The following is a 72,089-nucleotide window of genomic DNA, read 5'->3' on the forward strand; positions in this document are numbered from 1 at the left end:
CGACCAATTAAACAGTCTCTGTTACTTCTGGGAACAGTTTCTGTCCTAATTTGTAAAACTATTAACCAGTCTCTGTTACTTCTGGGAACAGTTTCTGTCCTAATTTCCCTACCAAACTACCTGAGCCTTCAGCTCAATATCCAGGGACTCAAACCCAACATTCTCTGTTACTTCTGGGAACAGTTTCATATTTCTTCAACTTCATTAAATACTCTTAAACAACTTTAACTGCATAACACACGGTGATTCTCATCAAAATCAAAACAGACACCCACCAGCAACGTCAGTGAGCAGGCTTTTAATTTAATGCAGCCCAATTTGGCACAATTTGGGAATCAACTCAACAGGCAGTGCCTTACCTTTTAGATGCACCCGGGAAGCTCACTCACATCAGATCCCTGGTCCGTGCCTGTCCGCTCGACAACCTCAGACCGTCCACACCTCACACGTCCACCCCAATACCACAGGACGAGCCCCCAAAATGTTATGGTTCAAAAATATTGGAGATGGACACCAGAGGAAAAACCCACAATAACAACACTGGTCCGGTCGGGTTGAGTCAAACGATGATTTAATGATCACACACGTGGGAGATGGACACTGTATGCAGACAGTCTCAGATCTCATCTCAAAAAACACATCTCCATAGTTTTATGAAATCAGGGTATTAGAACGCCCCCTCATGCGTAGTGACAGGTGTAATACAATCAATGTTGACAATTTTATTTAACACAAAGAATAACATTGTCTCCTTCCCGAGGGCAGACGCTAACTGCCCCCCTTCTCCTGGAACCGTCTGTACCCTGCTGAGACACAACATGGCAACTACAAGGACTCTTTCATTTATTAAGACCATCAGTGTGTATTGCTCTAAATCAAGTATATAATATTAAATGAATATTGCTGGATCAGCTACTTCTACTTAAAACATATTAAAACATGACTAAGCACAAAATCACCAAGAATGACATCTTATAAGTGCTGTGTAAGCGCGTGCGGCCTTCCAAGCTCAAAGCCTTTGCCCTCCATAGATCAGCCAGACTCGCGCTGGCTGTAGCTTTTAACCTTTAATTACCTTGAGCACAACTCTAGAATGAGCAACAAACTGCAATGTGTATGGAATGATCATGGTTACATCTGCAATGGAAAATCATGTTATTATTCTGGTACCTGTAAAAAAGATCAAACTAAAGTTATCACCATCACTGTAATGCAAAGAATAATGTAAGATCAAAAACTTCAATGCTTTATGCTTAATGCAAAGCTGGTTATATACTTCTAATGAACTAATAATGGCATATTAAAATATTAAATGATAATGAGAAAAACATCCCCTCCTTATTCTACAATATATATATATATATATATATATACACACACACACACACACACATATATAAATACAGAGACAAACATAAAATATACAAAGGGGATAAATAGAATAAATAGGAATAAAAAATAAAAATACAAGTGAATTGCACATGTGAGGGCACATATTTACAACCCTTAGAAAACGGTCACGGGGTTGTTTACAGCCTGAAGCAGCCAAGAGGGAGTGACGTAGCGTGAAGAAGACGGACATGCGCAGTGGGAGAGAAGACGAGCGGAACAAGAAAAAAAAGCACACGTGTCCGGATGAGAAGGGACGCTAGGAAAGGGCCGCGGTCAGGAAGAGACCCGAACAAAGTATAAACGGGAGGTTAGCGAGACAGTATACGGTACCGCAGCGAGTCTAGGCTGGGTTTCCGTCCGTGTATGCACTCTGACTCCGGCTACAGCGGCCTTACGGGTGTAACGTCGGGGCGAAGTGTCGGCGGAGATAGCGCTAGCAGAGGGGCTAATCGAGAGCTAAGGCTAGCGGCCGCTTCCCTCCAATCGGCCTCAGTTTCCCGGCGTTGCCAGTAGAGTTTGGCGACAAGAACGTTTAGAAAGCGAGACAGCACGGCTGGCTGTCTGGCGAAGGACCAGCGAGTTTCCGGGAGAGGAATTGGGCGGCCTCACTTCGCACGGCCTGGGGACTGCCGTAGCTCCGTTAGCCCGCGGGACCGCCATCTTGGGCCCCGATGTCGGCGGTGTTTGGAGTACCCTGCCACCCAGACGACGCTCCGGTTGTTCACCCTGCTTCAGCTGGCTGTGTGTAAAAGTTTCACCTACCCGTGGGTTCATTACGCTCCATTTCAGGAGGGGCAAAGGTACAGTTCCTGTGTTTTATTTCCTTGCTTTGATGTGGACCAGAGAATGAACATTCTATTCCGGCTGTGGAAGTTCTGGACAGCCTAACAGACTGCAACTCCGGTTAATGACACATACCCCTAGAACTATCTGTCCGTCCCACCCCAGAGACAATTCACTGGAGTGAACTGTAAAGACTGAAAATGTTCCTTTGGTGCGTCGGACATTGTAAATGATGTGATGAGACTGTGTCGACCATTTTAGACAGAATATTTGCTGTGTTAACTTTTACTGTTCTGCTGTGTTGTGAGTGTTTTTCCTGTGACTAGGGTGGGTTGTGTGGAGTCGAGGACTCCCAACTCTGGGCCTCACCAGTCTGTTTTGATTTATTTTACCTCATTTTATTTCTTTCATTTCTTTGGTCCTGGGGAGGCTCCTTGCTGTTTTCCCTTTGCTCTCCAGGGCCCTATGGACATTGTTAACCAAGTTTGGTTTTTTTGAGGGCTCTCCAGATAAATAAAAAGAGCCACGTGGTTTAAAAAGTCGTTGTTGAATGCTTTTGTCCGACCCAGGTTGCCTTGGAGTAGGGGCACCCGAGTTATTTGGTTAGGCACAGGACGACGGAGTTAAGTGGGACCGTGCTAGTATTCCGTGTGCAGGCGCTGCTATCATTGCAGGTCCGGGCCTGGAGTCCTCCTTTTGTGCCTACTGTTGCCAGGTAACTAACCCCATTCTTACTGAAGTAAGTGTCCGGGTCAATCGCGCTAGAGGGGGGTACGGACTTAGATCCCACCACCCGCTAGTCGTTCAAGGCAGCCTGTGCGCCCTTCTACCCCTACATAGCAGGGCTAGTAGCCCCTCACAATTGGCGTCACGAACAGGATTCACCCATTGGCTCGGGGTCGTTATAGAGGAGGAATAGAGTTAAGGCAAACATGTCTGAACTAGAAGATTTGAAAAGGAGCTTTGATGAACTACAAGGGAGGCTTGCGGAGCAGGCGGGTGCCTTACAGCAGGCACGAGAAGAACAGAGAGAAGCTCTTTCTCTCGCAAGGGCAGTGATTGATCAACAGGCCCAAGCTTTAAAAGCCCCGGCGGCAATCTATGTCCACCGAGACCGCAAACTGGCAGATTTTAGTGGTTGCCCTGGAAAGAGTGGAGATGATTGTGTGGAAGAGTGGATCGCGGCAATGCGGTCTGCGTTCCAAGTCATGAAGGTGCCAGAGGCGGACCGTGTAGAGCTGGTCAAGCAACACATAAAAGATGAAGCCAGGGCAACTGTTAAGTTCATGTTGGATGGGGCAGTAGAGTCTGTCGAGGGCATATTTGAGGTTCTCCTTCAAACCTATGGAGACAAGGTCCCCATAGGTACTAGGTTGAAGGAGTTCTATGAGAGAAGGCAGATGTCCAGCGAGACGGTCAGAACTTGTGCCTATGACCTACAGGAGAAGCTGGCTTTGATTAAGAGGCGAGAACCCAACCGCGTTCCCGACTCAGAGACGGTGTTGAAAGAACAGCTAGTGCTGGGTTTGCGAGATGACCTTTTGAGGCGAGAGATGAAAAGGAGGGTCAAAGAGGAGAAAGGCCTAACCTTCATCGGGCTGCTGCAAGCTGCAGTTGACTGGTCCGAGGAAGAAGAAGCCCAGTCCTCTCTCGCCTCCCAAAGTAGGCTCAGAACTAGAGGTGCGGTGAACGCTGCAGTACCGGCCGAAGATAAACCATCCCCCCTCACCCTGGAGATGCTCCACGAGGAGGTTAGGAAACTAGCTGCTCGTCAAGAAGAGCTGTACTTAGCACTACAGAGCAGGGAAAGAGGGAGCAGCCAGCAGAGTGCACAGCGCAGGCGAACACCCCTGAGGGACAGCGAAGGGCGATATATTTGCTACAGCTGTGGAGAGCCTGGCCACACTAGCCGGCATTGTACCAAAAAGCTAGACGCAGGGGCTCTGGCCCCTATCCCCATAGACCTGGCGCAGGTGGCATTTTCTGGCAATCCAAACGCCAAGGGTGGGGCCAAGAAACACCCCACCACACCGGCCATAGGCCACCAAGCAGCTGAGTGTCTTCTGACAGAGGTGGAGGAGAGCCTCCAAAGGAGTGCTCTTGGGAGGTGTCGCACCGTCCACCTTAAGATAGGGGGGGTAGACACCACCTGCCTCTGGGACACGGGGTCAAATGTGACAGCTATTACGGAGTCCCATTTCCGTAGGTGTTTTGGGCCACAGGAGTTGAAGTCAGCAGACTGGATTGAGCTCACAGCCGCAAACGGGCTCGATATTCCTGTCTTGGGCTGCTTGGAGGCCGAGGTTGAATGCGCCGGGAGAGTGGTTGGTAAGAAGTGCATTTTTGTACTCACCGATACTCACCCCCAGGTAGACAAAGCTAATGGGCTCCCAGGGATTGTGGGGATGAATGTTATAGAAGACCTCGAAGTGCTCTTTATCGCAGATGGGGGTCGCGTCCACATGGACCCCCACGCTCCAGACGAGACAGAGGCCACCATCCGTCGGTTGATAGCCCGAGCGAGGAAGGAGTTCCCGCGCACGGGTCCGGGTGGCAAAATCGGGTTCGTCAAGGTGGCTGGCAGGGAACCCGTCATCATCCCCCCGAGGAGCGAGAAAGTGGTGGAGGGTCGTTGCGGGGTCTCACCTAGGGTTGAGTGCCAAGTGCTGGCAGAGGCGGCAAAAGAGATAGAGCTGCCGCGGGGACTGTTAGTTGCCAACACTATTGCGACAACCAGTGGTGGAAGAATCCCTCTCAGAGTGATGAACACAAGCGAGAGGGCTGTCAAGCTGATGCCAAGAGCCAGGCTTGCCGTTGTAAGCAAACCACGAGCTGTGCTCCCCAAAGAGGTTGTATGGGTAGAGGAGAGAGAGGGGGCACTCGTGGTTAAGCCGCTGGGTCAGGGTGAGAGTATAGCGACAGGGGGCGAGGTTGGGCAGTTGCCGGTCCCTGTACAGGCTAACACCCGGGACCTCACTGAGCTACAGCGTCAAAAGCTTTGTCGGCTGTTAGCCCAACACCAAGACGTATTCTCGGCAAGCGAAGTTGATTACGGCTACACCACCACGGTGACACACAGTATCCCCACCGAGGCACCCCCAATCAAACAGAGGCACCGAAGGGTCCCACCCCATGTCTTTCAAGAGTTTAAGAGGCACGTTCAGGAGCTCGTTAGCCAGGGGATCCTTAAAGAGAGCTCCAGTCCTTGGGCCTCACCTGCGGTGGTGGTTATTAAGAAAGATGGAAGTGTTCGATTCTGCTGCGATTACAGGCGGCTGAACGAAGTGACGTGCAAAGATGCCTACCCACTTCCCCGCATCGAAGAGTCGTTGGATGCGCTCGGCAATGCGCTGTTATTCTCGACCCTGGACCTGACCGCAGGCTACTTCCAAGTGGCCATGAGCGAAACGGACAGGGGAAAAACGGCGGTTACAACACCATTTGGCCTGTTTGAATGGACTCGGATGCCATTTGGCTTGTGCAACGCCCCAGCCACTTTTCAGCGGCTGATGGGTATGGTACTGGGGGACCTCAGTTTTGATATACTCCTTGTCTACCTGGATGACATTATAGTCTTCTCCCGGGACTTTGATAGTCACTGCGAGAGGCTTGAGACGGTGTTCGAATGTTTGAAGCAGCACGGGTTGAAGTTGAAGCCGACCAAATGCTTCCTTCTGCGGCCGGAGGTTAAATTCCTTGGCCACGTGATTTCTGCTAAAGGCGTCCAGGTAGATCTAGAAAAGGTCAAGGCCCTGGAGGCATGGCCGGCTCCAAGGAGCGTGCGAGAGGTGAGGCAGGTGCTTGGATTCATGAGCTACTACAGGCGGTTTGTGCCAAGGTTTGCACAGTTGGCCAAGCCTCTGCATGCCCTGGTTGGGAAAGGGTTGAAAAACACGTCGAGGGGCACCCAGGCGTTTGTTTGGACCGGCGAGTGCCAGGAGGCCCTGGACGAGCTGAAACGATGCCTGGTGTCCCCTCCAATCCTGGCATATCCCAACTTTGGCCTACCCTTTATATTGACCACAGATGGGAGTCTGCACGGACTCGGGGCTGTGCTCAGTCAAAAACAGGAGGGCGTAGAGCGTGTGGTAGCCTACGCGAGTCGGGGGCTGAGAGGCTCCGAGAAGAATGACAAGAATTACAGCGCATTTAAACTGGAACTTCTGGCGCTTAAATGGGCTGTCACAGAGAAATTCAGGGACTACCTGATGTACGCCAGATTCACAGTAGTCACGGACCATAACCCGCTGCGCTACCTGGCAACGGCTAACCTGGGGGCTGTCGAACAGCGGTGGGTAGCACAACTCGCTGAGTATGACTTTGAGGTGTGTTACAAGCCTGGGCGACAAAACACGAATGCAGACGTCCTCTCCAGAATCCCCGACCAAGAGGAACCCGAGCAGGAGGACACAGGCAAGGACTTTATCAAAGTGGGCCCGGAAGAAGTGCGTGCATGTCTGTGGCCCGCTAGGTTGGAGAAGGATGGTAGGGCTGATCTGAAAGCCAGAGTACAAGCGACTGCTGGGAAAGCTCTCGGTGGGCACAGCTGGGAGGAGGTCGAAGGGGCTCAGAAAAGCGACCCGGTCGTCGGGCCCGTGTATCGGGTGGTTGAGAGGGGCACGGAGATGAGCCATGCCGAGCTCCACGCGTTAACACCGGACGCGAGGCGGCTTCACCAACAGCTCGACCGCCTTAGGCTTTATAAGGGTGTGCTGTATAGGCATGTCAGTGACCCTCGTGATGGGGAGGAGATCAGGCAGCTCATTGTCCCAGAGACCTTACAACGTAAGGTATACGAGAACCAGCATGAGCATGGGGGGCATTTCAGTGCAAAGAGCACCCTCGCGGTGATGAGAAGGAGCTATTACTGGCCTACCATGAGTAGAGATGTTCAAGATTGGGTTCAGCAATGCAGGAGGTGCGCATTGGCAAAGGATGTCTTCCCCAACCACAGGGCCCCCATGACCTGCAGCAATGTCACCGCACCCCTGGAGGTCCTCGCTATGGACTATACGGTGCTAGAAAAGTCTTGTGGGGGTTACGAAAATGTCCTTGTCCTTACAGACATGTTCACCAGGTTCACCGTTGCCGTCCCCACCAGAAACCAAACTGCTGAGACGACAGCAAATGCTTTGCTGAAACATTGGTTTACCTATTACGGGTGCCCGGCCCGGTTGCACTCCGATCAGGGGAGGAGCTTCGAGGCTAGTGTGATAAAAGAGCTGTGCAGGGCCTACGGGATTGCCAAGAGTCGCACCAGCCCTTACCATCCGCAGGGGAACGCGCAGTGTGAGAGGTTTAATAGGACCATGCACGACATGCTCAGGACACTGCCACCAGAGAAGAAACGGGATTGGAAAACATACTTGCCAGAGTTGGTTATGGCTTATAACTCTCGTGAGCACTCCTCCACGGGTTATGCGCCCTTCTACCTCCTGTTCGGGAGGGATGCCAGAATGCCCTTGGACCTCCTGGGAGGGAAAGACATGAGGGAACCAGAGGCGGACAATCTGGACGACTGGGTCCGGGACCACCATGAGAGGCTTAGGACCGCGGTGGAGGTAGCAAGCTCGGCTACTCAGGAGGCCTCTAGGAGGAGGAAGAGGATCTACGACCGGAAGTCCCGCGGCGCCCTGCTTCAGTCTGGTGATCGGGTGCTGTTGCGCAACCACAAGCCCAGAGGCAGGAATAAGATCCAGGACAAGTGGGAACCCAACCCTTATTTGGTGGTGAAACAAAACCACCCCGACATTCCTGTGTTCACGGTCAAGCCAGAGAAGGGTGGCTCGACGAGGGTCGTGCATAGGGATCAGCTCAAATTGTGCACCTTTCAAGCGCCGACATGGCAGCCGAAGCAGGCCAACAGGCTGCCAGCCGAAGTGGAGTCCGATACCGACTTCATGGAGGGGGTGTGTGTTCTACCACTCCCATGTGAGTCGGACCCGAGCGCTCTCGTTGCCCCAGGGGCGGACGAGATCGGCGACTATGTCGCCCAGGGGTTAGAGCCAGATTTAGCGGGGGAGGTACAACCAGTTATGGCCCTAAGTGAGCCAGAGGACAGCGATGGGGCCTCAGAGGCGAGTGATGAGGTGCACGAGGAGCGAGGGGAGGTTTTGCAGTCTGAACGCCCTTTGAGGCGAACCCGAGGGGTACCTCCTGCGAGGTATAGAGATTATGTTACGAAATGAAGCCATGGATTACTGTTATGCTCATTTGCAATGTAATGCGAGTCATATGTGAATGGTATAGAGTGTTACTGAACATGTGAATTAATATGTGTTATTCTGTGTTTGTTACAGGGATGAACTGCTTGAGTCGTCGCTGGTGTGGCAGGGTTTAGCTGGGGGGAAATGTGAGGGCACATATTTACAACCCTTAGAAAACGGTCACGGGGTTGTTTACAGCCTGAAGCAGCCAAGAGGGAGTGACGTAGCGTGAAGAAGACGGACATGCGCAGTGGGAGAGAAGACGAGCGGAACAAGAAAAAAAAGCACACGTGTCCGGATGAGAAGGGACGCTAGGAAAGGGCCGCGGTCAGGAAGAGACCCGAACAAAGTATAAACGGGAGGTTAGCGAGACAGTATACGGTACCGCAGCGAGTCTAGGCTGGGTTTCCGTCCGTGTATGCACTCTGACTCCGGCTACAGCGGCCTTACGGGTGTAACGTCGGGGCGAAGTGTCGGCGGAGATAGCGCTAGCAGAGGGGCTAATCGAGAGCTAAGGCTAGCGGCCGCTTCCCTCCAATCGGCCTCAGTTTCCCGGCGTTGCCAGTAGAGTTTGGCGACAAGAACGTTTAGAAAGCGAGACAGCACGGCTGGCTGTCTGGCGAAGGACCAGCGAGTTTCCGGGAGAGGAATTGGGCGGCCTCACTTCGCACGGCCTGGGGACTGCCGTAGCTCCGTTAGCCCGCGGGACCGCCATCTTGGGCCCCGATGTCGGCGGTGTTTGGAGTACCCTGCCACCCAGACGACGCTCCGGTTGTTCACCCTGCTTCAGCTGGCTGTGTGTAAAAGTTTCACCTACCCGTGGGTTCATTACGCTCCATTTCAGGAGGGGCAAAGGTACAGTTCCTGTGTTTTATTTCCTTGCTTTGATGTGGACCAGAGAATGAACATTCTATTCCGTCTGTGGAAGTTCTGGACAGCCTAACAGACTGCAACTCCGGTTAATGACACATACCCCTAGAACTATCTGTCCGTCCCACCCCAGAGACAATTCACTGGAGTGAACTGTAAAGACTGAAAATGTTCCTTTGGTGCGTCGGACATTGTAAATGATGTGATGAGACTGTGTCGACCATTTTAGACAGAATATTTGCTGTGTTAACTTTTACTGTTCTGCTGTGTTGTGAGTGTTTTTCCTGTGACTAGGGTGGGTTGTGTGGAGTCGAGGACTCCCAACTCTGGGCCTCACCAGTCTGTTTTGATTTATTTTACCTCATTTTATTTCTTTCATTTCTTTGGTCCTGGGGAGGCTCCTTGCTGTTTTCCCTTTGCTCTCCAGGGCCCTATGGACATTGTTAACCAAGTTTGGTTTTTTTGAGGGCTCTCCAGATAAATAAAAAGAGCCACGTGGTTTAAAAAGTCGTTGTTGAATGCTTTTGTCCGACCCAGGTTGCCTTGGAGTAGGGGCACCCGAGTTATTTGGTTAGGCACAGGACGACGGAGTTAAGTGGGACCGTGCTAGTATTCCGTGTGCAGGCGCTGCTATCATTGCAGGTCCGGGCCTGGAGTCCTCCTTTTGTGCCTACTGTTGCCAGGTAACTAACCCCATTCTTACTGAAGTAAGTGTCCGGGTCAATCGCGCTAGAGGGGGGTACGGACTTAGATCCCACCACCCGCTAGTCGTTCAAGGCAGCCTGTGCGCCCTTCTACCCCTACATAGCAGGGCTAGTAGCCCCTCACACACATTTCAAGTATTGAGTCTATTGCACTGTTGACTATTTACAAAAAGTATTGCACAAGGTATTGTACAGTGAGGTGAAGAGGCACTACAGCTTAGTTGTTCCCCCCCTCCTTTGTCCTCCTGTTTCCCCTCCCTCTCCCCTCCAGAGAGGAGTTAAACAGTCTGATGGCGTGTGGGACAAAGGAGTTTTTAAGTCTGTTAGTTCTTGTCTTGGGGAGAAGCAACCTGTCACTGAACAGACTCTTCTGATTGTTTATGGCCGTGTGCAGAGGATGCCTGGCATTGTCCATAATGTCCAGCAGTTTCTTTAGTGTCCTTTTCTCTGCCACTGTCACCAGAGTGTCCAGCTTCATGCCAACCACAGAGCTAGCCTTCCTGATCAGTTTCTCCAGCCTGGATGAGTCCTTCTTTGCTGTGCTGCTCCCCCAGCACACCACAGCATAGAAAAGTACTCCAGCAACCACCGACTGGTAAAACATCCTCAGGAGCTTCCTGCAGATGTTAAAAGACGTCAGCCTCCTGAGGAAGTACAGTCGGCTTTGGGCTTTTTTATACAGGTGCTCTGTGTTGCATGACCAGTCCAGTTTATTGTCCACCCACAGCCCGAGGTACTTGTACTTGTTGACCACCTCCACCTCCTCCCCCTCTATCTGAACCGGCAGTGGACCTTCTCTGGACCTCCCGAAGTCCACAACCAGTTCCTTAGTCTTTGAGGTGTTGAGTTGCAGGTGGTTTGTGTGACTCCATGCGACAAAGTTCCTCACCAGACTTCTGTACTCCTCTTCCTGATCATCCCAGATACACCCCATGATGGCCGTGTCATCTGCAAACTTCTGAATATGGCATAATTCAGAGTTGTAGCAGAAGTCAGAGGTGTACAGGGTGAAGAGAAGAGGGGACAGCACAGTTCCCTGTGGTGCTCCTGTGCTGCTGACCACAGTGTCAGACGTGATGTCCTTCAGCCTGACGTACTGTGGTCTGTCGGTGAGGTAGTCGGAGATCCAAGCCACCAGGCAGGGGTCCACCTCCATCCTGTTCAGTTTTTCCTGAAGCATACAGGGCCGGATGGTATTAAAGGCACTGGAAAAGTCAAGAAACAGTATCCTGACCGTGCCTTTTCCCCCATCCAGGTGTGTATATATCGCTTAGGAGAGATGCGAAGTGTTGTTCACTGACATGGATTCCTAGAGACTAAACTGCGCAACCTTAGACAAAATTTTGAACAGGGGCACAGATGTTATAGGAAGCGAAAAGTGACAGATGATCGTGGTGAAGACAAGAAGCTCAGGCAAGAGGATGGGAATACCAGGAGCAGAGATGAGTGGGTCACCCTGATCAAAAGATTGCGGCCCTCAGCTGAGAACCTTCCAGCTATCATGTCAGGCATGGAGGAAACATACACCAGTCGCAGAGTCCAGCCACCACCTGGTCCGCTTTTAATTTGTGACGCGCATAATATGTCATGGTCCTCGTGTCTGCCCGGCTGGCCCTGTGTGTGTGTGTTTTGGTTTTCTCTCTCCTTTCACTCTCTACACGCTGCCTGGGCGAAGCTCATTGTGGGCTCCCGCCCCTAGCTTTCACAACCTGCAAGCAATCACCTGTGGCTCCTCACCTCGTTTGCTCTCACTACTTAAGGCAGTGACTGAGAGCACCTCGTCGCTGGACTATTGAGTAACGCTCGTCAGTGCTACTTTAGCCTAAGCCAATTTTGAGTACTCATCGTGTTATTTCTCAGTGTTAATTCCTGATCTCTGTGTACAGGTCCTTCATGGCCTTTTTGGAAGTTTGGTCACCGAAGCCTGTTCGTGAGTGCGGCAGTGAGAGTGGCGTGTGTGAGAAAAGGACCTTTTCGAGTGAGTGCTGTATGGGCAGAAATCTGTGCCATCAGAAACTGAATTTGAATAAGTTAAATTTGAATTTGAATTGCTCAGATTGAATCTGAATTGTAACTTGAATAAATGCTTTTGAAAACTGAATTTGAATTAGTCTAATTTGAAATTGAATTTATGGTTTGAAAATGATCATCACTAAATTGAAATTGAATTTATGGTTTGAAAATGATCATCACTAAATTGAAATTGAATTTTATATTTTGAAAATGAATTGATTTGCTTTGAAACTGCATTTTATCCTTTAAAATTTCAGCTCTCGAATAATTTCAGTTTCACTTCTCACCATTCAGTTTCAGTTCTACAATTCAATTTCAGTTCCAAAATTCAGTTTTTTGGAACTTACATCCGGTTCCGGTTCAAGCGCAGATTAATAGAACTACGTTTTACTAGCGGACCGAAAGTGTTACTGACGGGAATCTACAGCATCTTGAGCTGAAGTAAGACTTCAGAAGTCATTAGTCATGTCGAATGACCAGCGGATAAACTCTCAGGTTGGTAATAAATGTATTACATGTATAAGAACAAGCATCATGTTAACAAATGATAGCCGTAAGGTAATTTTTATGCTTATTGTAGCTGTTAGCTAAAAGCGCTAATTTAGCGGAGTTTGCCCTGAATTCAGCTTTGACAACAAATATGATCGACTGTTTCTAGTAGAATTCCAAAGTTGTCATCTTGGACCCTCTCAGAGTACCCCCTCTGTATGCTTGCAGACACCCCTACAGTAGGGAAACATGCAAAACGGTGTCCAAACCTTTTGTATTTTAGCTTTATTTATGTCTTACACAGCATCCCAACTCTTTAGCTAACTTAATAACTTTAGCTAAAGTGAATAGTTAGTCTAATTCATTAGTGCAGCATTACTGGGTCACCTCTATTTGAAGTGATATAATATGATATACAACTATCACTGTGTTTAACTACCATAATAATTCTTAGGGTACTGAGTGCATGCTTAATTAGATTTTTTTTAAAGCATACTGCTCCATTACTATGTTTGACAGGCTGAAGTTGTCGGGTCACCTCCTAAATCGACCATCTTTTACAGGTGTTTTGTGCCAGAAATGGAGTGTCCACTGAAGACTGAAGATACTGAATCTCTACGCCTTGCCATTGATCCCTCTTGTGCCTTCATCTAGACAAGAGACATTAACTTAACCACTCTCACATGCTCTGTACCTACATCACCTTCCCTGACAGTTGTAGCTTGGCTCATCTGAGGGTGAAATTATAAGAATGTGTTATTTTGCAAAGTGCTCTCTAGGGTTCCTAAATAAAATATGGCATTGAGGTCATTTCTTTTGAATTAATCCCTTCTTCTGAAATATAAGAACCTCTCCTGGTTTTAATGGCACTTTGGATTTCCTTACTTTCTGTTCCACTTCCAAACCCAAATAGATGCTGACAAGCTGACACAGTAACATGGAAGAGGGAAAGAAGTTGGAAAGGACTACTACAAATAAACCCAATGCCTAACAATGAAAAATGTAAAATAAGAACAATAATAATAATAAAGATAAAAGATGAAGTAACAAGTTTTTAGTGTTGTTTATTCCAAATGATCATCCAGATGTCTGTGACATGTGATGACAAACACCATAATGGAAGGCCTTAGTCATCACATGCTTCAACTCATATATTTTTGCATATGCTGAACAGGCAGTCAGACATGCTGTAACTGTGGGGTAGAAAACAGCATGAACACCATACGGCAGGTGTCTCAAACTCCAGTCCTCGAGGGCATGGAAAAGTTGCATGACACTGGCCCTTGAGGACTGGAGTTTGAGACCCCTGTCATACGGAATATGACAGGTGTGGTTGAACTGCATGAAGACTCTGAAGTTTCTCTTCTCTTCTCTTCTGGCAGGACAAGAATGTGGCCTTGTCCTGTGAGCCACTGTAAGGATGTACTTAGAGTAGAACTGGACTGTCACCGGCCTCAGGCTCTTCACCCTTTTCAAAGACAAAGCAGTCATTTAGATAAAATATTAGATATTGTTTACCTGTAAATGCACAAAGTAAATTTTGAAATGTAATTATTGTCAAGAGTGAACAAGTGCTGATAGTGTAATCTACAGCTGTGGCCAAACGTTTAGAGAATGAGAAGTGTTGTTTGCTTATTTACAAAGTTTGCTGTTTCAGTGATAGTTGTATATCATATTATATCACTTCAAATAGAGGTGATCCAGTAATGCTGCACTAATGAATTAGACTAACTATTCACTTTAGCTAAAGTTATTAAGTTAGCTAAAGAGTTGGGATGCTGTGTAAGACATAAATAAAGCTAAAATACAAAAGGTTTGGACACCGTTTTGCATGTTTCCCTACTGTAGGGGTCTCTGCAAGCATACAGAGGGGGTACTCTGAGAGGGTCCAAGATGACAACTTTGGAATTCTACTAGAAACAGTCGATCATATTTGTTGTCAAAGCTGAATTCAGGGCAAACTCCGCTAAATTAGCGCTTTTAGCTAACAGCTACAATAAGCATAAAAGTTACCTTACGGCTATCATTTGTTAACATGATGCTTGTTCTTATACATGTAATACATTTATTACCAACCTGAGAGTCTTACTTCAGCTCAAGATGCTGTAGATTCCCGTCAGTAACACTTTCGGTCCGCTAGTAAAACGTAGTTCTATTAATCTGCGCTTGAACCGGAACCGGATGTAAGTTCCAAAAAACTGAATTTTGGAACTGAAATTGAATTGTAGAACTGAAACTGAATGGTGAGAAGTGAAACTGAAATTATTCGAGAGCTGAATTTTTAAAGGATAAAATGCAGTTTCAAAGCAAATCAATTCATTTTCAAAATATAAAATTCAATTTCAATTTAGTGATGATCATTTTCAAACCATAAATTCAATTTCAAATTAGACTAATTCAAATTCAGTTTTCAAAAGCATTTATTCAAGTTACAATTCAGATTCAATCTGAGCAATTCAAATTCAAATTTAACTTATTCAAATTCAGTTTCTGATGGCACAGATTTCTGCCCATAGTGCTGTTCGTGTGGAGCTGTGCGGACGTTTTCCTGATTTTTCCGTGGACCCCTGGGAACCTTGGACCCTTTCCTCCTCACCTGTATATAGTGCACCGGGAGTGTGTAAATAAAGTTCAGTTCTCTGTGATTTCAGTCTGTGCCTGAGTCCTCCCTGTTTCGCCGTGACATAAAGAGCATCCTGGAGGACTTCTGCCGTGGCTTGAAACCAGATCTTTTTATTGTAAACTCCTGTATTTGACATATTTCAAGGTGGGTGTTATTGGGATGGAATTATTTGAAGTGCCTCAGTTCTATGCTTTATATAAAAAACTAAACTGAAACTAGGGATTTTCAAAAAAAAACCCAAAAAAACCAAAACTAGCAAACAATTGGTAAAAACTAATTAAAACTGATATAAAATTGAAATTCTGAAGTCAAAACTAAATAAAAATAAAAACTAATGAAAATTGCAACTATTAAAACCCTGGTGGGTACCACATAGGCAAAAAATTGGGTTTTAAGTGGGATTGTCCACAGATTCCATAATGGCCCAATTTAATAAGACTAAATGGGGCCCAACAAGGCAAAGTACACTACACCCACCTGGGCTCCATTTTTCAAGTTCTTAGTGGGGACAACATGAGGACAACATGAGCTAAAAAGTTGGCATTATCAGTGGGTTCTGAAGTTGCATCTTACTTCTTGTTTGAATTAGCTAATTTCTGGCACTGGGTTGGGCCCATGTAGGAAAACAGCCACAAAATCAATTTAACAGACTTATTATCTAACTGTTTACTACCACATTTATCAATAATGTACTTCCTATAAAATATAGATTTAATAAGTTACCGGCTTATTAAAGTCACCTAGTGAACACAATGTGAGTGAAGTTGCACCCCACCTTCTTTAAATCCAACAAAAGTGGTATCAAACGTTTGTGCTACGTTTGTGCTGCAAAAATTTTCGTTTGTGCTGCTATCATTTTAAAGACATTAATAAAAATTTCTAGAGGTCATCAGAGGTCAACCAGCCCACCCACATTAATTAAATCAAACAAAACTGGTGTCAATCAACTGTGCTACATTTGTGCTGGTTTGTGCTACTAAAATTGTTGTTTGTGCTGCTTCTGTTTTAAAGATGTTAATGAAAATGTAAAGGTCAAAAGGTCAACCAGCCCCCCGGATTACCCAAATCAAATAAATTTGATGTCAAATGTTTGTGCTACGTTTGTGCTGGTTTGTCCTGCAAAAATATTTTTTTGTGCTGCTATCATTTTAAAGATATTAATAAAATAATGTCTTGATGTGTGCTTAATCATCCAGGTAAGTAAATCCCAAAAGGTTGATTCTCTTCATCTGGACATTTTCAGTTGGAGAAACGTTTCGTCACTCATCCAAGTGACTTCTTCAGTCATAGCCAGAGGAGCAAAACTGTCAGAGTTGTGTGAAGTGAAGAGAACACTGTTGGCATTATAGTTCACATAAAAGATGAAATTTAAATAAATGTTAAATTTTAAAATTGATCATTTCCTCCTGTGCCTAAATAAATATATATACACTGATTACCAGTAAAAAAAAAAGCATAAAATGAAGTAATTCACTCCTTTCAAGGAGTGAATTCAAAACAAGTGCCAAAATCTCCAAATTAAAAGTACCCGCAAACTATAAAAATTTGATTATACTTAAAAATATGCAAATACTACTTTAGTGGAATTTTTAACTGCTCAAGAATACATTGAACATGCACTATTTAATTGAAAAGAACAAAGTTTGTGTACTTTTAGAAAGGATTATTAAATATTTGGGGATACTAGCCATACGGAGTGTTTAATAAATAACTTAAAGTTTGATAAATAATAATTGTTTTAATTTAAGCTTTGTAATTTAAGTAACATTTAAGATACTGTTCCGCCATTTTGTTTACTGGGTAGTGCATAATGGCCGAGTTAGCTGAGTGGGAATCCACTAAAACAAAAACAAAAAAGACAAAAAAAAAAGTGAATTAATAACAAATACCTTATAGGAAAACCTAAGAAAAGGTTGCAGAAGCACAGAAAAAAACACCGTGTACGTTATATTATGTAAATTATGTAAAGTCCTGAAACACACGGTGGTACAAGAAATCCCTTTCACTGGAAAGAATAGATGAAAATGCAGATAACACAGATCACGAACACCTGTTCAACCAATCACATTCATTACACTTTGATCTGTGACAAACTGACACGTTTATCTCTATTACAACAGTGTTGCGTTAGACCGCTATAGTTTTCTGTTCTTTATAATGTAGTTTTTCACGTCTCTGGAATAGTTGGCAGTGATAAGGATGATTTTCTGTAAAATCATATAGATATGACCCGTGAATTACTGTAGATGACCGTTAGATTAGTTTGATGCTGCCGACATTTTAGTGTGACCCAACTGGGAAACTCTGGGAGCAGAAGATATCATGGATATGCTGATCTCGCTCCATGGTGTACAGTAGAGCAGGGCGATATGGCCACGATATATATTTGAAAATTTGCGATAATGACATAATTGACGATATAATTGATGTGAGACAAAATACAACTCCACAACTTTACTAGCACAGAAAAACCATCCATTTATTTTCACTTAAACAAGCAGCTGTTTTTTATGTGCATTAAAGCTATATAAAAATTTAACAGTCCTTGCTTACAACCATGTATAATATCCACTAAAGTTAAAAAGAGGTGCTTTGCAAAATTAAACTGCAGTGTGCCAAATAAAAAAGTCAAATACGTATTTTTCAGACCATAAAGTGCACGGGATTATAAGGCACATTTAAAAACTACAATCTGTATTTACTCTGAATGTCAGGCGTTGTGTGGAGGCAAGGAAGAAGGAACCCAAACGCAGGACTCGCAGGTACAGAAATGACGGGGATTTATTGGAGCGGGTGAATGAACAAAGCAGGAACGAAGGACTGGCTGACTGAAAGACTGGATGAATGGCTGGCTGACTAACTGAACATACATACGGGGAGACGACAGGAACATCACATGTACATCAACGACACGACAGTGAACGAGTAGAAACAGAGGGCTTAAATACACAGACTGATGATAATGATGATAATGAGAGACCGGTGAGTACACAGCTGAACATAATGAACTAATGATAAATGGGAAGAGGACTGAACATAATGCACACAGACCAAGGCTAACACAATAAAACAGGAAGTGGAACAGGCAGTAGATAAACAGTGAACGTGAACTGAAAATACTGGGTCAACGACCCAGAAACCCTGACACTGAACATCTGTGTTAACATTTGAAATTGGAAACATGTAAGTGTAACAAACATGTTAAAACAAGAAATCAAGAAGGGGCATGTATAGGAATTTCTTTTACTTATGTATTAATCACATTATTTTATTGTATGATACCTTGGTGCCACTGGATTTTTAACATGTCTCATACTCATACAGTAAGACAAATGGTGGGGGTCTAGTAGGGAAGTTGGGGGAAGCAGACAACTTCACAGGAAGAATCTTTTGTCTCTTCGAGGACTCTGGTAGGTAGCAAGGGAGTGTGAACCTTAAGGTGTGAAACAGCTGTGTACTGTCTTTTGTTCCTGGAGAAGGTATTTAACAAAACAAAGCAGTCAGATAAATCAAACTTTATTCAACTCATTCTTCTTGCTTCCTCCACTTCCGTACCATTGATTCATTAATGCTGTATTCTGTCACAGCTGCTCTATTCCCATGTTGTTGCAGTATATTAATGATAACCTGGTATTGTGGATGGATTATCTCAGTTGTTCTCCTGACTGAAGTTTGGTCCGTTTACAGCATCCTGGAAAAGTGTTGGCATTCATCCTGCAGCTTCACTGTTTATGTTATGCTAACATAGCTGTGTCGCTAGCGATCACGAAGCACATCACTACATACCAGCTAGCCCAACTACAGTAACCCTACAAACGTCACTGCTGTTTAGTTTTCTGTCTTCATTTATGTTGGAAGTGATAACAGAGCTGTACGTTTTAATTTGTTTCCAAAACCCCGCAGTCAGGACATGCTATATTGTATTTAGATAGAAGCTAGCGAGCTAACTTCCTGCTAACTTCTAACTCCGTTAAATGTCATAAATTCCGTTTTCATGGATGCCTGGATGTTAAACTGAATTATTACACCTGGTAGAGCAGAACGCTGATCATTTTATTAAAGATGAAAGACTTTAGACAGTTTTTCAACTCTCAGTAATGCCATAGTGATCGTTTGATATATGGATCTGCAGCGGAGTTTTGGCCCAGACACGGCTAGTGACGTCAGACTTAACGACCGGATAACGACTGCCCGCTTGCATGTTCTACAAAAAAATGTGCTTTGGTGGGTATCTGACGGGCAAACACCAAACCAATTCCACATCACTGATGTTGCACCATTTTTACAAACCAATTCTGTTTTATCAGTTTCACTCAACGATCCGCTTTCCCCCCTTCTCATTCCCTGTTGCCGCCAATGTTCCCTCTAAACTGCGCACGTGCGCAATTGCGCACTGCTGGCACGGTCTCTGTGCACAGAAAATCTGCATTGCGCACAAAAAAAAAATTGAACCTGAATTGAAATTAAAATTAAAACTTTAACAATTCTGTTTTGCAGTGTTAGTCAGTAAGTGACTGGCTGCTCCCGTATGGGATTAGAACGATGCCACCTTATCCCATAGTGACGGAAAAAGTGTGGACTTTATACCAGTTTTTAAATTGTGTTGATGGGCCATGTAAAACCAGAGTTGTGATAAAAATATATGCAATGTTTGGTTTTCTTCCTGAATACTATCGTTGTTTATATGGTAAAAACGGCGTTTTATAAGAAAAAAGGCTCGAAAGCACACTCCACCTGCAAGCAAAAACAAAAAACCCCGCTCCCCCTTTCCTATTCGTCCAAGAAAGTACCATGTCGACCAATCAAAAAATAATATGGCAACGTGGCATCTAGTTGTTAAGAAACGGGGGGAAGTTTTAGGAGTTACGGTGGTGTTTTAAAATGCGAGAGATTTGAGACGTTTAGAGCAGAGGCGGAGCCAGACATTTGAAACACCTGGGGCTTAGCCCTAAAGGGTAGTATGCATGTGGGATTTTTTTTTTTTTTTTTTTGGGGGGGGGGGTAGAAATGACTGAAAGATTAATTGCCTCTGTTTTGAGTTTTGTTCAAAAAAGAATGACTTCATATAGGGAAAAATATATATCACATGTGCAGGACACCTTAAAGTTGTTTTTTAATTAGGCAGCAAGGCAGAACAAAGTCGGGGCTGTATCAAGACACGAGGATTAAACCCCAATTCAACCAGACCCAGAACTGATCCAGAATTAAAACAGGACTACAACAGTTCAAAATCAGGACTACTTAGGATTTAACCAAGACAGAACCAGAATCAGAACTAGATGATAGTAGCACTAAAAATCATCATAGACCTGCACTACACTTATTTTTTTAATTCTACCAAAGTACACTATTTAGTTCGAGAAAAGTTTATATAATTATTTAGCCTTGTTGAGCAAACAAGCCTGCATAACTTAATAAATGTAGAATTTGAAAAATAGCAAACCTAAAAAGAAACACTAGGTACGAGATACATGAGTACCTATGATACGGTGATACTTTTGGTAAACAACCATTTGACTAACATGTGTGGCTCACCTGCTCTTGTTCATCTCTGTTCTGTCCTCATTCTCCATCTCCCTCTCTGTTCCTCTCTCTCCCTCTTTGTGCTGACAATCATCAAATATACAGTTGAAACCAGATATTTACATGCTCTTCAGATCAAAACACAAACACTTTTTTAATTGTAACATCAAATTAGACTAAATGTTTATATTTTTAGATTGATAAATATAAAAAACATTTTTTAACTTTAAGAGTAAAGAGAGAAACTATCTGTATTTCTTAATTGTAAATGGCACCAAATTGTATTCAAAATTGAGCCACACTTATGGAGCTCCACAATTCTTTTCCTGGTGTTTTGGTTGACATCTCTTGATTTTTCCCATGTTAAAGAAACAGACTCTGTGTTTTGCCTTATATGCATCCACAGGTGTGCCACCAATTTACTCACATGGACTCTACTAACCCATCAGAAGCTTCTTCAGCTCAGAATATGTCATGGTCTCCGTGCCTGCCCGGCCGGCCCCACAAGGCTACATTTGCTGTTTCGGTTCTCTCCCTCTCTGCCTGGGTGGAGCTCACTGTGGGCTCCCGCCCTTGGCCCACACACCTGACGACAATCACCTGTCATCACCGGGAGCACTATTTGAGGCTGGAACACAGATCCTCTCGTCGCTGGATGATTGTACTACTGACGTTAGTGTTCTCACAGCTCTTGTGAACTTGTGCTTTGTGATTAGTTTGTGACTTCCCTTCTCTTCTGCTTCAGACCTCCCCGGACCTGCGACCTCCCTGCCGTGTGAACGTGTGTGAGTGTGGGCAAGAAGACGTGAGCGAGTGTGAGAGAGCTACCCTGTGATTCCCTGGAGTTTTGGATTCCCTTCACTGTATATATATTGTGCACTGGAACTGTAAATAAACTGTATTTTGGAGACATCTACCGCTCTGCGCTTGAGTCCCTACAACCAGATCGTGACAGAATGGAATCGTCTGGAGTTTTCTTATTAATTAACAATAAACTTAGTGTATATGTACTCCTAAATTTGATGAAAGTGATAATAAATAGACAGATCTCTCTCTCTTTATTCTGACATTTAACTAATTCAAAATATATTTCAATATTTATCTAAAACAAAAGTTTACTCTAAATTGATGTTGTACAGTAAAAATGTTTTCTCCCTAAAGTGTATGTAAATATCTGGTTACAAATGTGAATATCCTGCTGTGTATTGAAATCCCTCTTGTTTTGCATAGAAATATACTGAACAACATACAAAGCATAATATATAAAATAACATTTACCTGAGTTTTTTCTTTGAAAGAAGCCTCTAATGTCCATTCTTATATTTCAGTACATAACTGAAACCGATTTAGTCGGGGAGGGTAAGAACTGAAAATATGAAATAAACACACGTAAGCTAAGACTCTCTAAAGAAACAGCATTTTTGTTGTTCGGCTTTTCATTTCGCCATTTGTTGATTCACTTGAAGAGCAAGTAACGTAATATTGGTCAAGTGATCAGTTTGATATCAATCTTTCGTGATGCACCGTCATATTTACATTATTTGTACAGTACGAATGATTTGCTTTGGTACCTGGTCAAACTTAAGCTCTCCTTAGTATGGCTGGCTCCGTTTCGCCAACAGCACACTCACAAGCAGCAGCTGCCCCGCCCTCTCGCTCAGTCGCTTAGTGCCTGAGCTCGGATCATACCAATATCGGGGGATTCACGCACAGTCGTAAATTCCCACAGTGTGCACTATGTGCTTCGAATATTGTGTGTACTTTTTGTTTTATACAGTTGTCAGCCAGGCATCTAACTATGAAAAAATTACACTCCAAAAGACCCCGAGCTTCTGACAAAACAACCCGGGCTTAAGCCCAGTAAGCCACCCCCACGCTCCGCCCCTGGTTTAGAGCAAATCTTGTGTAGTTAGTGTGCAGTGTAGTCAATAGTTTTGTTGTGTGTGTCAGAACAATGAGGCGACTGCTGAATGTTACAGGAGTGATACATCTCCTGTTGTCAGGCCTGCAGGTATCAGGCTCTTGTTCTCCTTTATCTCATAGTGGACAGAAATGATTTTTTTGGAGTGGCACAAATAATTTGTGTGGCATCAAATTTGATGCAGAACACCTGATTGTTCTGTAAATAGTTTGAAATGTTTATTTAAAAATGCATTGGCTGCAGTTAAAAACAAATAGCTGCAAAAAAACTTTGTTGTTTGCCAAACTGAGTTTGAAGAAGTAACTATATAATTAATTGCCCAGGATTGGTCATTATATACTGTATTTTGCAGACAGAGAGTTACAGGACTTTCTCCCAGACCACAGACTCATACTCATAATACAAGTCAGAGCTTTATTTAAAAAAAAAAAAAAAGAAAGAAAGAAAGTTGTGTTTTCAAACTTGGAGTTCAAGTTATTTTTACTTCCAATAATCTTAACCCTTGTGCTCCCCTTCGGGGCAGCTCCAGACCCCAGGGGTCCCAGAGTACCCCTGAGTCGCATTTCACAGGCCGCGCATCAGGGTTGGCTCCCGCGCCCCGTACACCCACGTTTCCCTCCCTGAATGCCACTCCCGTTTCAAATTTTCTCCTAGTTTCAGGCAGGCTCTATCACGTTCGTCCATGGGAGGCCGCTGTTAAGGAGTGAATAGTGAACTTCTTTTAATGGTGTGTTTAATTAATTTTATTTAATAACTTGTGACCTTTGAGTCCCTTCCTTGCAAGAATTATGGCCAATGACGGAAATGTATGTATTACATTTAAGATTGGAAAACAATGTCAATGCCACAAACGTGAGTTGTCATATACATCTGTGAGTTAATCTGCACAACCGTGTGCACATGTGCTCTGTGCATGTACACACACATAAAGAATTGATCTTCGTTCCTTAAATTTTTAGCATTGCCTCTGTGCTGACTGATGGTGCTAAGTGGCTGTTGCTTCTTGCTTTTAAATCAGATGTCACTCTCAACATAAACACAAGCTACAGCAGCCAAGCAGTCTTAGCTGAGGAAACAAAGATACATTTCCTCATTTAATGTAAAATATTGTGGTGATGTTATGTTATATTAGGCAGGCAGCTGCCCAAATAACACTGTGACAATCAAAAGTATATCTATTTTGAACGCCTCAGCTGGAAAAAATTCAAAATGGTTTATAAAGTTGGCCACAGGTCTGTATGTAAATGGGAGTTAAAACATTGCTTCATATTTGGATATGTATGATGTTAGTGTTTCTAAAAGACTAAAAAATGTGTTTATTAACAAAGTAAACTAAAAATAGACATTATTAAATTTTATACTTTTAACTACTGAATTGAACCAAATATGAAATAATGTGTTTCCACTGTGGGAATGATGGATCCAATGACAAATAACTTTCAGATTAGTAAAGCTATATTTTTAATTTTTCTACTTTTCCATTTCTATTAAGATGATTTATATTTATATTTAAAATGAACAGGATCATAACAAAATAACACCACTGCAAGTGTAAATATGTAATATGTTGAAATCAAATGGTATGTTATTTGAAATCAATATGAAACAATGACACATGCATTTTATCCAATTTTTTTTTATTTATTTAATTTTTCCCAATTGTCCAAATTAGTCTGTGATTTGCCTTATTGTCCAACAAATCATATTTATATACAAATATATGTGACTCTCAAACATGATTTAAATGGATCATTCCTCACTTGATCACGAATTATCCATTTAAATATTTGCAGAGTCCTAAACTTGATGCCAGTGAACTTATCAGCGGTTGGTTTTTAAAAAAAAGCCCAAAAGATCCCCTATGAGCAAGCACTTGGCGACGGTGGGGAGGAAAAACTCCCTTTTAACGGGGAGAAACCTCCGACAGAACCAGGCTCAGGAAGGGGTGGCCATCTGTCGCTGCCGAGTGGGCTTAAAATGTTCACTGTCCATCCTCCTTCTGACAGGAACTTCCTACAGACCAGGTATGAATGATGCCTGAGTGGACATACAAAACTCACAAGTTCCTGGCTCTCACGGCTCCTATGCAGAGGGTTGGTCGAAGAAGGAGGGGCATCGCGAGGGGCGTCGGGGGACGGGGGACTGTGCCTCACTGCCCTCCCCTTCTCCAAGAAACCCGTCTTCAACCGAGTCGAGAGAGCCGGGAACTTGTGAGGTGTGCATGTCCTGGTGAGCCTCCACCGTTTATAGGTGGGTGCAGCCTCGACTGTACAGAGACAGACCAGACCAGCTGCACCACACAGACACTTCAAACCTCATCTGAGGACAAAAAACATATACACACACACACACACACACACACACATATATATATATATATATAATCTTACTATTACAAAAATAATAAAGTTAGGGTTCCTTTACAATGTCAGAAGGAGGGAGGCACTAAGGCACCGCCTTCCGCCCCTCGACGCCCTCGCGGTGCCCCCTCCTTCTGACAGGAACTTCCTACAGACCAGGTATGAATGATGCCTGAGTGGACATACAAAACTCACAAGTTCCTGGCTCTCACGGCTCCTATGCAGAGGGTTAGTCGAAGAAGGAGGGGCATCGCGAGGGGCATCGCGAGGGGGGACGGGGGACTGTGCCTCACTGCCCTCCCCTTCTCCAAGAAACCCGTCTTCAACCGAGTCGAGAGAGCCGGGAACTTGTGAGGTGTGCATGTCCTGGTGAGCCTCCACCTTTTATAGGTGGGTGCAGCCTCGACTGTACAGAGACAGACCAGACCAGCTGCACCACACAGACACTTCAAACCTCATCTGAGGACAAAAAACATATACATACATATATATATATATCTTACTATTAAAAAAATAATAAAGTTAGGGTTCCTTTACAATGTCAGAAAGAGGAAGGCACTAAGGCACCGCCTTCCGCCCCTCGACGCCCTCGCGGTGCCCCCTCCTTCTGACAGGAACTTCCTACAGACCAGGTATGAATGATGCCTGAGTGGACATACAAAACTCACAAGTTCCTGGCTCTCACGGCTCCTATGCAGAGGGTTAGTCGAAGAAGGAGGGGCATCGCGAGGGGCGTCGGGGGACGGGGGACTGTGCCTCACTGCCCTCCCCTTCTCCAAGAAACCCGTCTTCAACCGAGTCGAGAGAGCCGGGAACTTGTGAGGTGTGCATGTCCTGGTGAGCCTCCACCTTTTATAGGTGGGTGCAGCCTCGACTGTACAGAGACAGACCAGACCAGCTGCACCACACAGACACTTCAAACCTCATCTGAGGACAAAAAACATATACATACATATATATATATATATCTTACTATTAAAAAAATAATAAAGTTAGGGTTCCTTTACAATGTCAGAAAGAGGAAGGCACTAAGGCACCGCCTTCCACCCCTCGACGCCCTCGCGGTGCCCCCTCCTTCTGACAGGAACTTCCTACAGACCAGGTATGAAGGATGCCTGAGTGGACATACAAAACTCACAAGTTCCTGGCTCTCACGGCTCCTATGCAGAGGGTTAGTCGAAGAAGGAGGGGCATCACGAGGGGCGTCGGGGGACGGGGGACTGTGCCTCACTGCCCTCCCCTTCTCCAAGAAACCCGTCTTCAACCGAGTCGAGAGAGCCGGGAACTTGTGAGGTGTGCATGTCCTGGTGAGCCTCCACCGTTTATAGGTGGGTGCAGCCTCGACTGTACAGAGACAGACCAGACCAGCTGCACCACACAGGCACTTCAAACCTCATCTGAGGACAAAAAACATATACATACATACACACACGCACACATATACATATATATATATATATATATATATATATATATATATATATATCTTACTATTACAAAAATAATAAAGTTAGGGTTCCTTTACAATGTCAGAAGGAGGGAGGCACTAAGGCACCGCCTTCCGCCCCTCGACGCCCTCGCGGTGCCCCCTCCTTCTGACAGGAACTTCCTACAGACCAGGTATGAATGATGCCTGAGTGGACATACAAAACTCACAAGTTCCTGGCTCTCACGGCTCCTATGCAGAGGGTTAGTCGAAGAAGGAGGGGCATCGCGAGGGGCATCGCGAGGGGGGACGGGGGACTGTGCCTCACTGCCCTCCCCTTCTCCAAGAAACCCGTCTTCAACCGAGTCGAGAGAGCCGGGAACTTGTGAGGTGTGCATGTCCTGGTGAACCTCCACCTTTTATAGGTGGGTGCAGCCTCGACTGTACAGAGACAGACCAGACCAGCTGCACCACACAGACACTTCAAACCTCATCTGAGGACAAAAAACATATACATATATATATATATATATATATATATATATATATATATATATATATATATATATATATATATATATATATATATATATATATCAGACCTCAAGGACAAAAACCAGAGGACAAAAACTACAAGAACAACATAAATATGGAGAAAACTAACCTTAGAAACATGCAGGGTGACAGGAGACAGCAGCACTGCAGACATGAGAACAGGCAGACAGTTCAGGCTGTGTGAGAGTCAAGTTCACTCCTATATATGACCTCCTATCGCAGAATGCGTTACTGTGACAACGGAGGCTTTGTGCTTTGAAGTGTGGTGATTGGTGACGTCATTGGAACGGCCTGTGATCTTACGTCACACAAGCCCGGATAAATTTGAAAAAGGTGTGTTCGTCTGAAAACGCTCCGTGTCCAGACTACCGTTTTCAGAGTTGTGCGTCCACATTGAACACGCTGACGCTTACGTTCCAGTACTGCGCATGCGTGAAACGCAAGGTGACTCGACCTGCCTCATTTCTGTCTGCCGTTTATCCGATTGTTCAGTCCGACGTCACTAGCCGTGTCTGGGTCTAAACTCCGCTGCAGGTCCATATATCAAACGATCACTATGGCATTACTGAGAGTTGAAAAACTGTCTAAAGTCTTTCATCTTTAATAAAATGATCAGCGTTCTGCTCTACCAGGTGTAACAATTCAGTTTAACATCCAGGCATCCATGAAAACGGAATTTATGACATTTAACGGAGTTAGAAGTTAGCAGGGAGTTAGCTCGCTAGCTTCTATCTAGAATTTAGAATAGCCTTTATTGTCATTGTACAGAGTACAACGAAATTGGAGTGCCACTCCCTTGGTGAAAGTTTCAATAATAAATAAATGTAAAATATAAAAAGTGCAAAAAAACAATCGTAAGTACTCAAACATAGTATGTACAATATATACAGGATAGCAGCATTAATATAATGACAGTATGAATAGCAGCATAATATAATGACAGTGACGGTATGGAATAGGTTCAATTGTTTTTGTGCTTATTTACTACGGTGGTAGCTCTGGGCCCTATTTCAGGAAGCCGGTTTAGAAAACTCAGAGTGAAAAACGATACTCAGGGTTGAGTAACCCCGAACTGTCCAACTCGGAATATTCGGTTTCAGAAAGGCTGATAACAAGTAGTTCAGTCAACGCGGAGTTGCTTTAACCCCAAGTTAAGCGCGCACGAGGATACATAAAGCCCTGATTAGTGGAGCACAGATTAAGCGAGTCACCATGGAGACGGAGGGAAAGAAGGCGCGGTCAATGTATTTTACAGCGCTTGAGGCCGAAATTCTGATGGCAGCATATGCCGATAACATGCAAATTCCGCGGAAAAAAAGTAACACAGGCTCAGCTGCAAAAGAAAGGGAGCATGCATGGCAAAACATAGCCGACAGAGTCAATGCGTGAGTGTTAATTTAAACATTGATCTAGGGATTTCCACCCATTTAACACGTTATTTTATTATATTTTATTTTTTATTTCATACATTTTATTTTGTGACGTGATGTGAGCGCAGGTGCAACCCAACAGGCCCCAAACGTTCCTGGCAGCAAGTAAAAATGAAATATAAAAATATAGTCCAAACAGGTGGTGTAATTGTATTATGAGCCATAGTGCTTGGTCTGTTTGTCCGATGTAAATCGATTGTAGTTAGAGGCTACATTAATTTTCTTTCTGTAAGCACTTATTGAAATTATCTGAGCACATTACAAGTACATATTTGCTTACTCTGTATGCTCAAATGTGACCCGTTATAGCCAACAGAAAAAAAAGCGGAGGCCCGAAAAACAGGTGGGGGTCCTCCACCACCACCACTCACAGAGGCTGAGCAGTTGGCTTCCACATTTGTGATAATGTTGGCAGCATCACATATGATCTTCACAGTGCAGAGAACACAAATTAGCATCCATTACTATAGTGAAATAATTTGTTAGTTTGAAATGCTACAGGGAGCTATGTACCTGTACATTAATGCTGTGGAAAGACTTCCTGTTCACATAGTCTCCTTCATTTACTGAAGGAGCAATGATTGGAATGTGAGTGCCATCTATACAGCCAATCACGCCTGGGAACCGTGAGAATAAATGTAAAATTTAAGTAGTAGTTCAAATATCACCACATCATGAATTAAGTTTTGGTCATCCTGATACCTGCAATTTTGTGGCATCCCTCTTTGATAAATCTTGTGGGTCTATGACCGGGGAACACCACAAACGAGTACAGGAGACGTTTCAGTGCAACTGTAACATTCCTGACTGCCCGACAGACGGTAGCCTTGGAAACGTGCTCAGCGTCACCAATATTATACAGAAAGCTCCCGTTTGCAAAAAACCGAAGTGCAATACAAATAATATGTACAGAACTGAGAGAATGTCCGCGATGTGTCACATGCGTAATATATGGCCTGAGGATGTTATTCAAATAAATTATAGATTGTGCTGAAAAACGGTAACGTTCACACAGGAAATCATCAGGAAATGATAAAATGTCCAAACGCGCTCTAATCACTCTCTCCCGGCGGAGAGCTCTGCGGAGAATTTGGGCTTCAACATCTACTGGCTCTTCAAGGAAGGGGCACGCCATGTCTGACACTTCCTACAGTCAGGTTTCCGACAAAGAGGCGGAGAACGTCAGGGTTAGTTGAAGTAAACCTGCTAGGGGGCAGGTTAGCTTCACGGAGTGTGTCGTCATAGTAACTCACTCAGAATTAATCTAAACTCGCTTTGTGAAACCGAAAACCCAGAGTTTTCGTTAACTCAGGGTATACTTACTCAAAGTTTGCACTAAACCGGCTTCCTGAAATAGGGCCCTGGGAACGAAGCTATCTAAATACAATATAGCATGTCCTGACTGCGGGGTTTTGGAAACAAATTAAAACGTACAGCTCTGCTATCACTTCCAGCATAAATGAAGACAGAAAACTAAACAGCAGTGACGTTTGTAGGGTTACTGAAGTTGGGCTAGCTGGTATATAATGATGTGCTACGTGACCGCTAGCGACACAGCTACGTTAGCATAATATAAACAAGCTAACTTTTTTTCCACTCGATAAAAGTTAACATGAGTGTTCTCGGTGGTCAGAAACAAATGTAATCGCATGGCAGGATGCTGTAAAAGGACCAAACTTCAGCCAGGAGAACAACTGAGATAATCCATCCACAATACGAGGTTAGTCATTCATATACTGCTGCATGGGCTGGGCTGTAGTTACATCCTAAGGTTTTAAAAACTGAGCTTAAATAAATGATTAGTGGTAATAAAAGCCGAGGGAGGTCAACAGTGATCACTGACTGAGCTTTTTGAGATCAAATAGAAGAAAATAAATAACAATAAACATGTTAACAACACAAAAGCCATATTAAACGCAGACTACTTTAGACCCGGAAGTAGGATTCGTCGCGGCATCACTGAACAACCGGATTTACTTCGGGCTCTTTGAAACATCGCGGCAAAATGTCGAGGAAAAGCGACGAGTTTTTTTAAATGGACTAACAATGAGGTGGAGTTGTTGCTGCAAGTAATACAAAAGTACAAAGTTGCAAAAGCGATTGAGAATTAAAGAATTTGAAGAAAAGCTATCTGGAGCATGTACAAACTGATATTAATCTTTAACGGGGCTGTCACAATTTATCACATGATTGCATCACTTGACTACGCTATGTCCACATGTATGGGTATTTTTGAAAACGTAGATTTTTCTATGCGTTTGTACCTTTCGTCCACACGTTTCGGCCACTGAAAACGGAGAGTTTTAAAAATTCCTGCCTGGGTGGAGATTTTCAAGAACTCCGTTTTTGCGTTTACTATGGACAAAGAAAACGGAGAAAACGCAGGGTCAAAGGTGTGCGCCTTTTTTGACGTCACACTGTGCGCCAAGTTATTGTTTCGGTGAAATTAATTTCTACAATGACAAAATACTGTTAATTTTACTCTGTAGTGTTTAAATGCTTACATACACAGACAGTTACTGTCCCTCCACACATAGGACTCAGTTCTGCTTCTTTGCGCCGCCATCTTTGTTTACTCTTTCCCGCCCAGGCGTCTGGACATCTGATTGGCCAACATTTCTACACGGTTAGGAATATATCGCCACCTGTTGTTTTGGCATGCTCCTGGCAGCATTTTCCTTCGTTTTTGGTGTTGAGGTGTGGATGGGATTTTAAAAAAAAAAACGAAAAATCTCAGTTTTCAGAAATACCCGTGTACGTGTGGACGTAGTCTACAATGTATCATTGTTTTTAAAAAGGCTCCAGTTCGCTTTCCACAATGCTACGCGAAAACGGCGTCAAATGTCTACGCTTTGGAGAGCGTTTTCAAAACGCTGCGCTTTCCTTGACCGAAAACGCTGTCTCAGTGTGGACGGAAGGCCAAAACGGAGAGAAAAAGATGCGCATCTGAGTGATGAGTCATGATAGCATTACAGGCTGTTCACTTTTAAGTGTGGTAATTAGAAATATTGCAAAATAAAATACACACAAATATACTGTAAGAAAAGGCTTTTATTTTTTAGTATATGCTGAATTATCAGTTTCAAAGCTACTCTACCAGAGTTTCACTAAAAAATGAAACAAAGGATAAGTTTTAACCCTTTCATGCATGAAATATGACAACCTCTCAGCGAATAGCTTCTCTAAAATCAATAGAAACCCAACATTAAGCTCAGCTGAAGGTCAAACTGCAACAAAAAACTCTTTAATCAACGAACAGAAATCCCAGTACAGTACAGTTCCTTTGTATCGTGCTGCTGCCACCTGCTGCTCTGGGGTGGGAACAACAACACTTTGGATTTGCGTTCGTTATCAGCAACAAATGAGTTTTACTTTTGAGGCTGCAGTTTTTAGTTATGTTTATTTGTTGGATCCCATCAGTTTTTCTTCGAAGAGCCGAAAGACTTTCAGTTACTTATGATAAACTGTTTGTCTTATACAAACAGATAAATACAGAAAACAAAGCTTGTATTCTATTTGATTTTCAAGATATTGAACTTTATTTTTTCTATTTCACCGAGTTTTTTTCCATGTACTTTTTGTCCAATAATTTTTTTAATAATCAGATTAATGTTTATTTTAAAATTAAGAATTATTTATATTTTTTATATTTGCTATTTACTGCGCTGAAACATCCTTCTGTGTAGTCATGTAACACATTATTTTAAAATAATATATTTTAAACAGGTGGATGCAGGAATTAAGACTTAAAACAGAGTCTTGTTCCATTTAAGCTATCTTTATTTCACATTTATTTGTACGCAATAAATACAGTTAAACATCCATGGGTGTGTAAATACGACGCCTGGCAGCCTCCGCATAGCCGACACTGTAAAACGTGGGAGTTTTTACGTCCTTTTTAAAAAAAATGAATTTCAGATTCTGACTTGATGCATAATCAAGACCAGTAAACAGGTTAACAAAAAATTCTCTAATGGAAAAGAAACTTTAGTTATTCTTTTAATACAACAGGGTAAATGCAAACTTCAAAAATAAGTTTGATGTCATTCAGATCTCAAGGAGATCAACGAGAACGCAGCGTCATGGCTGACGGATACCTCTTTTCCTCTGATCAGATTCAGCTACAGTTTAATTGTTTTTGTTTTCTTAAAATCCTAATTCTAAAAACAAAAAAGGGGAAAAAAGCTGTGCCATTACTTGCACAGATATCCATCTCCAAGCTCTCCGTAAACTATCAATACGATCGATAAGTCATATCTCAATCAAAGACACTACAATGGCTATTTACGGCTAAATAACAGGAAGTATTGATACCAATACGGCTGGTAAACAAACATCAAACAGGAAATATTGACCAAAACATCCACTATACTGAAAAGGAATAAGAAGACATCAGAAAGTGCTTCACTATAGATTTTAAACTGGACAGCTAGCAGCTCAGGATGGTTTCCTCCTTAAAAATAAAAGGCATCTTTAAACTGCACATGCTCAGTGTAAACTGTCCTCCCCAACAGCGACTGTTACTGGCATCATTAGTGTCGTAAAAACAGTTTTTTTCTGTATTATGCAACATAAAAACAAAAGAGCTAGACTGTGTTTTTACGTGCTATGTTTCCCACTTTAAACTTTTCCTAAACATTAGAAGGGGAAAAAAAGATAAGGGATCCAAAACAATCACAGGTAAAAGTTGCCACTTTTCCCTTGTTTGTGTAACCGCGAGCGGTCACGTGTGTCGGCGGAGAGGACCAGCCTCTTTTCGAGACTTTTGGTTTGCTCACATGTGCAGCTCTGTTGCATAGACGTGAATCTGATGGTGGTAACAAAGAGCTACGACGTGAGACACAACGGGGGCGAAATCATAACTATAACATAAAAAATTCTTTCTTCAACCCATAAACGAGGAGAAATTCTGCAGTTAAGGCATCCATAACACGATCAGTTAGAAGTGATGTTTTCCGACGAGCTGAACTTATCTGTTTTCTTGCAGAGACTTTAATGTGAAACCGGAGCCAGGAGGCAGTTTATCTTAAACATCATCGACTAATGAAGCCAAAAAAGAAGTGAAAACATGTGCAATACCCATGTGGAGCACGGGCAGCCTAAAGATCGCTCAGGTGAAAACAGAAAATTGATTTATGGTTTGCTGATGATGTAATTAGCGATTATCAGACTATTTTTGCCGATTACTGCTCACAATTTCTTTGTATTTTGACTTCAAACAACTTTTTTTTTTTTTTGCAATTAAGTGTCAACAGAGATACAGAAAAGTGGTTACACCTAAAAAGCAAGGTCACTGAAGGCAGCGGTGTGGTTGTACAATGGTGCTGTAACCTTGTCCTGTCACCAGGGGGCGACGTCAAAATATCTGCTGTTGTCTTGTTGGCCCTTGGCTTACGGTGCATTCCAGATTGAGTCGGAAGTCGGAATTCCTGAGCTCCCAGTAGTAATTTTCATTTGGAACTCCCCCTCAACTAGTATTTCCTTCTTGGAAAGTCAGAGCAGCCTCAACAATCCAAGATGGTGACAGAGAACATAAGCATAATCTGCTCTGTCACTTACCTGTATTTGTGACTCATGATAGAAGCCACACGCTAAGCACTTACCACATTCTATCAATGAACGTGCTGCAGCTAAAATAAATCCCATCTTACTTTGCTTTTCTGACTTTCCTGCTGGAATGCACAAACTCGGGAATGACGTCACTGCCAAAAAGGACCACAGACATCAGAACATTGACACAGCTGCTAGGTTGGAAAAGTGAAGCAACAAAAAAAACTGTACTCTATTTACAGGCCACCAGGGGGCGACCCCTGCGTCTGTAAAAGACTTCTGGTCCTATAGAGGTCTCTGGGACCTCTGTGAACATGTGTTCAAGGGTTCAGTTTCTCATTTCAGAACACAGCTGAAATAATCAAGACTCACTGAAGGGGTGTGAAATGTGTCTAAATCTAGGGAACAGAGGCCTGATCGACGATATGTTCTGCAGACTCGTGTCTTTGTTCATAAACAGAAAAGGTAAAACACAAACGCTTCCTTCAGTTTGACCTCTCAAAGGTCAAGGTCAGTCCAGTCTAACATGTTTTACTTTAACATGAAACGCTGCTATGACCGAGTCTCAAACAACAGAAAATCCAGGGTCTGCTCATCAGCTAACGGCTCTGTTTTATGCTGTCGGTGCGTTAAATATCATGAAACGCCTCATTCAGTCAGCTGCATGTTCTTTAGAACCAAACTGGCTGCTCGAACTGATGAATGATACCACACTGAGCTCTCTGCAAGGGAACGAATGAGCTCGACTCCCTAAAATATCAGCCAGCGAGTCCAAACACACTGATTTTTACTAACGGATAAAATGATGTTAACTTTTCTATCAACTTCTTTTGCTCGTTATCACCTTATTAACTGTTCGGGGGTGAGAATGAAGCCTTGTACAAACTCTGGGTAAAGTAGTGTTGAGAAACGAGAACACTGAACGGGAAGTTAAAAGAAAAAGGCGCAGCGGTGTTCCTTCTCCGAGTGGGGGGGTTTCTTCCGTCTCCAGGCGTCTTCAGGAGTTTTTAAGTTTCCTTGGGTTTCCTTTGGGAGTGTTTTTACGAGTCCCTGCTCGAGGGGGTGCCGCCTTCACACCAGTGTGATCAACCTCCTCTCGTCGCTTCACCTGCCCGTGAGGATGCTGCTTCGGGGGCGGAGGTGCGGCGCGTACCTGTAAAAATCCACCGGCTCAGTTAAAATGAAGATAAAAAAGGTCTGCTGTCATTTACGTCACCACAGAAGGTTTTACTCACGGGTCGGATGGTGCCACCGCCGCTCTCCGGGTATTTGGGGGGTTGGGGGGAGCTTTGTGCTGGACCTGAAGAGGGCGGAGGAGGCAGATTATTATTCACACCAGCCTTTTTTGTTACAGATAACCACTCACAGACAAACCAGAGATTCTCACTGTGAAAGGGGCTTTTGTGGAGCCGGCGGCAGTCTGTGGTGTCCGTTGTGAGGGTGGTCGGCCAATGGGAGAGGCTGTGGCGCTGCAGGGACTCGACACTGGAGAGGACAGGGTGGGGGTCTGAAGGGGGCTGCTGTGGAGAGGTCCCGGCTGGAAGGGACCACGAGGGGAGCACTCGCACTGAGAGAGTGTGGACGGGGAAGCCTTCAACACAAACAGTGGACAGGTGTGAAAACTTTAATATTTTATATAAAATAAAAAGAAATAAATTATTTAACAACACAGTACGTAGTGTCATAAATAAGTTGCTACAGTAGATTCGTACTGCGCTGATGTAGAGGCAGCTGATCCGGGGGGGGGGGGACACAGTGTGTGTGTGTTCAACCAGAAGAACTTTAATTTTGTAGAACATGAAATTTAGTGGCTAAGTCACTGTGAGTCTACCTGTGCGCTGCCGTCTCTTTGCCCATCTCCACTCTCGCTGGTCACGGTGAGATCCTCCACAAGAACTGCGGGGACCACACCAACAACGCTGTTAAACTCGCCCTCCCAGAAGCCATCGTCCTCGTGGGTCTCTCTGCTCAGGATGCGGATGATGGCGCCTTCTGGGAACGACAGCTCATCTTCCGTTTGTCCCGCGTAGTCGTACAAAGCCTTTGCGAATGAAACTGCAACACAGACAGTGGCAACGAGGGTATTAAACAAAGCAGGAAATCAAAACTCCGATATTATCTGGTGGAGGCGGATCTCACCACTGGAGTCTCCGTTGACGGAGCCGGTTGGGAGTTCGGTTTCAGGTTCGGTGGAGTTGCTGGAGGAATGGGATCGGGCGTCCAGCGCGGCCAGCGACTGCAGCATGCTCAGCAGGCTGTTGGAGGAGGACAGCTGCAGGTATTTCTCCGGGACGTAGCCCACCTGTCCGCTACGGTTTCTGGCCTGGAAAAACAGACAATGCACACAGACGATGACAACGGCCAAAAATGTTTCAACAGGAAAACTCCTAATGAGAAAAAATAAAGTCAGATGTAAAGTGTAGGGCTGCAACAATATCACTGCATCATCGCCAGAATCTAATAACAGCCACAAAGAGAATAATAGGAGAGCTTTTGTTCTCTCTTCCTGAATTCCTGAAGCCTCTGCTATATATATACACATACACACATATATATATATATATATATATATATATATATATATATATATATATATATATATATATATATATATATATATATATATATGTATGTATGTGTGTGTGTGTATATATATGTGTGTGTATATATATATATATATATATATATTAGGGGTGCAACGATACACAAAATTCACGGTTCGGTTCGGTTCGATACTTTGGTGTCACGGTTCGATATTTTTTCGATACAAAAAAATGTTCATGCATTTTTAATTTGTCATTTATTAAAATTATAAATATATATTTTAACTCAAAAGTACAGTTTTTGAATTTAACCCTAACCCTTGTGCGTGTTTTTTATTTTGACAGCGAATGCGCACCTGCGGACCACTTATGTGCAGCCCTGGTTATTTAGCTCATCATATTGCAGCCACAGAAATTCTTTTGTCCATGAAACCATAAAGCTGCACTTTCTTTTTGCCTCATAGTCTGATTTGTCATAACTTCTCCGTTTTGTGGTAAGCTTTTCTTTGGCTGTCACTTCTTCACCCTGACCTGTCTTATTTGGCTCAGCAGAACTGAAATGCTTTTACACGCTCACTCACATAAGCTCAGCGATTCTCTGCGCGATCAACCTCTCACATGTTTAAGCTGCGGGAGATTTCACTTGTCATGTTTGCATAGTAAGCTAACGATTAATAAGACGATGTCAGAGGAATTGGTGCACAAATTATCATCACTCACAGATCAGTGCTGTCGCTCTCTATACACAGTTCGCACGATTGCAAAGTGAAAGCAAAAAAACAAGCGCAAATTCAAACGCGACTTCAATATGTCACATATTGACAGTGGCTCACCGATGCCAATGACATAATTACCCAGCTACATTTCCGAAAGAATGCAAAAGCATTGACATATATTTTTCCTACAATAGCCCAACGGGCAGGGAAGAGAAAGATTTTGGTAGCCCGACTGAAAAAATCGCTAGCTCCGGGACGTCGGGCTAGCGATATTGCAAGCCCTGTATCTGATTGAGGAATCACTCATCTTTGGAAAAGAGAGTTTATTACAGAGAAATGGCTCTTTCCAAAATAAAAGCTATACTATCCGCTTCTTCTGGGCTATATTCTCAGCAGCATATTAAACATATAAGGAGAATCATGTGCTAACAGCTGTCTAAATGACTCGGCTAAAGTTAGTAGCATGCTTGCTTTTTTTGTCTGCTTCCACTTATCTTTGCACTAGGATGATGTCGGCGTAAATGTGCAGTCATATTCGTTGTGTTCCCACTAGTGCTTTCAGGTTAATCTCGTTGAAATGACCTTAACGCCACAACACGGCAAATCTCCGTTAACGAGCTACCGCCGATCGCTCCGTGCATGGGGCTAGACGGCCAACACGTTAACGAGCTAACTGCGCTAACACACTAGTTCACACCAATGTAATTGAGCATTGCATGGCACATCCAACATACTGTTTTACTTTAGTCCATGACTCGCTTACCTTCAGGGTCATACGTCACATGAAAACCAAAATAATTCCAAACGCCAGATCTGAATGACGTTCAATTTGCCTGTTGCAAGGAGAGCTTAACTTCTGTCTCGCTAGCTTGCCCTGCGCTCTTCCTTCTGACTATGCTGTCTGTGTTGAGCGCTCAGTGGATCTGCGCTCGACAGTGCAGCCTAGGCGGAGTAGTCGAACACAGATTCACTGAGCGCTCAACACAGACAGCATCGTCAGAAGGAAAATTGATAAAATAAATTACAAATGTTGTATTGTTCATACATATGCGTACCGAACCGAAAGCACTGTATCGAACGGTTCAATATCGATACGAATATCGTTGCACCCCTAATATATATATATATATATATATATATATATATATATATATATATATATATATATATATATATATATACACACACACGTGTACAAAGTCAAGAGTTCACTGTTCTGCCTTCAGGCTCATAGTTCAGACTAACAAAGATAAAGACCAATCACGCAGGACTTATTATGTTTCCTGCTTTGACTTCTTACCCAGACTGTTCCATAATGTGTGTGCAGCACTTTTGTGATTAAAATCTATTTAAATTAGTTGTTTATTTCAGTGCAGACAGATTATTGACACTCAAAGAATGGAGCTACTTTGTCTGTTACTTACAAATTTTTAGAAAATTAGAAAAATTTGAACATTTTTTCCTGCTTGTGTATCAATTTAGAGGAAAGGTCATCACCCAGATTCTCAAGCTTCATACTCCAGTGATCATGAATGTCTAAAAAAAAATATTTTCTGCATCTGGTATTGTTGAGATGTTTAACTCTGGACCAAAAAGGTGGATCTGCTCTGCCTAAAGCCGCTTTGAGCATCAAGGTCCTGAGCCGAGTCCAGTCCGGGCTTTTGTGGCCACGGCCAGCTCAGCTTTCAGGATGCCCGTGAGCTGCTTGTTCCACTCGTCTGATTTTGTATTGATTGTTGTCTAAACAAATTAATTTGTCATCTGTTGAGCTTTGTTCCACTTCTCAACAATCTCCTCTGATCTGTTTTCATTACAGCATTTTATCTGTGGTTTCCAACCTGTGCAGTTCAAACCTGAAGGATCCACATTTCACTTCACTTTTCTGTAGAAATTTTCCGGTAAACTGATTAACACCTCCTGCCAACTAAATTAGTCAAACACGAACCTTATTTTATGCTACAAAATTTGTATTAAAAGCAACCCAAACACTTTGAGATTTGGATTTTAATAGTTTCAAAAATTATTCTTCAAGTTTTACTTGAACATTTTAGAGAAATCATGTTAAGTTCTAAATTTTTAAGGTTGGGGATTTCATTCCATGCATAATAAATACGAGTTTATTTTCCCCAATAATCACTAAAAGCAATCGCATGTGATATTTTATGCATTTAATAATGAATAAAAAGAGAAAAACATCAGTATTTACCGTGTCTGAGTCGACAGGCTGGAACATGAAGTCTGGTGCTTGCTGGAACGCCATGTTCTTCTGCACAAACAGCTGCTGGTGAAACTCCTGCAGAACCTGCATGCGTTTCAAGGGAACAGACAAAAATATACATATATACTTATTTAAGGTTTATCATAAGCTTACAAATCAGCCCATGTCTAAACCTGCATAATTAACACTTAGTAAAGCCTTTAGGGTTCAGGCTTGCTCCCTATTTAGTTTTAATTTCTTGCCCACATTTATTTCTATTTAAAATTAACTTTAAAAAAAAAGACCTCCAGCTGAATGAATTGTGGCCAGTGATCCGTGTAGCTTTGGGCCACATTTATAATTTTTTATTTTCCATTACTCTGTCAGTTTATTTCTGTTGTATGAAGTTATTTGATTTGCTTATAAAATGAACCCAAATCAGCTTTTTATTATTTTTACACAAGTCAAATAAAAGAAAACGCCAATAACAATTAAGAGAATGACCATAAAGCCGTTTCTGGTTACTATCAGCTGATCTGAATGCTGATGACCACTCTGGTGTTTGCGGTCACAGCCTGACATTAAAAACGTATCACAGGCTCGAGTTCACCGCCTGCCTATTTTCACACAGACTATTTTTAACTCTCCAGCTGCTGAAAGCTTAAAGAGACAGTTAACAAATGACATAACATATCACTGTAAGTAACACAGGTGAAGGTACAAACAGTTTTAATTCTAATTTCAGGTTTTTTCTAAAGCCAGCTAAAGCAGCCGGGGACTGGACCACAACCTGGACCACAAAGCTCTCTGCCCACCCGAGGGAGGACGAAGTACCTGTGTGGATATTTTAAGCTGAACTCATTGGGCACAGCTATCAGCTGTTCTGGAAAAAAAAGAAACCTCCCCAGTACTGGTCCCAGACTAGTAACTTTGGTCTTTTGAATTGTACTTAAGTTTAGCCCCTCATCAAGAACCAGTTGCCTTGGGGAGACCATACCAGGGGACAGCATAGCTTCTCCTCCTCAACTGTGATCATTCACAGAAAGGAAAGGAGCCAGTGTAGGTGGTTTGACTGGCATCTGAAATAGGAGGCCTCCAGAATGTCTCCTAGATGAGCTGGTAAGGGCAGACCAAACACACACTGGACACATTGGGACACATTATGTATCTCGGCCGGCTCGTCGTGGTATCCCAGTATTCGCTGCCTGTCTGTTGTCAGACGCATTTGTGTGACCATAAATACAGCTTAAGTGGGAAAAGGAACTTCTGGACATCTCTGCTTGGACTGCTGACTCAAGTGTCAAAAAATGATTTGATAGAGGAACTTGTATTGGAAAAAAGAGGAGCAGGGTATTGATCCCTGATGATTTACCCGTCAGTCTACAGTCATAACTTTACCTATGACTAAAATCTGACACAAATGAGCATCTTCTGAAGGATGTCTGAGCTCTGCCTTAGAAACATGATGAAGAGCTGAGTTATTTGGAAAGCTACTCGTTTACACCGAAAGGCACCAGAGTGGCGGCTCACTGTTCTCCAGGAAGAGCAGGAGTAGGTGGCTGGGGAGGGGGACGTCTGGGCATCATGACCGGACTCAGATAAGCAGCAGAAAATAGATGGAAGGATATCAGGTTTAGTAATATCAGTTTTATATTCTTTAATCTTGTACACCGTATAAATGCCTCACATTTTAATCAGGCTTCCTGTAGAAACAAGATGCTGCTGCGTCTCTGCTCACATGAAGAGGCAGAGGTTGAGGTTGTGTGTGAGAAATATATTACTATGAATTACTAGGCTAACAATTACACCAAACTGCCAGGCTTGACACCATCTGAAACGTAAAATGAGCATAAAATGAGCAGCTTACCCAACCCAAGTTAAATAGTATCCCACAAGTAGCTCATTTTACTTTTGCTCCCCCAACTTATTTAATCAACCAGCCACAGTGTGGAGTTGATATTCCAATCAAGCTTAATCAAACAATTAAGCTCTCTCTTTCATAGATATAAATAACTGCTGCTAGCTATGATGTTTAACCCTTGTGCTCCCCTTCGGGGCAGCCCCAGACCCGGGGGTCCCAAAGTACCCCACCCTCAGTAGAGACAGGTGAATGAAAATGAAAAAAACAGAACGATCATTTGGGGTCAAAGAGTGCCCCAGAGCGATTCTAATGGGTTCATCAGGGGATCGGGAAAGCAAACGTAGCACTTGGGGGCCACGCACAGAAGCTGCTGCGGCAGCGTGGGGGTCATTGATACCCCAGTACATAAAAATGAAGCATAATCACAATAATGATAATAATGATAATAATAATAATTATAAGAAGAAGAAGAAGAAGAAGGTGATACACCTACGCAGTTTTCACGGTATCGACGAGTAAAGAAGACGCCCAACCGTCAAGCTCGGCGTCTTTAACTGAGAATATCCAAGGGCTCCACTGAGCCCCATGAGAACACAAGATGTAAAGTACGCTCCTGTGCCAAATAATCCTAGGGAAGCGAGGCGGAAGAATTTACACCGCTCCTTCAACTCGATCCTCTCCTCTTCTTCCCTTTTTCTTTGTTCTTCCTCCTTTCTCCTCTTCAGCCTTTCTCCTTCGAGTTTCTTCTGGGCCGCCTTATACATCTCGTTTGTGTAGTGCTTTCCTCCATTGAAATCCACCATTTCATCTATTTCATCCAAAAGACAGCCCCAGAGTGTCGATCACAGCAATATTTCTACCGTCTTCGCCCTCTGCCTCTTTTCTGAGACAGCCGTCGGTGACAGACTCAGGCGAAACGTCTTCTTTGAAAGTGTTCGCATCCCCCAGGATGGTGTTTCCGGATGCACTCTTTCCCGATCCTGTTTTACCGACCAGAAGGAGTCTCAGTTCTTCACGGGTTGCAGAGCCCGCGGGGTTGGGGAAATGATAGTAACATTTGAATCATTCTAGAAAAAAAACCATAAAACACTACGTTACACTAGGCTATTCTTTTGTTATCTTTGTATTGATGTTGACAGCAAGCAGTTTGTCCACATAAAGAAAGTACCACAAGCAGCACACAACCCTGGGATTGCACTTTACCTTTGTATCGATATTGACAGCGAGCAGTTTGCCCACATAACGCCAGTAGCACAAGCAGCACACATCCCTGGATCCGGCCTTTGGTCGCCAACATTTTCAGTAAGCTAAGAAAAGAAGAAAGAAAAAAGAGGTGAAATTAAGGCACATTCAAGGAAAGTATTTCAGATCAGATTAGCAAGTTAAACCACACTGAAAATACACGTTGAATAAACCATGGCCCCAAACTGGTCGGTTTGTCCCATGTGTTTCCCCCGTAGCTGCTCCGTGCGCACACACAATGAGCCCTGGTTTCGCGACGCAGGCGTAGCAACAACCTCCTTCTACTCCTCACTGCCTCCTGTATGTGTGTGTGTGTGTGTGTGTGTAGGAGGTACTGGGTTCCTCACAGACGGTGGTGTTCGCGAAACCCACCCTCCCTAAAGCTAAGGGCTCGCCAGCGAGGCACGTGAGAGCGAGGAAAATGTTTTAAAAAAGGGAAAGTAGGATGAGGAGACACTGAGGGTCCGAGGTCTAAACGGAAGGCTGTGTTCAGGTAACCCGCCCTCCGCAGACCTAAGCGTACGCTAGCGAGGCTCTTGAGAACGATGTAGAGGGAGCAAGGATGAGGAGGAGGCAAGGAGTGTCTGAAGACCAAACAGGACAGTGTTTGCGTAATAGGCAGGCGACATAGCTGGTCTTTCACTAGCGAGGCCAGAGAAGGAGCAAGGAGGACGAGGAGCAACGGAGAGCCCGATATCCTCACCGAAGGGAGTGTTCGCGAAACCGGCCCTCCACAGACCTAAGCGTACGCTACCGAGGAGCATAAATGGAGGGCGGTGTTCGCCTAATGGGCAGGCCAAACAGCTGCGCTTTCACTAGCTTTCCCTTGAGAACGATGTAGAGGGAGCAAGGAGTACGAGGGGCAACGCAGAGCCCGAGGTCCAACTGGAGGGCGGTGTTCGCGTAATAGGAAGGCCAAACAGCTTCTCTTTCACTAGCGAGGCGTATGACAATGGTAGAGAAGGAGCAAGGAGGACGAGGAGCAATGGAGAGCCCAAGGTCCTCAGCGAAGGGGGTGTTCGCGAAACCCGCCCTCCGCAGACCTAAGCTGATAATGATGATGATGTGAAGTTGAGAGTTGTTTGCTCCGGCGGTTCGGGGTCCCTCCAGACCCCAGTGTTTGCCATCGTAACTTACGAATGTACATTGGGGTTGCGAATTACCCCATCGCGATTACAAAGGGGTCACAGTGTACCCACGGAGCAGAGAGCACCCCCGGTCCTCATGAAGGCCAGTTTATGCGTAACTCGGGGCCCATTCGGCTAAGCGCTTGCCTGCGAGGAGCAGGAGAACGGAGCAGAAGGAGCAAGGAGAACTAGGAGGCTGTGAGAGTCCGAGGTCCTCGCTTAGGCCGGTTTACGCGTAACCCGGGGCCCGTCCGGCTAAGCCCTCCCCTGCGAAGAGCAGGAGAAAGGAGCAGAAGGAGGTCGCAGGACGGGGAGGCAGGGAGAGTCCGAAGTCCTCACTTAGGCCGGTTTACGCGAACACTGCCGAGAAGGAGACATTGATGATGATGATGATGATGATGTGAAGTTAAAAGTTGTTTCCTCAGTCGGTTCGGGGTCCCTCCAGACCCCAGTGTTTGCCATCATAACTTACGAATGAGCATTGGGGTTGCGAAATACCCCATCATGGGTACACTTTGACCCCATAGTAATCGTGGAGTAGAGAGCATCCCCGGTCCTCGCGAAGGCTGGTTTACGCGTAACCCGAGGCCCATAAGGCTAAGCACTCACCTGCGAGGAGCAGGAGAACGGAGCAGAAGGAGGAAGGAGGACTAGGAGGCAGGGAGAGTCCGAGGTCCTCACTTAGGTCCGTTTACGCGAACACTGCCGAGAAGGAGACGATGATGATGATGATGATGATGATGATGATGATGATGATGATGTGAAGTTGAGAGTTGTTGCCGTGGTGCTTGGGGGTCCCTCCATACCCTAGTGTTTGCCATCGTAACTTACGAATGTGCATTGGGGTTGCGAAATACCCCATCGTGGGTACACTTTGACCCCTTAGTAATCGCAGAGCAGAGAGCACCCCCGGTCCTCGCGAAGGCCGGTTTACGTGTAACCCGGGGCCCACCCAGCTAAGCGCTAGCCTGCGAGGAGCAGGAGAAAGGAACAGAAGAAGGTAGGAGGACTAGAAGAAAGGGGGAGTCCGAGGTCCTCACGGAGGCCTGTTTTCGCGTAACCTGGGGCCCATCCAGCTAAGCGCTCGCCTGCGAGGAGCAGGAGAACGAAGCAGAACGAAGAAGGAGGACGCTGAGGCAGGGAGAGTCCGAGGTCCTCACTGACGCCCGTTTATGCGAACACTGCCGAAAAGGAGACGATGATGATGATGATGATGTGAAGTTGAGAGTTGTTTCCTTCGACGTTTCGGGGTCCCTCCAGACCCCAGTGTTTGCCATCGTATCTTACGAATGTGCATTGGGGTTGCGAAATACCCCATCGCCATTACTAAGGGGTCACAGCGTACCCACGGAGTAGAGAGCACCCCCAGTCCTCGCGAAGGCCAGTTTATGCGTAACTTGGGGCCCACCCGGCTAAGCGCTCGTCTGCGAGGAGCAGGAGAATGGAGCAGAAGGAGGTAGGAAGGCGGCAGGGAGAGTCTGAGGCCCTCAAGGAGGGCGGTTTACGCGAACTCTGCCCTCTGTAAAGCCAAGCGTCCAACAGCGAGGCCCAGGAGAACTGAGGAGAGGGCCGGTTTACGTGAAGACTACCCTCTGTAAAGCTGAGCGTTTGCAAGCGCAGGGTAGAAGGACCAAGGAGAAGGAGGAAGCAGACGATGATAATGATGATGTGAAGTTGAGAGATGTTTGCTCCGTTGGTTCGGGGTCCCTCCAGACCCCAGTGTTTGCCATCGTAACTTACGAATGTGGTGTGGCGAAATACCCCATCATGATCACTAAGGGGTCACAGAGTACCCACGGAGCACGGAGCGCCCGCGGTCCCCACTTAGGCCGGTTTACGCGTAACCCGGGACCATCCGGCTAAGCGCTCGCCTGCGGGGAGCAGGAGAATGGGGGAGAAGGAGGAAGGAGGTCGAGGAGGAACGGAGAGTCCGAGGTCCTCACTGAGGCCGGTTTACGCGAACACTCTCAAGAAGGAGAAGATGATGATGATGATGATGTGAAGTTGAGAGTTGTTGCCGTGGCGCTTTGGGGTCCCTCCAGACCCCAAGGTTTGCCATCGTAACTTATGCGATCGATGGAGGGTTACAGCCAATTAGGTGACGAGACCCGCTATAGCCGGGGGTCCGCCTGACCCCGATCTGCCCCCACCGTGAACCGGAGCCCTGTTTCGCGACGAGACCTGGGTCCGCGCTGCCGGGGTCTGCGTGACCCCCCCTTCTTTTCTTTTATATTGGTCCAGGCCGCACAAGGGTTAACATACTACACAGGTCATGAACAAGAGTTTTTTTACATTTTCATTGTAAATTGGCTAAAGTAGTTAATGGACTACTTGCACTAACACTTCCGCGTTCTATGTAGTCCTGCCCCAGTGCTTCCGGTGCGGTTAAACCATGGCGACGTTCTACACTCGCTGCCTACAAGAGCTCCCAAAATTGAACATCACCGATGTTCATCGGATTTGCAGAGTGACGACTACCCCCGCCAGCAAATTAGATAAAGGATTTAAGTTATATGCTGCATCATATATACACAACTACGAAGGTAAGAAAACGTAAATTAACCGACAAAGAAACGCTAGCTAACGTCAAATGCAAACACTACGTTACTCCGCTATGTCCTTCATTTGATGTCAGTTCTCTACATTACATGTTTTCTTAAACGGTGTTTTATGTCGTCCTAAACTATAGTTGAGGTTTTCTTAACTAATGTCACTTTTGTAGTTAGACACTGTTATAATGGCGTTAGGTAGTTGGCTAACTATGGAGGTAGTTAACTACCTAATGCTACTCTTGCTAAGTGTAAAATATATATGTTTAAGACATGCTGAAATGAGTAATACAGAAATAATGCTAATGGTACTTGTATCTTTATTCAGTGTCCAATAAAGACAGGTTGTCAGGGGAGGTCGGTGTGAGAGCCCTGTGCTACAGGTCAATGAGGAAGAGTGAGGCACCACACAGACTAAGTGTAGGCAGGAAGCTGTGTAAAGTTGTTAATCCCCGTTCAGTGGGGTTCAGTTCATTTAAGCATTAGTTAAGTTCATTCCTAAAGGCCCATCAACTTGAATGTTTTCCTTGTCTCCCTGCTTTATCACTCCTAATTTGACTAGTCAGATAGTTAAATCAACGTGTGTTTGGGTGATCAGAAACATTTGACAACAAGTTAATACTGCAAATATACACAATCTAAGTTATTACAGTTATCAAGCATGGTTAAGTTGTTTTAATAGGGAGAGAAGGAAGCACTAAGCATTCAGGAGGGTACGTAACCATAACACTGAACTATGTTCCTGTTCGGCTCTTCCATGAAGATGTTACATTTTTAATTTTCGTTCTTTCTTCTTAGATTAAGCTTCTGGATTCATCGCCGGTGATACTGACACATAGCCAGTGCTCCTGTGTGGCAGGCGCTGTTATGTGCAATCACACAGTGGCACTGCTCTTCCAAACAGCACACTACTCACAACTCAGAGTGCCAGTTGTCCCCCCTGTGCATAGCTGCACGGAATCTGAACAGCAATGGCACAAGCCACGGACAGTGGTAATTTAAATGAGGTTAAAGTTTTTGAATTAGTCCATGTTTACATATGAACAGCAACACCATCCATAGTAAATGTGTCTTCTGTTAGGGTGTGAAGCCAGGACCCATCAACTCCATGATCTTCACTAAGCCGGTACCAAATAGGGTGGCCCAGACTGGAGTACGGTAATTAGATTTGTAAAATTTGGTTTCACGTGTTACAAATGTATGTTGCTATTTTTTTCATACATACATGTGTCAGAATAGGTATTAATTTACATACAACATTACACTTTCTGAAGACGGCTAACTCAGTCATGTACATATACATCCCAGTCTCTAACTTATGCACCACTGTTTTACACCTTTTAGTTTTTAGTTTAGTTGTTGTTCAGTATAACAACCTTCTTCCTTACATTATTGTCATTGATGTTTTCTTTAGGAGTGGCTTCTACAGAGGCATGGTGGGTCCGTTACCAGATCCCTGCTTGTTCAGAATAACGGAGGCATATGCAAAATTTAATATTGAGGACAGGCCACTTGTGACCACAATGAACATGAGACCTGACAAGCAGCTTGTGGAAAGTGCCTTTGGGCTGGTGCAGGAGGGCAGTGTTCTGTCATATCAGCAGCCGGTTTTGACAACCCGGTACATCACACTACACCGCGATGCACCACCAACACCGCACTTGCCTCTGGAGGGGTATGACATCTTGCCATCAGATTGTGTGTTTGTGTGCTCAGAAGAAGAGCTTCTGCATCTGAAAAGCTTGTCTGTAACTCTGGAAATGGCTCACAAAATAGAGGAAGCTACACGTGAGCAAAGCTCTTCGTCTGAGTGGCATCAGCTCCGCAGGCCCAGAGTGACTGCCTCTAGGTTTCGGGAGGTGTGTCACGTCAGAGGCCAGAGCTCGGCCGAGTCACTAGCAGAGCGTATATTGAAGGGAACAAGGCAGACAGCAGACATGAGGAGAGGAACTGAGATGGAGCCTGCAATAGCAGCAGAGTATAGTAGGCTAATGAATGTTAACTACTCACCCTGTGGTCTGGTCATTCACCCCATTGCTTGCTGCATCTCCTGATGGTGTTGTTTTTGACCCCAATGAATACCCCCAGTTTGGCTTCGTCGAATTCAAATGTCCCAATGTACAAAACTTTATTGACTGCAAATATGTGCAGATGGAATGTGGTACCCCTAAACTAAAAAAGAGCCACGCATATTACTGGCAAGTGCAAGGACAACTGCTCATCAGTGGGATGCAGTGGTGTGACTTTGTTGTGTGGGCACAAGAGGACTACCTAGTGCAAAGAATATACATGGATACAGATGTGCACAATGCAATCAGAGAAAAGGCAGACTATTTCTTTTTTTACATATATATGCCAAGATACCTGTGTTTGAAAAAATGAACAGTGAAAACATAGCAAAAAGAAAAACGGATCCTTCAGGCTGGCTGGAACAAAATAACTGATGTTTTATTTTCAATATATTTCATGAATTCTTTTGTTGTTACATGTTACCTTTATGTGACATCAATAAACTGTTATTTAAGCAATGGCATCAATTTAATTTTTAAAAACACACATTAAAACGTTGAATTTGTGCAGAACTTATTTACATGGTAAGTATTTAAAACTCCATGCCTAGCATACTGATATACATTTAGACAATAACACAACTGAACTGTAGAAAATGACAAATGGTATTTTTGATGTTCCAAAAGCTCAATGTCACTTATGATTTTAAAACGATTTAGTGATTTACTTTATAATTTTGATAAACAGTTTTGTTGAATCTGAATAGTAATATAGTAATATAATTAAACAGTATTATTAACATTAAACATTTGCAATGAATTTGAATTATCAATAACAAACTCAACTATCAGCACTCAAGTACCAGTTCTGTAATCAAGTATTGTCAGCTGAGAAGGAAGAAATGCAACTGTAGTGGCCTCAGCTGCAGGTCATTTTCCATAAGTTACTGGCACTGGTGTCTTGGGAAAAATCCATCTTGTCTCACTTAACCCATTTTTTAACTAATGCTGTGTTCTGGTAATTTGACAGCATACATGCCACTGCAAACAGTTGGTTGATATTATAAACATGTGACATGGTAATGATGCTATCAAAAAGTTTGTTCTGTTTGATCCTCCTAATGACTCGCTCCACATGTACCCTGAGTCTGGCTATGGCCTGCGTCTCCTTAACCTGGTATGCTGGCATCTGCTTCTGCTTAGATAGAAAAGGTGGGCAGTACACTTTGCATTTACAACAATCAGTGATTAGGAAGCCCTTATCTACCATCACTGCCATGTCTTCAGTCAACTTCTCAGCAATGCCTGATTGTTTGAATAGTTCCTTGTCACTAACCGAACCAGCATACAGATTAGAGATGAAAAGTAAATATCTATTTTGTTTTCATTAAGACTGGAAAAACTTTCGAAATTTAACTGATGGTGACCTTGGTATATTTTAAACAGTTAGCTTGAATAGAACTTAGGTGTACCTGGTATAGAATCGGATGTCAGTGTCGGAGCCAGCAAAACGCTGTAACCCAAATTCTCGCTGGACACGTAACTCCTGTATTTCCTTCCTCAGAGTCTCCACGTCTTTGGACAGGTCTTCTGCAGCTGATGCAGATATGTCCAATGCAGACGGCTCAGGGACTGAGCAGTAGTCACGATCTCTTGTAAGACTGTGCTCTTCTTGATCGTCAGGAGGAACTAGTTCAGGGCGTCGCTCCGTTCTCTCCCAAACACTACGCCGCGGTGGTTCAACTTTATAGCCATTCCACTCAAAAAGTGTTGGTACAGCACCTTTAATAAGCCTCCTTCGACCATCGAGGGTTGTTGGCTCTATGAGTTGATCACTGGCAAAGTGTCTGCAGCAGACCCTGGTGTGAGAGGTGATCGTGAAATGATCCCGGCGTATGTTTACATTGTCTTCTCAAGTCGGAATGGGTCGGAAAGGCATGAAAACTTAGTATGCCATTAAATTTGGCTGAAGCTGAACAAAGTGGGACACAGCAATGCTCGGAGTATTTCTTCTCCTGTTTTTGAAAATGTTCTGTTTTAAATACTTTCCTTTTTATACTCATTCTGAAGCGACATTAGCATAGCTACCGATAGATAAGCAAACGTACCGGAAACGCACAAGCGGTACTATTTGGAAACGGAAATACGTCACATGCCCTAGTGCAAGTAGTCTATTAAAAGTAGTCTAACATAAATGCTGTAATTTGATTTGATTTTAATAAACCATGTAACTTGGATGGATTCAATGCTGGCGTGACCACAATGCACACGTCTGCTGTTGCTCACAGTGGTCCAAGGGACCACTCAGGGAGTTTGTGTGTTCGCTCAGACACATGAAAAATTAGAGGGAACATTGGTTGCCGCCATGCTTTTTCGGCTATGTGCGTATGAAAACAAAGGCACTGCTCATGCACGTTTTACCCATATTCTAACGCGATATTTTATTTTCTTATTGTTGCCTAACATTGTAGCGGTATTACCGTGAACCGTATAATATGGCCCAGCCCTAGTGTACAGGGCCATTTACCCTCATGATTAATATTCACAATAAAAATATCAGACGAACATCATGAAGTCTGTATGTGTTTCATAGTGTCGAACAACCTTTGTACAGTTAGGAGTTTATAACAAACCTAGGAGTTACTACATGACGGAAACACCAACATTATTTCTTTTATGCGCAGGTCACGATGATTATTGAACAAAAACCCAAAGATCAGATGTTAATCGGATTTATTTGCTCTCTCTCCTCCTTAAACATGTTTTTAATGTTAGTTATAATTTAGAATTGGCGACTGAAACAGGTATGACACATACGAACATCAGGAAATAAAAAAACAATAACTATAACCCCAGTAAATGAAGTAAGTGTACTGCGGGGATTATGGCAGCTGTGTACTGGGACCTGCATTTTGTTGGTACGTATTATAGACCAATAAGTTATTTTTAGAAGTTTAAATACGAGCAATCAGTTTTTGGCAGAAAATGGATGGAACGTATGGAACGCCACTGACTACAATAATGAATTAATTAAATATACCATTAAATAGTTATTTAAATGTGCCAATAATTCATTAAAATGTGAAATAAATAAATAATAAAATGTGTCAATAATTAATTGTTGTGCCTGAAAATGAACAAATAAATGAAATGAATTAATTGTGTCAAAAATAATTATTTAATTAATTATTTCCCATTTTAAGTTTTTGCCGCAGAGTGTTGGATCCAGATTATGCAACAAGGCTCCTGACTACGGTAGCCATAATGCTCGGAAAATCCATCAAGCGGTGCGGCTTCGTAGGTTAGCAAAGTTGTACTAAAACATTTTTTGACAGATTTTTGAGCGCTGTGTACCACACAAAATCGGTTCGAGGTCAGTAAGCACAACCGGAATTTATACATAGGGTGCACCAGATTATAATGAACACTGTCGATTTTTGAGAAAATTAAAGAATGTTAAGTTTGCCTTATAATGTGGAACATATTGTATACTGTACAGAAGAAATTAATATGTTACCGCACATGCTTCAAATTAAACCGCGATATGGATTTTTGGCCATATCACCCAGCCCTATGCGATACCACTGATTTCCTTTCCGATCCAATACCAAGTAAAATTCAGAGTGGTATTGACGATACTGATCCGATACGATACTCTGTACAAAAACGTAATGTTTCGTTGTATTCTATAATACAATATATAATTGTATTATGTAATTGTAAAAATAATATAATAATAGAGGTTCATAATGATTACAGGACATCAGACTACTTGTTCGTATTGCTTAATAATGCAGAATTATCATATTGAAATAAAAAAGCCTGAAGTTGTATGCTATTTGAGCATGTCGCCTGCCTGCAGCACTAAAGGACTCCGTGAGAGACGTCTGTTTCGCCCTAGCAGCACCTGTCCCTCTCCTCCTCTTCAGTTTGCCTCAACATACGCTCGTCATATTCTGTGATATGATTTACTCTGTGTTTGACGAGGTTAGTGGTGTTGCCACAACACCTCACTGTCTTGCCTGTTGTCTTGGCTGTTTGTGGAGGTAAAATACGTCCACACATAACGTCGTTAACGCTCAGCCATTGTTGTGAGTGCGCACGCCAGGAGCTGCGGCACATTTATACAGCCGCATTTCGCATATGACTATGAAAGGCATAAGAGGAAGTAGTTCCTTCCAATTTAGATGATCCGAATGATATAGTTTCTTTCCACTGTGTTCCTGTTAATAATAAACTACAAATTTACCCCAAAGTGCTAAAATATCGATATTTTAATATGAGAATCGATTCTAGAACATAAATTACTGGTATCGGAAGAATCAATATTTCAGTATCGATCCGCACACCACTAGTACGTATCACTCCGCGAGGCTTCTGACTACGGTAGCCATAATGCTCCGATAATCCATTAAGCGGTGTGGCTTCGTAGCTTACCAAAGTCGTACCAAAACATTTTGGCAGATTTTTGAGCGCCGTGTACCACATAAAATTGTTTTGAGGTCACTAAGCACAACCAGAAATAATACATAAGGTAAACTGTTGATTTTTGAGAAAACTAAAGGATTTTAAGCGCACGTTATAGTCCGAAAAATACTGTAAAGCAACGTTTATTGGAAATATGCCTAATTCCAGTCCCTTTTTGTCTTACAGATGACCTGCTACAGAAAACCCTCTCCCTCTATCTTTGACAAGCAATCAACAAGCAATTCTGTCTGTCCTATCACTCTCCGTCTCCCTGCTCTATCTTTTTTTGACAAGCCATTCTATCTTCTATCATTTTTACGCCATGAGCTCTATCTACCTTGACAAGCTTGAACCTGAGTTGAAAAGAAATCCAGTAGTGAATTACAGTACAGTAGAACGTACAGTAGAAACTACCTACACAGCCCTACATTTGTAGTTTTACTTTTGCATTACACTCTGGAATAAACACTGATAGTTTGGCAGTTATTTTTATAAATTATAGAAAATATACACCTTTTTAAAGGTTTATTTGTAATAAGATAATTGGTTATTCTGTAATACATACATTCACTGTATTCACATAAATATTAAATTAGATTGCTTGAAATACATTTTGCTAGTCTGTTTCATTGAGTATAACATTTGACTACAGTAAGTTTATGCTATTATTATTTAAGGATAAACCCATTTCTGTTACTGAGTGTAAGTGTTCAGTTACAATTGTCATCAGAAGCTGCCTGAGGACCCAGACTTCCTGTTTCCTGACTGCTGCAGAACATCCAGCTGAAGAATCCTCATCGTCTGTTATTGCATAATCTCACATTTGCTGCAGACACGAGTATCAAGTGGACATGTCTCACTTTGCTCATTACAGCACATTTGATGGTACAGATCACCTTCCAAGCCTTGAACAGGGTTTGGACTCAGAGTTTTGCTACGGATCATATTGTGACAAACCACACAGATATTTGTTGATATTTGTTATTTGTTGAGCTGTTTGAAAAGTTGAATTTGTATTAGCTTTATTACCACACCACTAAAAAAATTAATTCATTTACATTATATCCATTCATGCTTCCATGTGTATCCCAGCAGTAATGTGTTGAATAACATGTCAAAGAAACGCATTTAAAACTGATTTATTCCGTCAATTAAACATAGATTTTCCTATTCATTCCCAGACAGGACTTACAATACATTCTACTAATATACCAGCTGCACATGAGACCTATCGAACCAAAGATGCCAGCAAATAACACTACATTGCAAACCATCACACCCAGTTTTAGAGACACTGCAATCAATTTACCTGTGGGTGCGCACTGCAAACAATTCGGGTCTCAGCACAGCTGGAAATCAGCGCTATGCATGACCTGCGACCTGGGTTTGTAAAGAGAAGTGGCACAAACAAATAAACAAAAAAATGAAAAAAAGAGTTTAGTCCGCCCTTACAGGCTCACTCTCAATCATTCATAACAGCCTTTATGGCTGGATGGACTAACCAAAGCAAAATTAACCAAAAGAACAAAAAAAGAACAGCAGAGGCAGCACAACAACAGCTGCAAAACACAAACAATAAAAACATCAATTTTATTAAACCATTCAAAATCACACATCTAAAAACCCCCAAATATACCTACAATAATTTTAGTAAGGCCATCCTGTTTCAACATTTGTAGACCACTATCTCAATGTAGTGAAGTAGATTCCGGGGTAGGATTTTATGTGATGTTCACGAATGCAGCACTAACATCCTCACCTTCCCAGCTGACAATTAGCGGCCTCATAAGAAACAGCTGCGCTTCACTACCAGACAGAGGCATTTGGCAGTCTTGTTCCATCCAAGGTGGCTGAGAGCATTAGGAAGCTAAGCACTGCAGATCTCTCCAGGAGCTACTCATTTTAGTATTAACTAGTGATGGGTAGATGAGGCCTCGTGAAGCGTTTCAGCACATTCCCCAACTGTATCAATACTGTGTCAACAGGTGTTGCTGTTTTGCTCCATACTGACACCTGCTGGACCTTATGTCACAGTCAGGTGACAAAGGCTGTCCCAATTCGTCGACTCCTTCAAATGCGGCCGACAAATGTGTCTGTCACTAGGCAAAACTTGTAAGGATATTGACCGAATGCTCTTCAACTTCCTTTGGAAAAACCGGACACGTTACATCAGAAAAAGTGTATTGATGAATGACTATGAACACGGTGGTCTCAATGTTTTGGATTTTACTACTCTAAACAATACATTTAAGATTAATTGGGCTAAACATTTTCTTAAAAATCCGGTATCCATTTGGAATTTTATTCCTCACTACATTTTCTCTAAGTTTGGTGGTCTAAGTTTTATCTTAGGTTGTGATTATAATATAGATAAGCTTCCAGAAAAGCTCTCGATGTTTCACAAACAAGTTCTATTAGCTTGGTCCCTTATATATAAACACAACTTTACACCCCATACGTATTCAATTTGGAATAATAGGAACATAATGTATAAAAATAAATCATTATTTTTTTCTAGGTGGGTTGAGAAACGGATTGTTTTAGTGAATCAGCTGTTTAATCCTAATGGGCAGCTTATGTCCTATTCAGAATTCTTAAACACCTTTAAATTTCCAGCCACACCCAAAGAATATGCCACATTATTTGATGCAATACCTACGGGTATTATAATGCTTTTTAAAGGTATTCAACCTTGCATATCATCTGTTTCTCTCCCCAACTCTTTAGATTCACACATAGGAAGAATCTGTATAACAAACCACAGTAAAAGTAATAAGAATATCCGTGCTTTGTTCCAGACAGAATCTCTAACTATCCCACATGTGGTCTCTTATTGGAATTTCTTTGTCAGTGACATTAACTGGAAAAGAGTATGGACAATTCCTAACAAGTATCTGGTAACGAATAAAGTGAAGGAAGTCTCATTTAAAATACTGCATAAATTTTATCCTGCTAATCATTACATGACGAAGTTCAAAAGGGACATAAATGTGAACTGTGGATTTTGTGGAAGCCATCCTGAGACTGTGCAACACCTCTTCTGGATCTGTTCATACGCTAGAACATTTTGGAAGGACTTCAGTAGATTAATTGCTGGACATCTCTATAAAGACTTTACTGTGAAATGGGAAAATGTTGTATTTTGTTTCTTTCGAAGGCAAAAAAAAAAGATGTTTACTTTATAATAAACTTGTTAGTTATCTTAGCTAAATGTTATTTTCACAAATGCAAATACAGTAACAAAAAGCCTAATTTTAAACATTACTATAATGATGTTTTATGTTACATAAAATTGATTAGTGGATCACTTAACAAAAAGTCTATGAAAACTATTACTATTTGTAGTAATTACAAATTATTTGAATGTTTGTAATTCTTTGTATTACACCCCCTGGCATATGTTAATTTTGTTCTGATTGTATACATGTTCTGTATACTGTTTCTTAATAAAGTTTAATATTTAAAAAATGAATAAATAAATAAATTTTAAAAAAAAATATGTGTCTGTCACTACCCTATCCGTACCGGAAACCCGATCGGTACCCCGCATGTGCGAAAGGTGTCTACTTCCTGTCGAAGCGTTTTACGATAGTTACGGGTCAGAGTATCTGTTAAGATGTTAAAAATAAGTAATAAGTATCTCTTAAAATGTTTCCAATAATGAATCATTTCAATACAATGTAGACAAAAATGAAAAATAAAAAGATAGTTATGGATCAGAACTCCGGAAGTAGACACCTTTCGTGCATGCGGGGTACCGATCGGGTTTCCGGTACGGATCGGGTAGTGACTGTCGCTACCCAATCTGTACCGGACACCCGATCACAGATTTTTGAGCACCGTGTACCACATAAAATCAGTTTGCAGTAAGCACAACCAGATTTCATACATAAGGCACATTTTTTAAGAAAATGAAAGGATTTTAAGTGCGCCTTATAATCCGAAAAATACGGTACTGAAAAAGTTCTTGTGCTTAAAGTGCTTCACTGAGCTGAAATTTTAACTTAAAATATCTCAAGATATATAAAATAAAAAGAAAGTCTAAATTAAAAATGCCTCAAAGGCTTCGAACTGAACATCTCAATATCTGAACATCTTACCTTGGGCATGGGCATCTGATAGGTTCCTCCCTTGACTATTTTTGATTGGTTTAGACCATGATATGGGCATAATGTGTGTCTGTTGTTGACCACACAGAGACTTTCAGAGTTGCGGAGACTGTTTTTTTTTCACTTGTGTGGCTGGTCACATCAGTGCGCCAATCTTTTGGGCAGAACGTTGGCACATAGGTGGAATGTGCAGGTGTCACTATTGTATTTTTGTGTCATTTCCCCTTTCTCCTCATCTGTGCAGAGACGCATGTGACACACAAATAAATTGAACAGCGTGGAGTCGGTGCTGCGGCGCTTCAGCAGCGCGTTCGGCTACTCTAAGCAGCACCTTGTTTAGGTCAAGATAGGTCACATAGAGACTTTCAGAGTGTGACCTAGGATTTTTTTTTAGTCGCACCCTTGTTACTCTTAAATGACATTCTGATCTTTTGAGCATGTTTCAATAATCATTGCTTCATTATTCTTTTCATTTTTTTAATTCATTTTAACAAGATGTAATTAGGCCAGACTTTCCCTGTATCTTTTAAAAGCAAACATCACTATTGTAATTTTAGATTTGCTTTTTAAATCATGTATTGATGCATCACTGGGTTGAGTGAAAAGAGATTTTTAATAAGGATTTACCAAGCAAACATTGATGTCAGTTACCCCATAGTGGGGTTGGTTGTCAGACAGTACGGGGTATTTTGTCCTTACAGTCATCAGTGGGATTTTAGTAAAAAATGTTGATTTAAAAAAAAAAAGTATCAATAAATTTCAAATGAACACCACCAAATGTCGCTTGTATTTAAATTGTGAATTTGAACCAAAGATAGTTTTTGTGAGTTATGAGCAGAGAAAAGACTAAAGTCATTTACAGTGCTTCAATGATGCAGCCTTTATTAAGGCCACAAAAACAACTGAAGACATATTCTGCATCCATAACTGTATTTTGAATGATACTGGCGTATCACTGAAATAAAAATGCCAGATGTTGCCTGTATCTTGTAAAAGACAAGCAGTCTTTTTGTGTTTCCAACAGGTAACCATGACTGTCAGTGTTTTAATAAGCGTGCACTTTTTTTGTAATAAAAAAAGCTACTCCAACCCAGAACAATTACAAAATACTTCCTCTACTAAAAGTTTTGTGTCTTTTTCTCAATCTAACTACTGATAAAGGGACAGCTTGTCTGGTCAAATGTGTAATATCAACAGAGCTCCACAGCGCCCTCTGATGTGTGACTAACAAGCAATCAGACAACCCCATGTTTGCACATGCTGCTGGTTCTCATGATACACAGAACAAAAAGGGTGATTTGCACTTTATGTGGTAACACCTCCTTTTGTCTCCAGCATCTGTGAGACAACAAATAAGTCTACAAATTGTTATTTCAGCAAAGAGTAGGGTGACCACATGTCCGTCCTAATGTGGGACTGCATAGCATTTTCTTACAGTGTCCCACATTTTACATTGGCACAAAACACTTGGAAGTATATTTGGCTTTTGTGTCGTAAATGGCAATCTAGTTATAGTTTAAACTGTTTGTTGTATTTTTAGTTTTTAGTTTGCTATGAAACTTTCACACTACTTCCCAGCATTGTTGACGTCTCACTTTGTCCCTCAAAAAACACAGACTTTGATGGGATTTGTTCACCCTAGAAAGGAGTGGCAGAGAAATGCCTTTACTCATTTATGTGTGTATTTGTTGATGCTGATTACATTACTGGACAATATTTAAAGCAGGTTATAGCTACTCAGGGCTCCCTGAACCTGCTTTTGCTCATAATTTATGCGTGCAACAATATTCTAATATATTCTATTCTAAGTTACAGCACATTTCCCACAGAAATTAATCCAGACACTCATCAGGAAGGACAGGTAAAAAGAAGAAACATTTGCAAAAGCCATAAATTTCATCATAACACCCTGAAAAATAACTATATTAATAGTGGTCATAATTATGAGAATGAGAGAGGAGGACAGAGTGAGCGAAAAAGAGAGAGCAGGATGATAACAGTAAAGCGAGTGAGCAAAAAGAAGCAGGAAGGAGTGTCAGACTCAACAAAATGAATAAGACAACGTCGCATCTGTTTCGTCCACATTCACTGATGATATTTTTAAAAGTTGTAAGATTATATTTTTGTTATTTTCTAGGTGAATACAACATGTTTGTATGTGACTGTCAGTGCAAAGGACAAGTGAGGCGGATGAAGAGAGAAAGGACAGAGATATTGGCTGCAGATCGCCGTCCGTCCCTGAGCCTGGTTCTGCCGGAGGTTTCTTCCTGTTAACAGGGAGTTTTTCCTTTCCACTATCGCCCAACTGCTCGCTCATAGGGGTCATATGATTGTTGGGTTTTTCTCTGTATATATTATTGTAGGGTCTACCTGACAACATAAAGCACCTTTAGGCGACTGTTGTTGTGATTTGGCGCTATATAAATAAAATTGAATTGAATATTGAAGTTAGATGTAAAAAATAATCATTATTTTTCACAAGATAATTTTCATACATTTCCACTGTCTTTATTGAATAAGGATACTTTAACCACCTGTTGATTTAGTGGACTGCCTCTGTGTGGTTAAGAGACTGAAACGATGTGTTGCATGTTTCTCCTCTTATCTGCTTTGCAACAAATTGTCAAAATGACTTAAATTTTGCCTCAGGTTTGATAAATAAAGGTTCCACCCTGAAATGATTGCATTATATTGAATTCTGTGATTATTCATTCTGAATTCTTCTTAGACACTAGCATAGGTAATCCTTCGACTTAGTGCTTTTGAAGGTAACGTGTGTAAACAACTGAATTGAAGTTTGCAAAGGCGAAAAGGGTTGACTACATGAGCAAACAGCATATTCTAATAATATCATTTACAAGGCTCTGGATGCATGACATTGTGACTGTGGCTTCCTAAAAGTTTGATCTTAAAATCACCCCATACAAAATCTAAGTTCAATCACACACGTTCCTGCATTTTAAGCAAAAGTGAGCATAAACATACAGGATCCAGATCCAGAGGTAAAATCATGATCCATTCACATTTAACGTGAGTGCTTGTGTGTGTGAAGTAAATGTGACTGCAGAGAACAGGTCAGAGAAAATCTGGTATGGCCTATATATGTTTTATTTTTACTTAAATCTTTAGAACATGAATACAAATAACCACTTTTATTCAACTTGACATAAGAAATCTAACAATATAAGTACTCAATCCCTCTCTATGCCAATCATAAACAACAACTATGTTTTTAAAGGATCTTAATCTGGGGGCAAAAAACTATCACATTGACTTCTGAATGCGCATGACTGTTGGTTATATAGTGTATGAGACGGCACGCTTTGAAGTTCAGTTTTCAGTGCAAAAGTCCTACACATAGAATAAGGCAAAAACTTTCTAGAAAGATTAAAAACTATACAAACACTGTTTAAAGAGAAAAGTTTTGCACAGTTTACGCAGACATAGGAAGGCCTACAAGGGTATACAAAACACATTGGTGTTGGTCCCAGTATAGATTAATATTGGCTAGTATATAATAACCCTTTATACTTTACCTCGGTTGTCCTAAAGTGGAGGAAAAGGAGGTCTAAGAACACCCTAGATTAAAGCATTTGATCAAAAGGTTCCTCCGCAATCATTCATTCATACAGTTCGATGGCTACAATTATAGTATAGGCAGCACAGGCTATAAATATAATGAAGGATATTTCAGTTATCTGGGTCTCCTCTGCTCCATCCCATTAGGCAGAAATCCTGCAATGATCGGCACTGGCCATATGAGAGCAGCAACACTCCACACAATGATAACCAGAGTCATAAAACAAGCCACAAGTGTCGACTCGATGGGTTTTCTGTTCAGCCTCCAACTTTTGTCCCCCTTCAGCTCGTCGAGGCTGAAATCCACGCAGCAAAAAGTGACTTGATCCCCGGTCTGCTGGCCCCTTGACCTACCCTGACCGAACTTCCGGTACCGGGACATCCCGCAGCCCACGCACAAGCGCAACTCCTGCTGACCCCCGGTGACTCCGAGGTGCTCGATGACAACGGGCGAGATCACCCTGTTGAAAGACGCGGCGAAAAAAGCCCTGCCGTGGTTGTTGGTGGTGTAGATGATAACATCACACTGGAAGCCGAAGCTGCTGTCCCAGCGGGCCACCAGCGACGTGGGCAGGAGTCTCTGGACGCTCACGTTGCACTGGGACAGACTCTGCATGGAGGAGGCGTCGGGCGAGGCGTCGCTCTCCTCCACAGACCTTTTGGAGAAGCGCACGTCCACCTCCAGGTTCGCCAGGAACCTGTTGGAGGAGTTGATGGGCGGCAGGAGGAGGTCCTCGTCGCTCCAGCCTTGACATCGCGGGAGAAGTGCGGCCACCGCGGTCAGAGCCAGCAGGAGAGTCGGAGAGTTGTTCAGCATGGCACAGGGCGCGTCTCTCCTGCTCGCATGGTGCGGTGACGATCGCCGGAGACGGACGAGATGTGCAAATGTTTAATTCACCAGTCGCGAGTGTTTTTTTGTTTTTTTAACGCAGCACCCAGCGGAAAGATTCAATTCCCTGCTCGGCTGATACAAATGGAAACGTCCAAAGGCTGTCATGCGCGCATCCCCCCTCCCTGCGGATGTTTCTATCCGTCTCGTTCTCCAAATGTGCCCATCTATCGGTACACAGACGTAGCAGGATGGGAAGAGCTGTGCGCTCTCAGCTCCGATCTTCACTTCCTGCCGGTCACTTCAGGTGTGAGCGCTGAGCATCAAAACACAAAGGAGTGGTTTGGGGGGGGGGGGGGGTCTCTAGTGCTCCAGTGCGCAGGAGCTCAGTGCATTACATATTTTCTAGTCATGACATACACATGCTTCATAAACCTACCACACCAAAAATAAATGAAAGCGTTATACAGAGAACGTCACGTGACCGTATAGAGGCCAGTTAATCAGCTGCCCTCAATTTATTTCTCAATTTATTCCTCTGAGGCACCAGGAGTTAGCAGCATTACCAGAAGTTTAAAAATAATCACGGGTCCCCCAGTGCACCCCTTTAGCCCCACTGAGCTACATGTCAACACATGAGAGAAAATCTCAAAAATTTCTTTATTTATTTGGATTTATTGAAATATTCACCAGGCTTGCTACATTTCCCGCACAGAGACATTTATTAAAATGTTAAAGTGCATTTTTTTTCAATGATTTGGCATCAAAAACGTGCAATTTCTAAAATCTCAGTTATACCCAACTACAAAAAAGCTTTAAAATGTCTTCTGACAGGGAGCAGTATTATTATGGTGGGGGAGCAGCAAATTCTGCGTATATACAGGTGTCATATTAGAGTCTGTTGATAAGACAATCCATCATTTGGAGCAGACTGAAATATGGATGTTTGGATGAATTTGGTGATTGCCCCACCTTTTTACCATCAGCAGCAAACCAAAAAATCAGCACAAACAGACATTGGTCACTGATTTCAGATGACGATTGTTATCGAGGGCAATTAGAGAAAAGTCTCAGGCCTTGATCCAGGGTGAATGGAAGAATCCTTACTGCCACTGCTTTTCCTCCAGTGATGAGGTCAGGTTAAAATTTCAGTTTGACTGCAAATTCACGCTCCCTGGGGGTTTCTACAGCCTGTGCGAGTTGGGGAGACGTCCCCGTGTAGCACATGCGTGTCCATATGTTTATAAAAGTGTTTGAAGTATTTTGTGCCACAGAGAAGCATGATAGGATTTCAGGTGATAAGGGACAACAGCATTACAGCAAGGACGCAGCGACTTTGACTGTTGTTTCATTTGACGAACTGAGCTGAGAGATAAGAAGTTAATCCACCACATGCAGGAAAGATTAACCTCCGGACCTTTATTTATTCAGATCAGATTAGATTCATTGAGTTCAGCCTGAATGATGGTCTCTGAGCAAACAGCAGGGTTTTAGTGCCTTGCTCAAAAACAAGTGCTGCTCTTTCATTTCCACACAAGTAGCTATACCTTGACCGGACACTTTGTTAGGGGGACCTTGCATGGACCCTCTTTTTGCCTTCTAAACTCCCTTAATTCTTCATGGCACATATTCAACAGAGTGCTCAAAACAATCCGAGATTTTGGTCAGTGTTAACATGACAGCGTCACAGGGTTGCTGATTTGCTGGCTGCACATCCATCCAAAAGGTGCTCTACTGGATTGAGAGCTGGAAACTGTGGAGGCCATTTCAGTACAATGATCTGATTGTCATGATTAAGAAGCCAGTTTGACATGATTTGAGCTTTCTGATGTGTTATCCTGCTCCAGCCATCAGAAGATGGGTACACAGCATGAACAATACTGGACATGGTCAGCAACAAATTTAAGCATTTAAACTGTGGCCATGTGGTACTAAGAAGCCAAAGTGTGACAAGAAAATTACCCCCCACACCTTTACACCACCCCGAATCATTGATACAAGGCAGGATGGATCTATATTGTGACCCTGCCATCCAAATGTGGAAGCAGAAATGGAGATTCATCAGACCAGATAATAGTTCTCCAGTCTTATATTGTCTAATATTGGGGAGCCTTTGTGACACGAGTAGCAGTGCAGTCTCCTGCTGCTGTCAACTGCTTCAGCGTTTCATGTTTTGTACGTTCAGAGACGCTCTTCTGCACACTTTGGTTTTAATCAGTGGTTATTTGAGTTACTCTTGCCTTCCTATCAGCTCAAATCAGGCCAGCCATTTTCACACTGACCTCTGACAACAAAAAGGCATTTTTAACCCATAAAACTGATATTTTCCCTTTTTCAAACAATTCTTTATAAACCCCAGAGAGGTTTGTGTGGGAAACTCCCAGCAGATCAGCAATTTCTGAAATACTCAAGAAACAACCATGCCACATTCAAAGACACTTTAGTCACCTTTCTCCCCCATTCTGATGCTCACTTTGAATTTCAGCAGGTCTCTTTGACGATGCCTTAAAGCCTAATAGCTCTGAGTTGCAGCCACATGATTGGCTGATTTGATAATAATGATGTGTAACTAATACAGAGACTGTATGAATAAATTCTGTCTGAACAATTTCAGCCTTTATCTTCCTTTAATGAAGTACGTGTTAATTCTCTAAAAACTGACAATCTAATAAAATTATATTCAAGTTTTTTACACACATTCAGTGATGAAGCATCCATGAGAAATACTACAGCATCATTGTTGTGTCATGACCCCACTGATGGGGAACTTACCTGGCACACACATCTAAAATCTCAGAGTTTTTGTTGTCTGCAGGAATATGGGGCCAGTTATTTGTACTGCTGTAATGTACAGTTAGACAACCGTATGATAGGGTGTTGCCACATTTTATTTCTGATTAAGTCAGTGAATGAGGGAAGATTATGATCTTGCCTAAATTTGTCCCTCACAGAGAGATGTTTTTGAGCATCCAACACAATTTTTAGTCGACCCTTCCCACGTTGATACTGTACCTCCTTTCTGAGTTAAAAGGCACTTTTGTGTAAGCATGCTCATTCTGAACATTCTTTTGTCCTTCTGTCAGGACAACCTATTAATGGGTATCTCCTGCTGGATACATAAAGCCTTGCTGCTGCTCAAAGATAGCTGCAAGTTCAAATCCACTCAGGTCTAATGACGGTGCCACACACAAGCTACACAGCTTCTCAGCAAGCACAGAAGGCCACTCATGAAAGAAACTGTCCACATCCGTTCTTTTTTCCTTTTCAGTCATAAAACAGCCGCTGCATGCAAAGTGTCTTCCTGTAGTTACCCAGAGTGAAAATGCTATCTTTGGGTTGTCGTTCATTCTGCACATGGCAGAGCCTATTCAAGACAGCATATATAAGAAAAAAAGAATGAATTTAAAAGCTTGTGTGACAGTTTTTTGTTATTTAAGTGTGTTACCTTCTCACAGACTCAGACTGCCCATTAAGAGCAACAATCTCTCTCCCCAAGTTGTGAAGAATGTACTTTACTCGGCATTGCTATTTTTAAAATGATGTGTTTGTTTTTCTTTCTCAGTCCGAAGCTTCTACTTATGAAGCTGTAAACCCAATAGTCCATAACCCCTTTACTTGTTTGCTCATCTACTCTTCGCCCTTTGAGCTTTCTTTATGTTGGTGCTTGTTTCCTTCAGGGGAAACCAGACACATCAATAAACATGTTCCTCTGCAGCAGCAGGGGTTTTCGTACACACTGTGTATCACCTGGCTGTTCTATCTGATAGGAGACACAATCCCCCGCCCGCCACCCTGCCCTCTTTGTGTTATGGATCCAGCACTTTATCACAAACGGCCAATATGATTACACCTACAGCTGGGGACACGGCTGCAGTTAATCTCAAGGGATTTTTTTTTAGCTCTAATGATAGTTTCAGTATTAGGACTGGTGGTTAAACACCTGATCGCTTTTTGGCAGGTTGCCCTGAGCTGCAAAATCTCACTAACTCCAAAAACTTGATGAGACCACGACCAACCTTTCTCCTTTTACCTTTTGAAAGAGGTTTAAACTAGTGTCTTAACATTTGGCATTTTTGAAGCATTTGTACTTTTATTTATTAGAGATGCATTGCATTTGTTTTTGTTTTTTGTTTTTCATCTACAGCATCATTGTTTAGTCTTTTCCCTTTATTTTTCTATAAATTGCATTTCTAGGCTAGGCTTCAGCTCCCCACAACCATAAATTGCACAGGCAGGTAAGAAAATGGAAAGGTGGTCATTTACTTCGTGCCTTATGGTCACGTGTAAAAATTCAAGAGTTCTGGTCCAGAATATCTGAAAACATTCATGATCATTTAGGGATTCTGTCACACACGATTCATTTTAGGCAGCGACTCAAAATCAGAGGGAGAAGACTAACATTTTTTTGACTGTTTGGTCAGACACATGCACACGCTGGAGGTCGTTTTGTTGGGCTCTCGCAGTGCTTCTGCTGTTCCCCCTCACACAGGCACAGGAAGCAAAAATAGGACCTGCTGATGGGTTGATCCAGAAAGCCAGCTCAGCTCATGTAATTCATGTAATGGCCACTCTCCGGGATCTCCTGCATACTCATGCGACTGTGTTAGGAGACACAGGAAACCTTTATGTGACAGCAGCAATAAGGACTCTAGTAAAAAGCAAAAGTAGAGACAAATCCGTCAGGAGCCATGAGGAGAGAGCAACGGACACTGGACGCCGTCTGCAAAAAACATTCTTTTTGGGGGGGATTACCACTGCAGTGCAACTGTAATCACTTTCATTTGCATTAAAGGAATTGAAATGGGCTCACAGTGGTTTAAGTTTCCCAATATCAAGTGTTCCCTTCACTGTTTTGATCAGTGTAGTTTGTTTAAAGGGCTCCTAGGTGTGGAAAGACAGGGGTGGAGACCTGAATATGTGTTTTTATATTATTTTCTGTGCATTTTTTGGGCAAGCATAAATAAAAACTGTCCATAACAACAACAACAAAGCAAGATGGATGGATTCAATGCAAAAAAGCATCATGAGCAGCAACTGCTCTCTGCCCTTTTGATTTTAAACAAAACAAGACACTAAAGGTTTCCCTTAGGTGCAGATTGATTACGGCCGTTGCTCTTACTGTGTCCATCGTCCTTAAAGGGTTCAGGAAAAGCCAAATTATCCTCATGTCTTAATTGCTTAACTTTCATAACATTCTCTTCTTCAACTTTTTAAACAGAGGGTATGTCTTTGAGGAATTAATTATGTCTTTTAGCAGTCTACTTTTCCCAACAGCTTAAATATAATGCATCAGGAAAGATAATAAGCTATTGACAGAATTAGGGTGAGGATTATTCTGTTTTATCTTCGCAGAATGAGATGAGATATGGACGCCTCTTGTATGAATTGTTTTCTCCTGTGCTGTTTAAATGGTGTAATTTGCTCCAGAGGCCTGCCTTCGTGTATTTGATGTGAGGGCCAGCTGAAAGATACCTTGGCCTCAATTTGCACCTGAAAGCTCCCGTGTGCTCGCCTCTGTTTAATTATGACAGCGTATCCCACTCGGTCTTTTTCTCTTTTTTTTGCTTGAAAACAATCGTGTAGTTGTACTGCTCTCTTTCTGTGCACTGAGACATCTCTCTGGTGCACGCAAACACTCCCACACGTTTCCAAATGCCGGTCCCTCTGCATCAGAAATGCTCCAGACAATGTACTGGTGAGCCGAGCAGGAAAATGTAAATGACTTTCTTGTTCATTAATTATGCTATAAAAATGTAAATTGCTCTGGTGACAAAAATGCAAATGGACTAAGATAAAGGTCTCTTCTGCTAAAGGAAAATGTATGAAAGATTCATTTCTCAGAAAATGTAGCTCTTTATTTTGGAGACCAAAAGAGGAGAGACCTGCAGCAGCTCCTGGCTGGCCTTCATCAGCTCTGCGCTGGATCAGACGCCATTAATCTGACCCGCTGGCTCTCACACACAACTGACGTAATTAGAAGTCAAGGATTGGGGACGCAGCTCCTCATAGCTGTGGTGTTAAGTCGCTTGTTTTACATCTGAGAATCTCCTGTCTGTTTCCAGTGGTCCTGTCATACCACCAATCACTGCCAGGACTTATCACCACGGCAACAAAACTGCATTTCCCTAGTAGCAGGGGAGTAGTGGGGTGCCCGCTGATAAGGAATGAATGGTCTGTTTAGTTGGTAATAATAAAAATAATTATAAAAAGAAATGAAAATGAAAATAATATTATTATCTTTGTTTTTATTGTTATATGTGGACTTTAGTGGTGAGGATGCTGCGGGAGATCAGAGCAGCCAAATATTCACAATAATAACGTGCTCAGGGACTGTGGAGGAAAAATAATGCACCGGGCAGCAGGCCTGTCTGTCAGACTGTCCCTCTCACTTAATTTTTGAAGAAGTAACAGGCTCCTAGTCAGAAAACGACTGGTTCAGGCACAGACATGATGAAGAAATGCAGAAGTGGATGTGATGCATCTTTTACATTCAGGTTCTTGAGGGAATTTTGAACAGGTTAAAAAACTGAAACTAACATAACTTACAGTGATGGAAATACAGTTAATGGTTTATTTATAGGGAGACTTAAAGATACTTCATACACTTTAGGAATGGACTCTGAGACCCGTCTTCTTTGAACTGATGGACAGAGGAGGTCAGGCAGGAGTATCCGTGGACTGTGATGTTCACAAGCAACACTGTGATCTGTAGTGAGAGTAGGGAGCAGATGGAAGAGAACCGGAAGAGGTGGAGGTATGCACTGGAGTGAAGAGGAAAGAACATGAGTGGAAGTGGGACAGAATAAATGTGTGTGAATGAGACACACAGGAAGACAGGTGTACGAGTGGACCTGCAAGGAGCTGAGGTAGTGAAGGTGTTTAAAATTCAACAGACGTGCACAAGTGAGGTGAATAGAGTGCTGGCATGGTGGAGTTGGTGGAAGTGAGTGTCCGGTTATTTCTGACAGAAGGATAGCAGCAAGAGTGAAAGGGAAGGTTTACAAGATGGTAGGGAAACCTGCTATGATGTATGGTTGAGAGACTGTGGCACTTCAAGTTTTCACTCAGAGTGACCAGAACAGACAGAATTAGAAGAGAGTACATCAGAGGGAGTGACAGCTTAGGGTGAGGCAAGGCTAAGGTGGTTTGGATGTGTGCAGACGAGGGAGAGTGGATATACTGGGCAAAGGATGGTAAATATGGAGCTGCTAGACAAGAAGGGAGACTACAGAGAAGCTTCATGGATGTAGTGAAGCAGGACGTGCAGAGGGTTGGGGTGACAGAAGAGAATACTAGGGATAGGGTGAGATGGAGGAAGATAATCTACTGGGATGATCCCTAAAAGGAGCAGCCAAAAGAGAAAGAAGAACTGTGTTCATTACCTGGAGTCTGATCTAGCCTGTGAAAGCTGGGGGACCAAGGCTTTTCTTCTATTTCTTTTCCACCAACACAATGGCCAACATAAGAACCAGTTTCCACTAAAAAAAAGACAGGTGCTCATGCTAAAAAGCTGCCACCAGCATCGCACTATAAACCTTAAACATGGGACACTGAGATAGTCCACAGAGGTAAATCAAACCTGAATAACACAAGTTGCTAGTGAAGTTCATTACGGGATCTTTTTCATTCAGCATTTTTAAAGGTTAACCCACATTTCCCCTCCAAAAAGCTTGTCATTTGATAAATGTATAATATCAATTCACTTTAGATCGTTCTAGCCTGTACATGAAGGTCAAAGGTCACTCTTTTGAGGACACCAGTGTTCACATTCTGAATCAAGGAGACGAATAGTTTGAAAGATGTGTAAAAGAGGCCATGTATGTCCACTGTGAACCACCATTGCTGAACAGAGGTGGTGGCTTACAACACCAGCTGTCAGCCACCTGCAGTGCAGTCTTGAGATCCCTTCTCGGGCACTTTAACCCCCACTCACTCTTTGCCTCTGGTGACCTCAATAGATCACATGTTGGGGTGGGACAAAGTCTCACAGAGGTTTGACCCTTATGCCTAACCTTCCATGTAACCTGACATACACCTCCCAACAAATGAAGCTGCATGTCAGGTTGATGCACCACGCAACGACTTGAGTGATGTGGTTAAAAGTGCTTTACACTTACGATTTCTTTCGGAAGTATGAATCAAGCTTTAACTTCCAGTGGTGGCAATTTCCCATACCTTTTTATTAACACCTTGGCCCATGTTAGGTTTCACATGATAAATAGTGGGTCAAGACCATCAGGACTACCTCCTTACATCTCTGGAGCTCTGAAAAGGAACTGAAGAAGCCTCTTGGATAAGAGTTGAAACATTCTTCGCAAACTTAAAGAAGTCCAGTTACCATTTTCTTCAAACTCCTAAGACTACTCGGATGATCGAGAACTTACAGAGACAACCGGCTCTACCAATGTGTTTTTACTAAAGCAGCAATATATAACAACAATAAAAGTAACCAGATATTTATCACTGATTCTTTTCAAATGTCAGCAGCATTTTAGAGGTGTAGTCTCTCACTGTGAAGGCACAAACAGTAATACACTGCTGGGTTGATAAAATATAAAGACGTATTACAATCTCTTTTAGATGAAAATTTTAATCTAAGAGTAATTATGAAACACGAGTTTTGCTGATTTTAGTTAAAGTGCTTGTTTTTAATGAATCCACTCAGTACGAACAGGACTCACACTGAGTGGATTATGCTGGTGGATAATTGCTTACCTCTGAGTTGTAGTTCAGTAGGACAAGTACAGGCATCTTGTAACCGCTACTGTTTCAGTGAATACTTTGAACATGAATATGATTTTATGAATTCTAAGACTGCATAAAGCAAAAAGTCTTTATTTGACTGTTAGATTGTGAAGGAAAGCAATTAGGACGCTCATGAAGACACGTAGAAATTACGTTTTAACTTGAGGACATAACAAGATGACAATTTGGAGAGTCATTGTATCGGTTTCTTAATCAGATTGTCGCCTCAGCCAGGCTTACAGACGGTCTGAGTGCATCTAGGAGACTGCAGAGGGATCTGCAGAACTGAAGAGCTGTACAGTAATTAGCAGCATTAACTGCTGAGGAACTGCTCTGAAATCAGGAGAAGTGCACGGGGAGCCAGAGAAGAAGACATAACAAATGTGTAGTTGTGTCAAACAGCTTGTGTGTCAGATGACTGAAGTCCTACAGCAGTGTGGGAAAATTAGAGCGGGAGCGATCAGGATAGATGGCGATACTGCCCGAGAGCTCCCAGCAGATTGTTTAAGATCTTCCTCCAGCTGCAGAGCTGGTGCTCTGTAGAACCACGTTTCTCTTTGAGGTCTTGGGCTTGCACAAGCACAGATAAGTGAAGGACAAGCGAGGCTGTTGACGTGAAACACAGTCTGGAAATAACATCATTCTTATCGGGCTCCCTGAAACACAGTGTGCAGAGATGGTGTGAGATTGCTTCTCCGTGGAGCCACTTCTTATTGAGGTGGATGTGGATTGTGAATCACACGCCTGTTTGGGAAAGGTCACCGTGGACAGGTAAAGACAAGCCAGACCCAGACTCCCCTCATTTGCTTCCCAGCTAACGCATTGCTGCTCCGGCAGCTCTGCGTGGTCGTTTGTCATCTGGTTCTCCGCTCGCGAGGCGCAATCGTCCTCCAGAGCAAGGGGAGAGGGAGCGATTACCATGGGTTGTTTGTCAAGGTGTGAACAAGGTGGATGCGAGTAGAAAAAGAGGATGATTGGTTGCTTTCAAAAGTGATTTGTTTGAAAAACAGCAGAAGGCTGGGGTGTACCTGAGACTCTGAGAAACAAAAACACCCTGAATACAACAAAAAATTACTGATGAAAAGACTATTTTACCGAGGAAGGATGCCATCCAAGTTTTAAAATGTTAATTAGAGGAGAAATATAAATAAGTGGAGCTCTGAGACAAAGCTGGCCACTGGAAAAAGGACGAGACTTTCACAGAACTGATTCCATGTGTGTGTGTGTGTGTGTGTGTGTTTCTCTATAGATTTAAGAAAAAAAGAAACAAAAAAGAAAAAAAACTCTGGCTTAGTTTAGTCAGACTCTCCCTGAGGACACGGAGCCTCCATCTGCTCCTGTTATATGATACCTAACACACACATCCTGTTGTTAGAGGACCATTATTTCTTTAAAAATGACTTTGAGCAGACAATTTTCACCTGCTGAAGTCTTCACAGCATTTAATGAGTTCATTAAATGCCCTGTAAACACATTTTATTTGTCAGCTCCTGCATGAACAGCAACCAGCAACATGAACATGAAGTCACCTTTAAGTAAGAAACATTTCCGTGATTGTTTTTTATCTTTTTATTTGATAGAGACCACAAGGAGAAAGGAAGCGTAAGTGGAGAAGGGAAGTTCATCAGCAGGGTTAAAATCATTGCATTAAAAACAGGGATGGTTCTGCCATGGAAATCACTGCATGAGCTCAGCAACACTGTCTGTGAACACAGTCCACTGTGTGTCCTCACAGTGTGCTCTACCGTTGCAAATAAGTCATTGTGAACACAATCCAGAAACACAGATATCCTCTCTGAGCCAAAACTTATTTAAAATGGACTGAGAGTAAAACTAACACTGTTCTATGTCAGACAGATCAAAATTTGAATTTAATTTTATAAAACATGGACACCTCATCCTCCAAACTTAAGAGAAGAGGGACCATCGAGCTTTGTCATTGACACTCAGATCAAAAGCCTGCATCGCTGATGATATGGGGGTGCATTAGTGCCCATGAAGGTTGCACATCTGGAAAGGCACCATCAATGCTCCCATACACATGGACATCTTTTTCAAGGGAAGACTTTACATATTTCAGCAAAGACAACAATAAAGTGCATACTGCACCTGTTACATGCAGGCTTCATAGTAGAAAAGGTGTTGAACTGGCCTGCCTGCAGTCGGGATCTTTTTGGAAACCTTTCAATAATCATGAAACGAAAAATAGGACACAGACAAGAAGACACAGGGATGACGAGAATGGGACAACATTCCTCTCCCAAAAGTTCA

The 72,089-nt window shown here is 42.9% G+C and overlaps 3 protein-coding genes and 1 long non-coding RNA gene across 4 annotated transcripts; 2 read left to right on the plus strand and 2 right to left on the minus strand.

Moving 5' to 3' along the window:
• Positions 1 to 29,003: 29,003 nt before the first annotated feature.
• On the plus strand, positions 29,004 to 53,026 carry LOC308405032. Its single transcript, XR_013973254.1, has 5 exons — positions 29,004 to 30,015; positions 33,283 to 33,409; positions 35,200 to 35,344; positions 40,047 to 40,420; positions 52,743 to 53,026. It is a non-coding gene; the product is annotated as an uncharacterized lncRNA (long non-coding RNA).
• LOC308405494 (F-BAR and double SH3 domains protein 2-like) lies at positions 35,662 to 39,412 on the minus strand (the record flags this gene model as incomplete). Its single annotated transcript, XM_080896169.1, has 3 exons — positions 35,662 to 35,900; positions 35,985 to 36,168; positions 39,311 to 39,412. 3 exons carry the CDS (start codon positions 39,410 to 39,412, stop codon positions 35,662 to 35,664), a joined length of 525 nt encoding a protein of 174 aa, XP_080752295.1.
• LOC308405031 (uncharacterized protein) lies at positions 44,390 to 49,706 on the plus strand. Its single transcript, XM_080895412.1, has 4 exons — positions 44,390 to 46,074; positions 46,879 to 47,073; positions 47,162 to 47,238; positions 47,495 to 49,706. The coding sequence occupies exons 1-4, from the start codon at positions 46,045 to 46,047 to the stop codon at positions 48,132 to 48,134; spliced, it is 942 nt and encodes a 313-aa protein (XP_080751538.1). The 5' UTR covers positions 44,390 to 46,044; the 3' UTR covers positions 48,135 to 49,706.
• A 6,738-nt stretch (positions 53,027 to 59,764) lies between the features above and the next one.
• tmem158 (transmembrane protein 158) lies at positions 59,765 to 61,365 on the minus strand. Its single transcript, XM_080896328.1, has one exon. It carries the CDS (start codon positions 61,059 to 61,061, stop codon positions 60,360 to 60,362), a length of 702 nt encoding a protein of 233 aa, XP_080752454.1. The 5' UTR covers positions 61,062 to 61,365; the 3' UTR covers positions 59,765 to 60,359.
• Positions 61,366 to 72,089: the final 10,724 nt, after the last annotated feature.

The sequence above is a fragment of the Rhamphochromis sp. 'chilingali' genome (assembly GCF_963969265.1).
Source record: "Rhamphochromis sp. 'chilingali' genome assembly, chromosome: 11".
Classification (NCBI taxonomy): Eukaryota; Metazoa; Chordata; class Actinopteri; order Cichliformes; family Cichlidae; genus Rhamphochromis; species Rhamphochromis sp. 'chilingali'.

Excerpts from the sequence above, each read along its gene's own strand:
- LOC308405031 (XM_080895412.1), top strand. The coding sequence starts at position 46,045 with ATGCTGCATCATATATACACAACTACGAAG. Across the intron at positions 46,075-46,878 it reads ATATATACACAACTACGAAG|ATTAAGCTTCTGGATTCATC; the intron begins GTAAGAAAACGT and ends CTTTCTTCTTAG. Across the intron at positions 47,074-47,161 it reads GGCACAAGCCACGGACAGTG|GGTGTGAAGCCAGGACCCAT; the intron begins GTAATTTAAATG and ends GTCTTCTGTTAG.
- tmem158 (XM_080896328.1), bottom strand. The coding sequence starts at position 61,061 with ATGCTGAACAACTCTCCGACTCTCCTGCTGGCTCTGACCGCGGTGGCC.